The sequence below is a fragment of the Phalangium opilio genome, unplaced genomic scaffold (genome assembly GCF_054372755.1).
Source record: "Phalangium opilio isolate 3A_F unplaced genomic scaffold, DU_Popi_V2 ptg000209l_1, whole genome shotgun sequence".
NCBI classification, from domain to species: Eukaryota; Metazoa; Arthropoda; class Arachnida; order Opiliones; family Phalangiidae; genus Phalangium; species Phalangium opilio.
Genome location: NW_028324217.1, coordinates 15800948 through 15871773, shown reverse-complemented (window position 1 = coordinate 15871773; position 70826 = coordinate 15800948). Strand labels below are relative to the sequence as shown.

Below are 70826 nucleotides of genomic sequence, written 5' to 3'. Positions count from 1 at the left end.
TTAAAAATCAAAAGTTTATAAGGTATATTCCATAAGTATAACACTTTTTAAACTTCGTAATACTTGAGACTTACTGAGAGGTAATTCGAGAACGACAAGCGAGAATTGAAGTCCTACACTTGGTTTTTGCAGTCCATCTTCCAATTTCGTCGGTACTAAGCCTTCAACGGCGCCTCACCAGGCGGCGCTTTGCAACAATTTATGATGTTTTACCTACGTCACTTCATGACAAGCTCTCAATTACCAGTGATAATCTTATGGAACATATTTTATGAACTAATGTTCTTGTTTCATTCAGGTGCTGATTTTATTAGTATTAACCTTGGTCCTTCTGTCAATTTTGCTCGTCATTCACTCCATTGTAACCAACAAATACAAATCAGTGCCCAGCAAGAAAGTTGTTAAGAAAATGGCCCAAGAAACCCTGGAAAATGTCTGGGATAACGCATCGCTCTTCTGCGCCGAACGTAAGCAATTACTTCAGTCTTAACATTTAAGACTAATTCACCTTCGAATAACAAATACGACTAACACCCATAATTTCGAAAGATGGCCGGCGCTTTAATCATACATAACCGAATAGTATAATTATGTTTTGCAGCGATTCCTGCTATTCTGCTTCACATTACTTGTCGTCTGATCGCTTCGTCCTGGCTTATCGGAGTGACTTTCATTCTGTTCTTCTTGGGTTGTTATTTGCGAACAGACTTCTCAACGGAGAGCTACAACTGTATCGACACTCTCTCGGACTTGCTCAAATCGGGAATTGAGCCTGATTTTATAGACCCAGACGATTTCATATACATTAGAGATTTGGTGAATATTCTTCTTCGTGTTAAGTCCTCTCCTTTTCTGACGTCAATGGTTTGTATTAGATGGCCCGAGACCCAGTTGTTAAGAAATGGCTAGACGAATTCGATGAGGAGAAACTGAGAGAGCTCTCCTATGATTCATCGATTGATGCGCTCCATGTTATTTTATCGGGAGAAAGAGCTCTTATCATAAACACAGACTTGATTTGGATCTTAGAAAATTTATTGGAGGATATCAAGATGGATAATCAGTTATTTTTGAAAAAAGGAGGATTTTACTTTTCGCAACAAGTTCTTAACCTCGAATACAAATACTACATTTTCAACACCTCTTGGATAAAAAGCATACCACAATTGAACGCACAACTGATGTTAGTATCAATTTCATTATAAACTTATTAACAGCCTTAACACTTGTTTGTTTATCTCAGGGTGGAACCATTTTTCGAAAAGCAAGTTTTCAAGTATCAGAAACTGAAGTTTCATTACATATTTGAACAGTTGACTTGGAAGAAACCATTGAAAAGCACTGAAGCCTTGGACCTGAGTAGCGTCAGTGTTCCATTCTACTTTTTTCTCACGCTGTTTTCAATAACAGTAGCCGTTGTCATAACCGAAATAATCTTCAAATAACTTCCTTAAACACTGACTATTAATTAGATTAGAACACGAAATGGAATTCCCAGACTTTATACCAATTTATTATTTCTTCGAACTGGGATATAATACCCGAACGAGATAACAGCGTGTTACGTCATTTAAAATTCACTCTTTAACATGTACAGTATAACTATACATTTAAAATATGAATATAATTAACTATCATAAACAGGCATTTAAATATTTAACTAAATTTATCAAAAACACAAATATTCTGGTAGAGTTTTAAATAGCTATCAATTTGCACAGAAAAACGCGATGGTGATGCATCCCTGAATGCATGAAGAATTCATTCATTAATATATCGTTCACGTACTAAATTCGGCAATCGAGTATGATATACACTTGTATATATTATTGTATAGTTTAGTCCATAGCTTTCAGAAACCCCAATTTGTTTTACGTACCTGTATAACCATATTATTCCTTGCTGTTTATACCAACTTGCATTGCCTTGCCAGTGGTCATTCCTACGACAATGTTTGAAAAATAACATTATATTATAGTCTAAAACACAATTTACTTAGTCTCATACTTATTGTTGCTAAATAATACTTGAGGTGGATATAATTCTAACCTAGACAGTATGCCTTTCTAACAGAAGAATAGCTCCAATAAAAGGTCAAGATCTATTTCTTCAATTTTATTTCACAATTACTTTCATCCTTTATGTTTAAAAAATTTAATATTTTTTGTTAGATATTAGAAAAAAAATCGAAAGAATATTCGATTTTTCGCCTGTAAATCGATTAATCGACTCAAAAGTCCAGTAAATAATTTTATTTTTTAAGGAAGCATCGACGTGGTAAGACTGATTAATACTCTTAATACTAAAAATTTATATTAAATCACAAAGTTAGGCAAATAATAATATAAAACTTAAGTTGAAAGATTAAATTGTAATTATGGCTTGAAAGCATTCAATAAAACATGACCTATATTTTTCGCTTTAATATAAAGTAAATTTAATGAATAAGCTACCAATCGTTATGTTTCATCTTCATGATTAAATTTTGTGTTTCAGTCTTGAAAAAGGTAAATATTCCCGTAGGAAACTCTTTCCCAGAACTAAACCTTACAAGTCCAACATTTCTAATCTTGATTTATTTTTATTTGAAAAATATTTTTCTGATTAAATAGGCGATACAAAAAAGGAATCATTGATTTCCAATAAATCCTATTAAAGGGAGTATGAAATGGTCGGACAATCATTTTATAATTGAATTATATTGATAAAATGACATCAAAATCATTAGTAAAACTTTCCAAAATCTTTAAGCTGTTAAGTTTCAAAAGTTGACTTCGAAACCTAGGACTGTTTTATAATAAAATTATAGGTAATGCGAGTGAACAATTAGCGACCGACACATCACTTGTTTTAATCCGCATTTAAAAGCTCCCGCCTTTGTTTCAAGTTTCTTTTCCTCAGGCCCCGCCCTTTTTTAAAAAAAAGTCGAAAATTCACTACAATGTTGCAAATTATTTTAATTTTATTTTATCAATAAAATCGATTAAGAAATGGTTTGTCAGACCATTTCATTCTCTCTTTAGACTAATCGAGTTCTCAAAGCTTTTCATCATTTCGATTTGAACTCTCGCAACAGTTTATTGAGCGAGAGTTTAACGTGATCAAGGGAAACGCATCACATAAATCCTGCGTTCTAAAAACATCCAACACAAACTCTTCGGAAGCAATTTCGTTCAATTATCAACGCTCATAAGTTTAAAAACTCAAATACGATTAGAATCAAGACCTAAAAAGTATCGATCAGACTGAGGTTATCACTTGTCTGAAGGATCAGATATTAATTTTTCTTTTTAATTGAAACTTAAATGCATGGTTAAGAAAAAACAACGTTCCATTACCGTTTTCCGTTGAAATAAATTATTTTACTGGTAATCAATTTCAAAAATTTACTTACCTCGGCTTTTCGACCACAATTCCATTCCTCGAAAACACTTTATCATTACATTAATTACTTTTGGGAGAGTACGTGTATGGTTTTGCGTTTTAAAAGGTTCCTAAAGACGTTACATCCCCATACGTGACCGGCACGCTTCGCAGTGGGACATTTTAATTATTCTAAAACCAATAGCACCAAATTCAATAGGGACAGTATGATTTTTATTCGCGGTTTTGCAAAATGATGTAATATCAAGTGTACTTTAGTCAACCGTCGTATTGTTCTTTCTCATAGTTCAGGGCATGATCAGTGTTACTGCCCAATTTCTCTCTCTAGTTTTTAACAATGGTTAGAGACTATTTCATATGGCACGGACAACGTTATATACATTTGTAAATTCTAAGTAGCACAAAAGGAAAAAGAATCCATTATTTTTATATTTTGGTTTGAAATAAATAAACTTATGATAGTAGTTATAACGAACAGAAAGTCAAGAGAATGGCACCGGTAATGAGCAGCAAAAAGAGAGGAAAGTTTGCTTCAAGTTAGCAGAGGGACATGGTAGTGAAAATAGTAATCTAAAATTTTGATCGTTCAAACCTTAATATATCATGAAAAATTCAAGTGAGGAGGCGGCACTACCTAGAAAGATTGATTTTGGCAGATAACAGCGAAAAAATTATGTTCTACACACACTGGGACTATGGGAGAGTTTCAGGGCCGCAGGTTGCACATGATGAAATTTCAGTTTACATCAATTCTCCCTGGTCGTACTAGTTGCAGGTTAAGCTATAGTTTGCTCAGGTCCTGTTAGTCTCGAAAGGGTTATATAGTGCTTGTAACTTTTAAAAGGTGTAACGAAAATTCTGTAATAAACTACCTATCCCCAAATAATCAAAATTTAACTCATTCAATACATTCAATAACCAAAATTTAACTCCAATTTTATAAAACTTAAATTACCTATCTTCAATCTCGATGCTGGTCGTCGTTATTGAGGGTTCAACCGTCCCAACCCCCTTTACCCCCTTCAGCCGGTGTGGCTTGGCCAGGCGACACTGTGTCGGAGGGACGGGGATATTAGCGCTACGGGGCGTCCGAATACCCCGTACCAAACGACCTACCTATTGGGCTTAGCGATTTCCCCTTCGGTCCCCTGATTTTTATTTTTAACCCCTTAAGAAAAACTAAGAGTTGCCAGGCATGCATTCATTTTTACCTACTGTATAGTATAGTGTATTGTGTTGTATTGTGTAAATAGTTGTGGCTTTGTGAATATGAGTGCGCGAAACCATGTCGCCGGAGTGGCGAGAGAAATTACTCTTGGCGAACGACTGAGTGTCGCCAGTTTTAACAAACAATACCAGACCCTAAGGAACTTGGGAAAGGATAAAAAGAATCAAGGCGCCAGTCGGGTCACGACCCCTTTCTTTTACCTGTAACCAAGGAGTTAGAGACTCCAAGACTCCAAAGACTTCTTAACTTGGACTCCGAGAGAAGAGCCACGAATTTTGGCTGCGAACGGAAAAAGAAATGAGGAGGGCTTAAGGGGGACCTTAATAAAAAAGAGGCCAAGTAGCCCATAGTCGATCGCCGCGCGTTAAGCCGGTTTAAGAAAGACCCTTCTTCACGTACGTCTAATACGGTGTAATGATTACCAACTCGCTAACTACGCGATGACCGTGCTCCACTCATCGAAAAGGAACCGACCTCCGACGCCTTGCGTAACGTACTTTTACTTTTTAACATGAGCTCGCAAAAGCCATTATATATATATATATATATATATATTAATTTTTTTTTATTTGCGCAATTAATTTAATTTGATCGGAGTCATGACCCGTTATCCATTTACTGCATGCGATATTTTAGTTTAATATTAAGGCATGCTATCTGTTTTATTTTATTTTATTTGATTTTATTGTATTGTTTATTGTTCCCTTTTATTGGAGTACTCTCGTACCCAAAATATTAAACATGATGGCAACTCTTAATACTAGTTCATTTACTTATCCCACTTCACCTAGACTAAGCCTTATGTTCTTTTAATAATTACTCCTAACACGCCACCCCCCAATAGTGAAAAGGTAGGCGAGCCACCCGGTACAGTATTTGTTATTTAAGTTGTAAGACTGATTTGCGTCGCTCTCTCGTTTTATTTCGTATCTCCGAGACTGTCGTCGAAAAAAGCTTTACAAATGGGGGCCCAGCCGGGATTTGATTAGATTTAATTGCGATTAATTAGTCATGAAATTTAAAGTAACCGTCCAATAAATAAGGAACAATTTGATGAAGCCATAACCACTTATGAAGCTGAATTAGGAATTGATTACGGTATCCCCTCGTTGCCTTTGACATTAGTTGGCAGTTAATAGTCCTGCCATCTTTTGTTTATTCGTTTATTTGTTTGATTCATTAGGTATTGACAGGATGATAGTGTAGCATAGCTATTCAGTAACATAGGAGGTTTGATTCTTTTTCGTTTATAAACATAGGTAAATCAATTTGTTTTGTTTTTTTTTTGTTATTTGGTACCACCGTTTAGTTTAAGTTAGGTCTTTAGTTTATGGACAGAAATAACTACAGTCGATTTGACGCCGCTGACATAGAATTTTGTAAACAGTCACGTATAAAACGTAGTCTCGATCGTAGTAATCGTAAAAATACAGCTATGGGTCTTGTTGGTCGTAGTAACACTCCCTCTCGGAGTAACTCTCCTACCCCTCTCGCTACAGGGGCAAATAATAGTTCTCTCCCCTTGACATCAGGAGCAGGGAATAGTAGTTCTCAGCCAGGTGTCAATAACCCACCTAATATGTCTCCTTCTTTAATTAAAGTTGTCCCAAATCCTTCGGTTGCGGCAACGAACCAGCCGACTACCCCAATACTTTCGGCTCAAACCCCGACCAATGTGGTTAATGCTAATAACCAACAAGGTATTCCGATTCCTCCAGTAGGAAATAACGCTGCTGGTAGCACCCCTTTGCCTGCTGATATGTTAACGGCAATCCTACAGCAGCTAAACCAACAAGCCGACGAGCAAAAGCGTCTCCAAGCTTTGGTTACCCAATTACTGTTAGCTAATAATAACGTCGCTACCTCCCAACCTGTGGTGGTTCCAAATACTCCACCCAATCCAAACCCAGGGAGCTCTGCGTCTGTTTTACCCACTAATAATGATTACCTAACATAGCGGGTAACTCCAGTTCAAACCAAACTCTAAATTTTAATGTTCCGGTAAGCAGTAATGTTGCAAACCCAAATGCTAATTTTGTTCCTAATTTTAGTCACCCAGGCCCGATTGCAGTCGCTAGCGGGAACAATAACAGTCAGGGGGCTCTCACTTCCCTCAACCTCCGCTTGTTTCCCCTAATAGCTCTGCAGTACCGTCCCAAACAGTCCCAAGTACTGGTTGTCCTAACTATAATATGGCCGCAGCGTCAGCCCCCGTGGTTAGTCCAAGTATTAATAATTATAATATGGCAACGGCACCCGTAGTTTACTCAGCCCCTTTGCCAAACATTTATTACGCGGGAAATCCAACAGACCCAGGTCCGAAAGAATTTTTGGGACGGGCCAAACAAATGCGTTATAGTCTTAATGTTAGTGACGACTATTTCTTACAACGATTTATTAGCCCGGCGCTGAATGGCCCGGCCTTTGACTTTTATATCGAAAATGAGCCTTTCGCATCCTACGCCGCTTTTGAGGCAGGTTTGAAATCAAGATTTGACCGTAAAGGAAACGATGAGCGAATCAAAGACAAGATTCATGATAGAATGCAAAAACCGAATGAATCGGTTGCCGAGTTTGTAGAGAATCTTCAAAAATTACTTAATCAGTTGAATGAACCCCTCTCGGAGAAGAAAAAGATAAAAATAATTCGGCGAAACATGCGCGACAATATTAAAAAGTATTTAGTGGTCAAACTAGATAAATACGAGAATATTCGTGATTTGTTAGACGACGCTTTAGGAGTTGAACAAATCGCAAGGCGGGAAGCCCGCGAATTAAGCGAAAATTCAAACTCCCAGCGAAACCAAGCCCCTAGAGTGCAAAATAGCCAACAGGGAAATAACAGTCGAGGAAATGTATCCCAACCATCGAATTCAGGTGGGAGATCGAGGCAAAACAATAGTAGGCCCATGAATTTTTCTAACCATCCCAATAATAACAATCGGCAAGAACGACCCCAGAATTCCGGAGGTCCTCGCGGTGCCCAAACAGTTTCGGCAGCGCGGCCTGTCGACACCCCAACGGGAAATTACTACAACCCCAATGTAACTTGCTACAACTGTCAAAAGGTAGGCCACGTGCGCCCCTTTTGTCCAGAGCTAGTTGGTACCGAATCGGCTTCGGGAAACGTAAGAAGAGGCGACGTGAGCGCGGGCGGAGATCCCTCCCCCACTCTGGCGCCGCCGCGAGCTTAAAACGTCAGAGACCAGCTAGCACGGGAAGCACACAACCAGGGAACCAAACTTCTTCAGATGGTCAGAATTTTTTACATATATTTTGAGGTAACCTCCCGTGCTTAGCGTTAGTTGACCCTGGTTCTACACATACCATATTACATAGTGATTTGAAACCCCTCCTTGAACAACAAGGGTATATGACTGATAGCAAAATTGTTTTATTAGCTCAACCCGATTCGACGCTATTGGAAACTCACGGTGCCGTCACGCTTCCATTTTGCCTCCCTAGGAAAGAAATTACTTTTGAAGCTACATATGTTTCTGGCATCCCATACCAATGTATTTTGGGTAGAGATTTGTTAAGGAAAACTGGTATGATCATTGACTATGGGCGGGCAAGTTACTGTTATCGTCGTAACCCTCTTGATAACCTTTCATTTGCTCCAGCTTCCGGTAAATACGGAAATATTTTTAGTTTGTCACTTAAGGATGCTGGGGACAATATTGATACCGAAGGTATAGAGAACGCACTCCACGAAGCTCCGTTAGATTCCACAGAAAATCGCAATTAGAATCCTTAGTTAACCGTTATAAAACAATTTTTTCTTTAATTCCTGGAAAGACTCACAGAGTCGAACATTACATAGACATAGGGAATAGTTTACCCTTGGCCTCGGCTCCGTACCGGTATTCTCCCGCCAAGCGAGCGATCATGGATGATATTATTAATGATATGTTACGGCTTGACTTAATTGAGCCCTCTGATAGCCCATGGGCCGCTCCGAGTGTTCTAATTTCTAAGAATGACAGACGTCCGCGTTTATGTCTTGATTACCGTAATCTCAACGCCGTAACTAGAAAAGACGCGTACCCCCTCCCCAGAATTGATGACATTTTGGAATCGATTCACAAACCCCGATATATTACCACGCTGGACATGCGCAGTGGGTATTGGCAGGTGCCACTTCACGAGGGTCATCGTGATATCGCTGCCTTTGTGACCCATCGAGGTCTATTCAGGCCTAAAGTTTTAATGTTCGGTCTGGTCAATGCCCCTGCCACCTTCCAGCGTATGGTAAATAACATCTTTGGGGATTTATTTAATTCAGGGGTTTGCGCCTATCTCGACGACCCAATAATCGCATCAGTTGATTTTGAATCTCATTTGAAAACACTTGGGCAGGTTTTCGAGCGCCTGTTAAATTCTGGCTTAACTGTCAAGGCCTCAAAAACTCAGTTTTGTCACCAAGAACGTCGTTAATTACGACGGTATCAAAGTTGATACAGAGAAGACTGATTCCATGCGGAACTACCCCCGCCCTGTAAACATAAAGCAGCTTCGGAGATTCCTAGGTATGGCCTCATACTATAGGCGTTTTATAAAAGATTTTTCTAAAATAGCTAGCCCATTAAATTCACTGTTAAAAAACAAAACTGTATGGTGTTGGGAGGAACCCCAGGAATCAGCCTTCAATGCGTTAAAAAGCCACTTGTCGTCAGCACCCATTCTCAGTTCCCCTGATTACAATCATCCTTTTATTATACACACCGACGCGTCCAATGTGGGGCTAGGCGCTGTCTTGTCGCAAGTTATTGAAGGAAGAAAGCATGTGATCCAATACGCCAGTAAGTCCCTAAGTACCGCTGAGAGAAAGTATTCCACCACGGAGAAGGAATGCTTAGCCGTAAAGTTTGGCATTGACAAATTTCGACCCTACATTGAGGGGACGAAATTTGAAGTGTATACGGATCACAGTGCCTTAAAATGGCTCCATCGCGCACCGGACCCAACGGGAAAATTTGCCCGTTGGAACGCCCATCTACAGTCATTTGATTTTTCTATTAATCATGTTCCGGGTAAAAATAATGCCGTCGCCGACGCGTTATCGCGAATACCGGAAGATTCCCCGATAGTGAACGGTCATGTTGCCACAGTGTCAACCCAGAAAAACGCCCCATTCTCTACGAGACAAGCGAAATCATCGAGGCCCAAAAGAAAGACCCAAAGTTAGGTCCGTTATTAGTTTATTTATACATCGGGAATTTACCTGATGACAAGCCCTTGAGAGACTGGGTAGAGAAAACCGCTCCCTTTTGTGATATTCGCCATGAAATTTTATATAGAGAGATTAGGAAATCACACCCTGAATGGGATCCTTTTCGAATTATGGTTCCCAATTCCCTGAAAGCTCGAATACTCTACTTAAGCCATGACATTCAATCAGCCGGCCACTTTGGTTCCAAAAAGACTTTAAAGAGGGTTCTAACTCAATTTACTTGGGAGGGCATCACGCGAGATGTATTAACATACTGCAACTCTTGTTCAGTATGCCAGAAACACAAGATCCCCCGCCAACTACCCGCAGGCCTTATGAAATGTAGTGACGTAGCCGAGCCTTTCAGTGTCATATCCGTCGACCTAAAGGGCCCATATAGCCGCAGTAAGCGCTGTTTCAAATATATTTTAGTGGTTTGTGATTATTTAACCAAGTGGGTGGAAGTGTTTCCCCTGCGTTTCGGCACTACGAAGCCCATAGTAAAACACTTGGTCGATGAGGTATTCACCCGCTTCGGATTACCCTCCGCTGTCGTTTCAGACAACGGGAAACAGTTTGTTGGAAAAATATTTCGAAACGTATTTAGTAAGTTAGGAATCCAACAAAGATTCACTTCCCTGTATCATGCTCAGGAAAACTTAACCGAACGATTTAATCAAATCTTGGGTATAATGATTGCATCCTACGTCACGGATAATCATCAAGACTGGGATGAAGGGTTACAACAATATGCAATGGCAATCCGGAGCGCGGTGCATGAAACGACTGGATTTACTCCAGCCGAACTGATGTTTGGTCGGGAAATAAGAACTGTGTGCAGTCTCATAACCCCGAAAAACCTTAATAATTATTTCTCCGATGAAGTCGAAAATACCTATGGTCTACGCGTTCTTCCAAAAGTCCAAAAAGCTTTGGAGACAGCTTATCATAACATTAAGAAGGCCCAAATTAGGCAAAAAGCTAATTATGATAAAAGACACAGGGATTTCGAATTGGAAGAGGGTGACCTCGTTCTTAAACGTACAAACCACCTTTCCAAAGCTGCTGATAATTTCACAGCTAAGCTAGCGGAAAAATTTGAGGGTCCTTACAAAATAGCAAATAAGCTTAGTGCACGAACTTACAGGTTGGCGAATGTGGACACGAAAAAGGTCCTTTTTGGTACCTACCATATTTCGCAACTGAAACCCTATGTCGAGCGAAAGAATTTGACCCTTAATGAATCCGATTTTTGTCCGTCCATAGCTGAAGCTAGTGATAGTGATATTCATGGTCGTACCCTACGACCTAGGGATCCCTTGACTGGAAAGGTCAAACCCAGACAAGCTAGCTAGATTTTTTGGGTTTTAATTATTTTTCATACTGTATATGAATATATCGATATTTAGTTTTTGTGCACTTGTAAATACTGAGATCTCTTCGCAATTTTGTTTCAATTGGTTATTAGATTTGTTTTTATACTGTAGTATGGTTTCATCAACGACCACTTATTTATGTATTGATCCGTCAATTTCCCCTATATATATTTTTTTTGTTCTTCATGGAACCTTTATTTTGTAATTGTCCAGTTCGACCGAGGACGTTCGAAGTCAGTCCGGGGGGAGTTGTAACGCAAATTCTGTAATAAACTACCTATCTACAAATAATCAAAATTTAATTCATTCAATACATTCAATAATCAAAATTTAACTCCAATTTTATAAAACTTAAATAACCTATCTTCAATCTCGATGCTGGTCGTCGTTATTGAGGGTTCAATCTTCCCAACCCCCTTTACCCCCTTCAGCCGGTGTGGCTTGGCCAGGCGACACTGTGTCGGAGGGACGGGGATATTAGCGCTACGGGGCGTCCGAATACCCCGTACCAAACGACCTACCTATTGGGCTTAGCGATTTCCCCTTCGGTCCCCTGATTTTTATTTTTAACCCCTTAAGAAAAACTAAGAGTTGCCAGGCATGCATTCATTTTTACCTACTGTATAGTATAGTGTATTGTGTTGTATTGTGTAAATAGTTGTGGCTTTGTGAATATGAGTGCGCGAAACCATGTCGCCGGAGTGGCGAGAGAAATTACTCTTGGCGAACGACTGAGTGTCGCCAGTTTTAACAAACAATACCAGACCCTAAGGAACTTGGGAAAGGATAAAAAGAATCAAGGCGCCAGTCGGGTCACGACCCCTTTCTTTTACCTGTAACCAAGGAGTTAGAGACTCCAAGACTCCAAAGACTTCTTAACTTGGACTCCGAGAGAAGAGCCACGAATTTTGGCTGCGAACGGAAAAAGAAATGAGGAGGGCTTAAGGGGGACCTTAATAAAAAAGAGGCCAAGTAGCCCATAGTCGATCGCCGCGCGTTAAGCCGGTTTAAGAAAGACCCTTCTTCAAGTACGTCTAATACGGTGTAATGATTACCAACTCGCTAACTACGCGATGACCGTGCTCCACTCATCGAAAAGGAACCGACCTCCGACGCCTTGCGTAACGTACTTTTACTTTTTAACATGAGCTCGCAAAAGCCATTATATATATATATATATATATATATATATATATATATATATATATATATATATATATATATATATATATATATATATATATATTAATTTTTTTTTATTTGCGCAATTAATTTAATTTGATCGGAGTCATGACCCGTTATCCATTTACTGCATGCGATATTTTAGTTTAATATTAAGGCATGCTATCTGTTTTATTTTATTTTATTTGATTTTATTGTATTGTTTATTGTTCCCTTTTATTGGAGTACTCTCGTACTCATGATGGCAACTCTTAATACTAGTTCATTTACTTATCCCACTCCACCTAGACTAAGCCTTATGTTCTTTTAATAATTACTCCTAACACGCCACCCCCCAATAGTGAAAAGGTAGGCAAGCCACCCGGTACAATATTTGTTATTTAAGTTGTAAGACTGATTTGCGTCGCTCTCTCGTTTTATTTCGTATCTCCGAGACTGTCGTCGAAAAAAGCTTTACAAAGGTTGTTGTCATGGCTAAACAGACCGCCATTACAGTTTTGTATTGTTTTGTAAGTTATTTTGACACGTTATCTCCCAAAAGTAATTAATGTAATGATAAAATGTTTTCGGGGAATGGAATTGTGGTCGAAAAGCCGAGATAAGTAAATTTTTGAAAGTGATTAACAGTAAAATAATTTATTTCAACGGAAAACGGTAATGGAACGTTGTTTTTTTCTTAACCATGCATTTAAGTTTCAATTAAAAAGAAAAATTAATATCTGATCCTTCAGACAAGTGATAACCTCAGTCTTATCGATACTTTTTAGGTCTTGATTCTAATCAAGACATTTTTGATTAATATCTGTTCCTTCAGTCTTCATTTCAATTAAGAATGTTAAGAAACTGTTTTACATATTCAAAATCTGCACTAAGCAGAAACATATATAAAGGGGACCATAACTTTAGCTCAATCAGACCTACAAGTACCCAAAAGTATCCACAAGCACCCACAAGTACCTACAAGTACCTACAAGTACCTACAAGCACCCACAAGTACCTACAAGCTCCCACAAGTACCTTCAAACACCCACAAGCACCTACAAGCGCCCACAAGTACCTACAAGCACCCACAAGTACCTACAAGCACCCACAAGTACCTACAAACACCCAAAAGTACCCGGGTCAAGCACCCACAAGTACCTACAAACACCCATTAGTATCCACAAGCACCCACAAGTACCTACAAGTACCTACAAGCACCCACAAGTACCTACAAGCACCCACAAGTACCTTCAAACACCCACAAGCACCTACAAGCGCCCACAAGTACCTACAAGCACCCACAAGTACCTACAAGCACCCACAAGTACCTACAAACACCCAAAAGTACCCGGGTGAAGCACCCACAAGTACCTACAAGCACCCACTAGTACCTACAAGCACCCACAAGTACCCACAAGTACCTACAAGCACCCACAAGTACCTACATGCATCCACAAGTACCTACAAGCACCCACAAGTACCTACAAGTACCCACAATTACCTACAAGCACCCACAAGTACCTACAAGCACCTACAAGCACCCACAAGTACCTACAAGCACCCACAAGTACCTACAAGCACCAACAAGTACCTACAAGCACCAACAAGTACCTACAAGCACCCACAAGTACCTACAAGCACCCACAAGTACCTACAAGCACCCACAAGTACCTACAAGCACCTACAAGTACCCATAAGTACCTACAATTACCCACAAGTACCCGGGGCAAGTACCCACAAGTACCTACAAGCACCAACTAGTACCCACAAGTATCTACAAGCACCCACAAGTACCTACAAGCACCCACAATCACCTACAAGCACCCACAAGTACCTACAAGTACCCACAAGTACCTACAAGCACCCACAAGTACCTACAAGCACCTACAAGTACCCATAAGTACCTACAAACACCCACAAATACCCGGGGCAAGTACCCACAAGTACCTACAAACACCCACAAATACCCGGGGCAAGTACCCACAAGTACCTACAAGCACCCACAAGTACCTTCAAGCACCTACAAGTACCCACAAGCACCCACAAGTACCCACAAGCACCTACAAATACCCACAAGTACCCACAAGCACCCACAAGTACCCACAAGCACCTACAAGCACCTACAAGCACCTACAAGCACCCGGGCAAAGCACCTACAAGCATCCGGGCAAAGCACCTACAAGCACCCGGGCAAAGCACCTACAAGAGCTCAAACGCCATGTTTATCTTGCTTAAAGGAGGGTGAAGTGGAAAATCAAGTGATTTTTTATTGAGTCTTCTGCAAATTATAAGACCAGTCTGCATAGTGTAACACTCAGGAAATACTTCCGAGTGATTTTAAAATTCAAATTAGGTTCAGATTTTAAGGATAATTTTAAACAAGGACTGCCGACCAATCGCGTAACGCCCTGCCTTTTTGTTAACAAAATTCTCGTGGCACGCTCCATGTGTCGCGCCACGATTGTTAAGTCGCGCGCCTAATTTTATCAAATCTCGTGATAAATTTCATTCAACACGAAACGTGCCACGAGAATTTTGTTATCGAAAAGGCAGGGCGTTACGCGATTGGTCGGCAGTCTTTGTTTAAAATTATCCTTAAAATCTGAACCTAATTTGAATTTTAAAATCACTCGGAAGTATTTCCTGAGTGTTACACTATGCAGACTGGTCTTATAATTTGCAGAAGACTCAATAAAAAATCACTTGATTTTCCACTTCACCCTCCCTTTAATATTCCTCTAACGGCGTGAATCACGACAAAAACGCCGTAAGTCCAATATAAAAAATTGGGGCTAAAATGCGTGTCTCTAACAGTGGTAAAACGCCGTAATTCCAATACCCAAAACAACGTAAGTCAAAGTATGTGTTAATAATGATAAAAATCAATACTTAAACTTAGTTTATCTTAATGAAACTAAGGGAAGGCACATCTATGGACTGTTATCTTTCATTTAAGATGGTTCCAAAACGTAACGAATGAATCGTTTTCTTTATACACAATCCCAATTAAGGTCATTTTTCAAAAAAATCCCATGTTATCTCTATGGAAGAATATAGTATTTTTCACCAAACGTCGGATTCATTTTATGGATTCTAAAACACCCATAACAACTTTTTTCTTTATAGAATTAACTATTAGTTGGATCTCTTTGAAATTTTAACAACAAAATTAGGACCCAAATTTTAGTTCATTGGCAAAATTTCAAAGCAGCAAACACAATACGAAAAACGTTACGGCCCATCAAAGAACCCTCCTTTAGCATTAGAGGCAGTATCAAGTCTTATCTAAGAGAGCGACCGCTCTCCTAGAATACTTGCATCTCTGGTTCACTTTTTCGAAAAGTCCCTGTAACCATCCGAATATTCGCTTACAATTACACGACAATTGTCAAATGAAGAGCATGGATTGCGCAAGAAACTTATAGCAAACTACGCTTTTAATTAACTCAGCAAGCTAACATTTGTCCATTCTTAACATCTTTAATGAAACATTTCTAGCCTCTTGAAGGAAAAGTTCAGGTAACAATAACATTATACCAAGAAGCGATATCTAGTTTACTAGGGAGAAGATATAAATTCGCCACATTTCCAGCTTTCAAACGTAGGTCCGGAGTTAATCCCCGCCTCTAAACTACAACCAGCAACTCATTGGTTTTTGAAAACTCACGTCTTTACAAGGACGAAAATTACGTATTTTCCGACTGAGAAGAGGCGAAATAGCCCGGCCTCCATTACGTCCCCACTTGTATTTTGAAAGGGGGACTGGGACTATGGCGCGCGATTACTTAGGCATCTTATACCTTCTCGCTAATAAACTAGATAAAAAGAACGGCCTTTTTCTAAATACAAAAGGAAAAATATAAAAAATATAAATGATCTCTTATTACAAATTAATAAGCATTTAATTAGTCTTAAAAACGAGGAATATACTGTGCCGTCATTGCTTTAGTGGCGTCTGTTAAATAGAACCTCTTACGCCTTACCTCTCTCAGCCTGTGAGAATTTAACCAATCCTGTAGGGTTAAGTGGTTCGGTTAAGTAGACGCCACTAAACCAATGGCGGATGGTGCTGTAGTCCTCGTTTTTAACACTAAATTAATGCTAATTATTTTGTAATAAGAGATTATTTATTTTTTTTTCAATATTTAAGGCCGTTTTTTTACGGTATAATATTATTAACATTAACAGTAGTGGATCTTCTAGTTTAAAAGCAAGCGCGCTTAACTATTCTCGTTTTAGTCTGTTACTTGTGAAAAATTGCAAATCTAATAGCAACTTTAGAAATGGCGCTGAATGAAATGGAATTTCTTGGAAATGACCGATATTTTAAATACAGGTATCGAATTTGGAATTCCAAGTCTTAATTTACTGTTGATTTTGGAAAGACATCAATTATTACAGGTACACCAATGAAACTGAAATAAACTACCATGAATTCATTTACTAACATGAATGTCTATGTTAAGCATTCCCCTGTAGTCCACTCTCAAAAAGCGATAGGAGGAGCGAAATTTTCGCGCCACTCGTGTGACGTAAATTTTATATCCAATAGCAACCATACCGGAAATTCTTCTTTCGGGCCTGTCTTACCGTTTATTATTAAGCAGACAGTTCTTTGGGATACTGGTTAATCTACCTGTATCGGGTTGTCGTTTTATTCACGTAATTTAGTTGTTAACATTTAACTCATAACATGATAGTATTTTAAAATGGCAACAAAATGTAATCCTGCCATTCTCTAAATCTTTGATAACATCAAAATTAATAAGCAAAATACCAAGATATAACACCTAAAACCACGATAAACCTATAACACGCGAGTTTCGTTGCTAAGCCTATGCCTACTGTTAAAACGCGTCGTCTGCTTTAAATATAACAGCTGATCGCTATTCGCTACTTCCCGTTCGCCACATCTTTTTATGAAATAGGCTCCTCCTACTGCCGAGTAAGAGGCGATGTATGGTAAGCCGGAAAGACATTCATGTTAGTAAATGAATTCTTGCAACTACACGATACCTAAAGTGGGTTTGTAAACATTCGTTCGAGTTGTTGAAGCGAGATCCCTTTATCAGTGTCTCGGAATTAACATTGCTTTTGTTGATGACAATTTTACTTTCATTTCTAAACAGCTATCGTTTCTGATAAACAGGAAACAGTACAAAATAATGGAAGATTATTTATGAAGATCCGTCAACATGAAGTAATTAAATATCATATTTAGAACTGTATTCTTTGGGGCGAGCGAGAAAGAATCGCCTCGATGATAAACCTCGCTCGCTCGTTTGACAAAATCGATCTGCCAAAAGTGAAAAACTCGAATTGTAATCGAAACGACTGGTGAAACCGTTGAATAGTGATTTATAAAAAAAATCGAGGAACACTTAACTATAAGAAATTTTAAAATAGACCCAGAAAGCATTGATTAAACTACGTTATTATTAACTATTTCCCTGAATTGAATATCAGCCTAGTTATGAACACCAGGGATAGATTTAATTATAGAAGTAGGAATGGAGAACAGAGTAATATGGGCGCGCGTCAAAGTCCCGGACGCCCTTCCACGGAACGGAGGGGTATGAAAGAAGAGGCGGCTCATAGCGACAGAGGTAAAAAGGAATTACGTATTTTTCGCCGTCCCCGTCAGCAACGCCATCAAAACGTAGTTTAAGTCAGCCAATAAGATAATTTAAAACTTTCGTTACGTGTTGGAGGGAGGGGCTGTATGCTAGGCTATGAGTCGGACTAAAGTAAATACTAACCATTCTCCATTATTACTTCTAAAGTTAAATCTATCCCTGTGAACTTTTATTATATTATATTATATTATGTTAATGTCATATTGTAACTTCATTTCATCAATTAATTACAGAGTCATCTGGAAATCAGTTAGCATTTCTGAACTTATTAATATATATACTGAACCTAATAATTTCCAAGTAAGTTAATATATGACTAATATTGAAACGTTTGGACTAATTACCGAATAACGAAGAATAAATTTTTAATAATTACGGTGTTTTTAGGAATTTCATATCTTCACGGTAGACACGCCTCACTCACTTTTTGATGAAAAATTGGAATATTTCACTCCGTCTTCTCCCTATGGAACACTCAACACAATTATCTTTTCGGCTGCTCCGAAGAGAGTCACGTCCACTTCCTTGTCCTTCTTAAATATGGACACTCCTGTAAATTTGGAACAATTACATAACAAATTCCTAACCCAATTCACAGAATTAAATTCTTTGACCAATTAGGTTGTGATTTTAATGGTGTCAACCGTGGTCCTTCTGTCACTTTTACTCGTCATTCACTCCATCGTAACGAAAAAATACAAATCTTTACCCACCAAGAAAGTCGTCAAGAAACTGGCCCAAGAGATCCTGGAAAATGTCTGGGAGAACGCGTCACTTTTGTGTGCAGAACGTAAGCAATTAAGCGCGCGCTTGCATTTAATAGCAATTCACCCTTACAAGAACCAGTTTCGTATGAGTGATTCAATACCCAAGGTTTATGTCCCCATAACGAAAGATGGCTGGCGCTTTAATCACACATAAACTGGATTATTATGCACCGTAGCCATTCCTTCCGTTTTGCCCCATATTACTTGTCGTCTGCTCGCTTCTTCGTGGCTAATCGTAGTGACTTTCATTCTGTTCTTCTTGGGGTGTTACTTGCGTACGGAGTTCACGTCGGAAAGTTACAATAGCATCGACACCCTCTCAGACTTGATGAAATCGGGAATTACACCAGTTATGAGCTTGGACACATACGAACACCTTGAAGTTTTGGTGAATATCCTTCTTTTTATTAAGTTAATTCGTCTGTTTTTCTGACGTCTTTGGTGCGTATCTGCATGCAGGCAGCCCAGGACTCTGTTGTTAAGGAATGGCTTGTCGCACTCGATCAGAAGAAACTTTTCTACGATATGCAAGCTGTTATGACTGATGATTACATTCCCATTACTTCCGGGAAGAAAGCTGTGATCACAACGGTCGAATTTCTGAATTCCTGTTGGAGATTCTTAATGAAATTCAAACCCGATATCAAAAAGTTGTACGCCGTCAAAGGACGGCTGTATTTTTCGAACCAAGACGTAGCCTTCGACTACATGCACACCATGTTCAACACTTCTTGGGTGAGAAGTAGTCCACAAGCGCACGAAAACGCCCAACTGAGGTTGGTAAGATTTAAGTGGTATACAACTATTAGCGGGCTTCATGAATGAACTATTTCAGCATGGCGCCCTTATTCGAAACGCAAGTTTTCAAATACCTGGATTTTCAGAACCAATACATGATTAAACAGCTCATTTGGAAGAAACCATTGAAACGCAATGAAGCCTTGGACCTGAGTAGCGTCAGCGTTCCTTTCTACTTTCTTCTCATGCTGTTGTCGGGAGCAGTAGCCGTTGTCATTACCGAAATAATCTTCTACTAATTTATGCTAAACTAAGTTTTCTATAAGATACACAAATTGTCTCTGTTCTTCAATTCCCCTGTTTTAACACAAAGTAGTAATATTGCACTTGTGATATCAATATGTTTTGTACTTGAGTGTGAACGCAAGTAAGTTTCTAATCGAGACAAATTTTCCTGCCGTAATAAAATCAAGCAAATATATTGAGTTATGCTTTTTAATTTGAAAGGCTGCTGTTAATTAAAAGCAAAAACTGTTTTTCGAAAAACAAGGATCCTTAAAATAAAAAAAGATAAGAATTTAAACGAGTGAAGTTTATTTCAGATATTGAATTTTCTTTTAAAAGTTTAAAGATTTAATATTACCAAGGCATGGAATTCAATCAAATAAATTAATTCACACTACAATTCCAATAGGTGATTATCTAAAGTATTTGGTCTTGCTGAACTTGTTGAAAAAAAATGAAATTGAAATCACGTTATGACGCTACTTCCCGACTTTCAGGCCGCCATTTTGCACGTGACGTGAGTCTGGTGGTTTATCGTTAAGCCATGGATATAGAATGCACGTGAGGAAATTTGTTTTCAAGCTATTCTATAATATGAAAACAAATTTCCTCAAGCGCATTCTTTATCCATGATCTTACAAGTCATTTCTCCAGTCTAGAAACGTCACTCGTGACTATTTGTTATATTTTTCAATTAGCTCCTCCTACTTTATATATTTATCTATTGTCTTTAAACCTATTCATCGTTTAATTATATAAATTCATGGAAATTTTGCGTCAACGTTTTGGAGTTATAGAATTTTAAAACAATTACCAACCAAATATAAAGATAACGACTACAAATCAATTAACTGAAACGGTATTGCTATTTTATCAGCAACAATATTTTGCCACTTGTTTCAAATTGGTCGCTCACACTATCATTGTAAAATTTCAACCTTCGTCACCAATATACTTGTTAAATTTTAATTTGACGTCTGATAATTTTGCAATTGCCAGTAATTTAGTTAAAATTTTTATCGTCAAATCAATGAAAGTCTAATCAAAAACGTACTCGCATTTCTTGTTTATAAATTTGAAAAGATTGTGGACAATCTTTATGTTAAAATTCCAAACCGCATTTCGAACTAGAAATTATTTTTATATTTAAAACTATTTCTTCTGAAGTGCGGAAAAAAATGTGTCATTCAATTTCGCCATAAAAATTGTATGGATGACCTTTTGACCCTCAAATAACTCAGGCCGCAAATGGAATTTTGGAAATCAGATATCATCACAACAAGAATAATAATACATTAATGATCGAAGTCAGTTAATTCATCGACGAAAAACAAAGTTACCCAACTTATCACACATTTAACTTAAGAATTTAATAGTTTCATTTCAATAATAAACTGATGAAATTTTTTTGCTTGAGTTTTTTTCAACTTTGAGTTAATATTATAGGCCATGAAGGCCATCTATGCTTAAACACATAATTGCCGTGCACATGCACCTGTTAATTCCGGCGAACTACTTCGAAGAAAGTTGACTTTATACCAGAAGCGTTAGACTAATTGACGAAAACCCACCGCTTTAATTGTTCGCCGCTCTTAAAATAAAATGACAAGTCCTGATGTATAACTTTGTACAGATCGTGTCAATTCAGAAACACTCTTTCATTCACACTGATCAACCTATGAATTAAATTATGCGTTGATAACTAGTGTTTTAGTAATAAAAGTAATGTAGTTGTGTTCATCATTTAAGTCCATACTAAGATATAACATAAAACTACAGGCATTTTCATGTGTGTCCTCTTAAAGTGGGTTTAACGGTGCAATGCCCATCTGAAGTTTTATGAGCAGGAGAGCAAAAAAAAGAGGTCTCTCGCCTGGGAAGAATCATGTTACATAACTAAAGTATTAAGAGTATAGGTAGTGTCATCCTTCTTCTATTATCCCCTTCTGATAAGATTTATTAATTATTATTTTCCACTAAAAAGGCTCAGGATCCATAAAGTCCATATTTAAGCGAGACAGCGAATGAAGGTAAGTTTTAAAAGAATTCTACCTTTCGTAATAAAAACATGAACTTGTGGTTACGAAATTCGAATTCCTTAAGCTGGAGAAGAACGGAAACTAAAATTTCAAGAGATTTTAATCCTAAATGAAAATCCGTAAAATATAATTGGTTGTGGGCTTTCTGTAAGGTTTTTGAAAAATGGTTGGAAATTACCACCACGACGATAATATTTTATGGTAGTCTCCCCGTCTTTATAAAACAATCAAACAATCATTCAAAATTATTGTAATTTAATATTAAAAAACAAGTCGTCCCCTAGAACTAAGCTTAATGGTTTCAAATGAATTAAACAAATAGGACAGACAGACTTTAATTTAATATGGGCGTATAAAACGAAGATTACTATTAAAAATAACCGGCTAATAATAATATAATATATAAAGACGAAAGGTTACATGGGCAGAGGCTCCCAAACTTAATGTACATAATAAAATGAACCAGCTGCCAAAACTAATAATGCTTTATACCCGATGATGCTAATGGATATTTAATAAAAATGATCAGAAAATTATGGAACCACGTGCCTCAAAAATATATATATATTAAAACAATAAAATTCAGAAATCCTCCCTATTTTTGATAAAAATCTTTGATTGTTTTCTTATTATTTATAAATGGTTTAAATATTTAAATTAAACTATTTCGTTTTAAGATAATTGTTTTCCGTAAGCGATAATCATTTTGAAGGTCAAAGAAGCAACTCTTTCATTCGGAGTTGATGTTTTAAAAATAAAGATTTTTTTATAGTTTTATCAATTTGAGTTGAGTGAATATTTTGGATTGATTTAAAATACATCTTTCCAGAAGGGAATTATTAAGAGAAGGTTGCCACAGTATATACCCGTAATGCATTATGTATGTAACGTCATTCTTACCAGGCTACCCTACCCCGCTCTCCCCATCCCGCATCTGATTGGTTGACTTAGTACTGACGTAAAGCATGACGTAATCTCGAAAAAAAATAGTACAAGATCACGAGGTGTCCGGGGAGGGGGGGAACTTCCTCTGGTTTGTTGCTTACTTAAAATGGAGTCAATGACGATGTTTAAGTTGAAGAGCGACAAAGAAACACAATGTAATTTTTACGCGAAATTGTTAAGTAATAAATCGTGCCAAGTTAAATTTAATGATCGTAAAGCCAGTTGTTCAACAAAAGAAAATAATATTGACGAAAGTGATGAAAGCACTAATAAGAAGAGAAAACTTGATGATTTGGTAAGCCTTGGCTAGCTTCTCAACTCTTAACCTTGTTCGCTTGTGGTTTTTTAAGCCGTGTGCTTATAAGTTGATAATACTTCTGATTTGATTGCTTAATATCTCATCTTTAATCTAAATAGGAGACTTCCATACCGATACAACAAGCATCAAAACTGACTAAAGTAATTGACTGGCTAAAAGGTTTGAAAAACGCTGGAAAAATAAGCCAGTTTGTTACGTACAATGAGATAGTAGCTCTTAATTCTAATGATGTAAGACATAATTAATTTCGTATGTAGAGAACTTTACTAAAGATTTAAAATAATATTTCGCTGCAGCATTACTTGGAAATAACAAGATCGGATATTTTCGTTCTTAACCTTGGTGATAAGCCCATAAAGTTCCTAATTGACGAGAAGGGAGAAGCCTCAATGATTGTAGCCTTTCGAGGTGTATGTTCAAGGGAACGTATCTTTGATGAGGATTTATTTTTGGACGAAAAAGCATTTGCATTTCTTAAGGGAGTTTTTGGTGAAGGTTACGTACTCTGTCCTGGTGTTACGAATGAAGCTCTACAAAAGATATCCGAGATAAAGTTTACTCCAAAACACATTGTGAAATATGATTCTCCCGCACCAAGAATATCGTCACAGCTTTGTTCAGTTTGGTTTAAACCTTCTAAATTTACTCCGGATAAATATAAGGATTCTAAAAATCATTGTAATCCATGTCGAAACCTTTCAAAACACATCAAGACTCTAGGAAATCGTGTTTATGCTTCACCATCATCGAAGTGTCCCTTTAAATTCTTATCTCCGAGGAGTAAAAGCAAGCGTCAATCTCACCTAAGAGTCCGAAGGCACAGGCTTTTTGAATCCAATAAAAAACTGAAAGCTAAATGCAATGAATATGAACTTACTCTATCCTCAAGTCAAAGCAAGGAATTATCAAATGTGACGAACATAATAAACAAAGATTTTTCAAACGAGTTGAATGAACTATTCAATCAAAATCCAGAAAGAAGTGGAACATTAAAAGACATTTGGGAGAAAGATTGTGCTAGACATATAGAGCAAGATAAACAGCAATTTCAAGAAGATCAACTGAGGAATAGTAAGCCATCCTTAATCTTACAGCACTACAAAATTACATTTCTTTAATTGTTTTTTATACTATTTACTAAGGAAAGGGATTAAAAGGAAACAAGTGGAGCACCATAACATACCGCATAGGTAAATAGCCACGTTGACTGTTGTTGGTTATTGAGGCACATTTGACCTGCAGTGGGGCTAGGGCTAGGAAGTTATAAAAATTATTTCGTAATTCACGTCGCGTTGAGGCGAGAAGCCAGTGGGGCGGGGCTCTGCGAGAGACGCACGTGTGGATAGTAGAAAAGTTAAAATTTGACAAATTTATCTTATGCTCTGAATAATTTTATAACTTCCCGATGGGAGCTTTCACCTAAAGCAATGTTCATGGCAAACAACATGAGTGACACTAGGTAATAATTGTCAAAATATTTTCTAGCCCTTGCCATAGCTTGTAGGAGCCATGCAGCCTACGAAGCTATACAAAGTTTTGGAATTATTCAATTACCTAGTTGGAGAAGCGTGCAAAGAAAAATGTCAAAACATCTGGATGGACCTGGTATCAATTTTGATTACTTGAAAGAGCAGAAAAGTTGTTACGAGGATTTCATCAAAGAAGAAGTGGCTAATGGGAAATTGGAACCCAAACGTGATGGACTACTTATTTTCGATGAAGTCAAAGTTACAGCTAAAGTCATTTGGAACTGCAAAAACCACAAGTTGGTTGGGCTTGCTATGACCCACGAACAACTTTCTAGTTTGGACGATATTTACGATGATCTTAAATCCACCGATTACTTGCCAAAAGCAAACTATATGTTGCAATTCCTTTGGAGAGATTTAACTTCGGATTACGATATTGTTGGGCCTTACTTTGCGTCAGAAAACACCACAGACTCTCATTTCATTGCGGCTTGTCTTTTTGAAGTTTTAAAGGCCTTTCAACTGCATGAATTTAAAGTATCAGCTTTGATGTGTGATGGAGCATCGTCCAATTTGACTCTCATAAAGCTAACGCAGAACTATCAGGGAGCATTCGGTGTCAAAATCTCATCAAACGGTATCAATGTTGGAATTAAACCCTCCTTCAGAAATCCTTTTTACCTCTCCGAGTGACGTATGTCACGGAGAGGTTCTAATTTCGACGTGTCTGTGTGTCTGTGTGTCTGTGTGTCTGTCTGTGTGTCTGTGTGTCTGTCTGTCCGTTGTTACACCCACGTGACCGCGTTCGCAGTTTGCAAATCGGAGCAAACGTATATTCAATTTCCAGACCGCATTTACAGTCCCGGAAATTGTATTCGACTTACAGGCTATTACTCCATTGCCTGTTTAACAACTCTGTTCATTTGTCCACCCCACATGGACACTAGTCTGAACTTATTGGCTTCTAAACACCACCATCTTCTAGTTTTTCGCCCATTCCACATGGACGGACACCAGTCTGTACTTACTGGCTTCTAAACACCACCACCTTCTCGTCTTTGTCCATTCCACATGGACACCAGTCTGTACTTACTGGCTTCTAAACACCACCATCTTCTATTCTTTGTCCATCCCACATGGACACCAGTCTGTACTTACTGGCTTCTAAACACCACCATCTTCAATTCTTTGTCCATCCCACATGGACACCAGTCTGCACACCTGGCTTCTAACACCACCATCATCCTTAAGGTTAAGACATACGCGGCGATCGGCTAGGGTTACGAGAAACGTCTAGCCTTCCATTGACGGGGTCTTCCGCCAAGGTTCACGCAATTGCGATGTTCTTATCCATAGCTGCGATTCGAAACCCTTATATACTACCTATTTGAGTAAGGCGACGCAACGGGCGTATGCTTCATTTCAAACGCCAATATTAGTCAGGTCTCTCAAGAATGTTTAATTGTTCTTTTTTAAAACGATGTAACGTTCAATAAGGCGAATAACTAACGAAGAAAATATTAAATATTAATTATATTTATTTTAATATTTAAGATAATCTTGTTTCTCAATTCAAAATTAATACGGAAAGAGTTAAAAAGCAGTCTATGTTATTGTCTGTGTGTGTCCGTCCGTTATTACACTAGTGCCGCAGTGCGCTGCGTTAGAAGTTCGTTTTGTTTTGATGTGTAAAGAAATCCTACAGAACCATAATATTCCCTTTATCCTTAATATAAAGTGAATATGATGAAATATTTTTCGTAATTATGATGCATTTAGTGCTTTTGTAGCTTTAAAGCTCTGTTTCATTTTAATATTCCAAAGAGTTTTACTAATATTATTATTTGAAATGGCTGTTTATAAATTACTAAAGCTATACTACATCTGTATATAGAATAATCCTTGGTTTAGTAATTTTATGAAGAAAGCTAAGAACTAGACTCCGGCGGGTATATCTAGTACTATTTGCAATAAGCTTAGTGAAATATAGAGTAAATAATTGAGGCCTGAGGTGATGTAAACTTTGTGTTTTGATTTTCGTGTCTGAAATGAAGAGACATGAACGGTTCAGAGTGAGCCGAAAGTTAAATACACTCTTAAATAATCAGGTTAAGATTTTATAATAGAAGAAAAGATCATGTTGGCAATTAGATTAGTAGGGCTAAGCTACAGAGTTTTTATTCTCTTTATGGTGCGCATTGACTATCAGTGCGTCTAGCTACAATTTAGCTTTGGTATTATCATAAGTTAATTATTTAACGTTAACACTCATGTTGGCAAACTAAGAATATTGTTTAGGTGAGACGAGACGATAGTGTTTACACTGCTAACCAGTTGTGAATGTAGCTATCAGAATATAGGGTAAACAGCTGAAGCGTAGACTTCATTTCCTGTTCTTTTTGCCATTAACTGATTTCCATGGGTCCAAGATTTATCCTTATTGGATGTAAAATGTCGTCTGCTTTACTGTATATTCTTTATGCTTGGAATACTGCTTCAATATTTCGAAAATTTTTACTTCAAAAAAGAGAAATAATTCCATATCTAGGTAAATAACTTTGTAGTAGTAGACCTCTTGACTCGGAGAGGTAATATTTTGGTTTTCCCAACTTGTGTTCTAAATGAATATATTCATTGGATAATTTGTCCTTCACACCAGGTGAGAAATTTGTAATTACAAAGTCAATTATTTGTATAGGTCATTAATATTATAATTTCAGATGAAAAGTTTGATCAACGCGCTCTTTTCTTCAAAAGAAGGAGGAACCCGTAAATTTACCAATCAAGGTGTAAAATTTGGATGGGACCAAATTATATCTTTGAAAAAACGGGAAGATAAGAGGAGGGAACAAGACATTCCGAGATTAGTGCCATCTCTTCTTCAAAGTTATATTGATAGAGATGCGTGGACCAAACTAAACGTTAAGCCAGCTCGTATAATGCAGGTACGAAATAGGTTTTCAAAAGTGTAAATAAGAATATGGATATGAGAAGTAAATTTTGTCAATTGAACTCAACTGTAGCAAAATGATGTGTTGGCAGAACTATTTGAATATGCAAATCCTAAGAATGGCAATAAGCCAGTTGATAGCGCAGAAACAATGGCCACATTTAACTATCTCAAGGCTTGCAATTTGCTTTTCGAAAAGGGTTCGCTCGCAAAGGTGAAAATTAGAAGCACAGAAGACTCGCCAATGATAAATATAGAGAACGGTTTTAACTATTTTAAAAATTGGCTAATGAACTTAAAAGGTAAGCTTATGACATTACCCATTTAGTGTGTCTGCTCTACCACCACTTGGGCACTTTTTTTGCTCCTAAAGGTATTATGGGCACACTCTAAGGGAGGGTAAAGAGGTAACAAAGTGATTTTTTTATCATTTCTTCTACTAATCTAGAACGTGATGAGAAATTCAACCTTATGTACCCATCAAAGGAATTTCTTTCGTGGCAGGTAAATAGGAGGTTTTTAAACCAGCACACTTACGAAACTAAAAGGGTATTATCGTTATTGGTTTAGACATGGGATTTGCTTAGGGTGATGGTCTTTGGGATGAAAGGCCTTGTAGCGGACTTTTCCAAAAAGTACCCAAGCTACTATCTTCTCCCACTTCGATTAAACGGGAGTGCGGTTGAAACCCTATTTGCACAATACAAGTTCAACGCCAATGGAAAATTATCTGGAACAAATTTCGCATACGCTAGAAAAAACAGGCAGACAAAAACTGAGGTACACGGACACCACCATTCAAGCAAGGGTTATAGAACTGAACGATTATACGTCAGTCAAAACTTCTCAAAATTCAATCAAGGACGAGTGATAAAGAAAAAAGCTATACAATATTGTCTTAAAAAGAATAAGAAGATACAATGTTGATCGAATCTATCTTTATTAATTACAAAGATATTGCAAATTAAAATATCACATTTTATAATCTTGTAGGAACTTTGGCTTTCTTATTGTCCTTCTTGACGACCTTTTGTTATTAGATGATGTGCTGTTGAGATCTTCTTTAGAGGAGGTGGTGTTGAGATCATTAGATGATTGAGGTTTTAATGATGATTCTGTGCTTTTTGGTTTACAATTTTTTCTGAAACTAGCCGGTTCTTTAACTGGCAGAGGCTTTTTGCACGAGAAACTAGATTGACTTTGTTTACAGATTTCACCCTTTGTAAGTTTTAAGTCTGACTTTTTTTCATTAGGTAAGGTGGTGGTGACTTTCTTGGATGCTTGGCACTTTTGGGGAGAGTTGGTGATTTCTTTTAATGACTGGGTTTTTCGGAGAGAACTAGTAGGTGACTGAGCCTCTCTCAAAACGCAAGATGTCTTCGCTGTGGTAGTGATGTGTGATTTAGTTTCAGTTTTTAAAAGTTTCAATTTTCTGCGGTTTGCAGTTGACTTTCTCTTAGGTGTTTCACAATTTCTTGCGTCGTGATTTGGGTTTCCTTTACTTTCTTGACTAGCAGATGGTCTTTTTCGGGTAATATTTTCATCAACTTGTTTACTAGTGACAGGTTGATTAGGCATATTAGTAGCAGCACTAAACCCAGTCGCCTTTGACATGACGTATAGTTCATCCCTTAGTGATGCACAACCCTTGGACATTTCCTTTCTGTTTTCACTTATTTTAGCTTCGTTTGCTTCAAGCCAATCATTGAAGGTCGCATGCACAATTTTTCTTGTCCATTCCTTGTAAAAGGGTCGCAACACTTTCTCCGGTTTCTCTGTGATGGTTAGGGCAATTTCCATAAACAACAAGAATAAGTTTTCATCTTGAAAAACATCTTCAGTTAGCACCTTTATAATGTTACTCCCGTGTTTACAAATGCCATCGCTATTAAGGTAGGTTCTCACTTTGGTATTTAGTTCTTTTAAAAAGGGTTTTAGTTCTGGTCGAGGAAACTGCATGCCTCCTTCGTCTCTCATTATCATTCCTGAATAGTCTAAATTGGATTTATCTTCCTTATCCATGCTAAAGGCCCAGCTCAGTTCATACATCATTCGAGCTTCATTGATTTGGTCATTTGTTAAGGATTTTGACTTTCCATACATCACTCTGGCTTTGAAAACTCTTCTTATGTCTGATAAGCACCCACCACCAAAAGACACGTAGCTTCTGTCGTATTTGTCTATTAAATCTTCCTTGTTTGTTGTCAGTTTTTGGGCTTCAGTAAGTGTAGGATCATCACACTCTCTTTGGCTAGAATACTCAATATTATCACTGGAATCATTGATCGGAGATTCCAAATTATCACTATTGCTATTATTGCTGCGTAATTCTCTATGAAGGAGTACTGTTTTTGCCACGGTGAACACTTCGTAGCCATAGGCATGAAACAACGCAAGTTTATTGGAGTCTGTACATTCAATATCCGATAATGGATTTAGAAACTTATCTAGCACCCAAAAGTGTTGAGCTATGGTGTCATACCAACTTATAATCATAATTGTTGACTTTTCTGAACTAGTTTTGCTTTTAAACTTTTTTTTGTTGGGTTCACAGCTGGCATACTAATTTTATCATAAGTTAAGCGGAAAAGGTCAAGCATATACTTAATTAGTGACTGAAACTTGGTAGTTTCCTGTAATAAAGCTTCGTGGCATATCAAGATATTTGTTCCCTCTACGTTTATTGAGTTAATGAACTTTTCACCTGTACAGTTTTTCAGAATAATTTCGGTGCACTTCTGAACAGTTTCCATTATTAATTCTTCGTTAACCCTAGGTGAGATAATAATTAACACCTTTTAGTAGTGATATTTCTTTTCTAACGAGAAATTTTGTAAACCAATATTAAAATGAATCAGAAAGATGAATACGTACCTTAAAGGCAGGTATAACTAAAATCTTCACTGCCAGTCTGCCCTCCGCGTAAGCCTCGGTTCAGTAAGCAGACAGCTTTCCCTTGAAAAATGCCCGGGGATTGCGGAGCGATATCAAGGGGTCTATTTTACAAGCGTGAATAGGTTTTGTAGCCCTGCTCTAATTTTCCCGCGTTTTCTGATGTTGGGAAGAATGACGTTACAATAATCTCAACTAGTGGCAACCTTCTCTTAATAATTCCCTTCTGATCTTTCCTATAATTTTAATTAAAAAATTTGTTTCCTTGGATTGGAATTGAAAGATCCTCTATGTGTTCATTGTATTTTAAATATGTTTCATTTTCTGTATTTGAGTTGAAGGATTTCTTTTCTGGAATTTAAATTTGAATTGAAAGATACTTTAGAGTTCGAATTTAAATTTATATTCAAGGATACTATACTGGAGGGCAAGTCGTGTACCGTTTACGAACTTGGAAAGGTTTGAAAAATTAGGATCTGCACGTTACTATTGGCTGAGTCTGTTACGACGGCTCAGATGACCCACACTGCAACCACTCCTTATTGCAGAATTTTAAATGTAGGAACATTGAGGGGGGGGGTCTTAGGTTTAGAGTGACCTCCATCTCATAACGTGCTAAGAATGAAGTGTATTTACATATAATTTCTGCAGGGAAAGAATATAACATATCATATTTTCCCAGTCCAGAAATGGAGAGCTACCTACATAGGACAAAGGTTGTTGCTTTGTCTTAAGTTGACGACATTATATTATTAATTAGTTACTCATGTTACTTGCTTATATAAATACGTATCTCTAGCCCGTTAATTTTACTAGCGTAAACTTTAAAAGATATGAACTAATGTTCAAATAAAATTTATAAGACAGGCAATTTACCGAATATGCAACGTTAGGATAAAGCGCCTGTCTAATAAACAAGAGATCATGAGATCGAGTAAAGTATAATTGATCGTGTAGTTTCACAATCACCAATCAACCGAAAAGTAGAGGAAGCCCTTAAAACCTAGAATCAATAGACCAGCCAACTTATCTATGTCGATTCAAATGTTTAATTAACAGATGGAACTTAGTCGTGGTGTAGAATATGCTTGTTGACGGAGACAATTTTTGCTCTAATTAAAATCAACAACTTGTAATTCTTTATTAGGTTCTCCAATTTCCAACAACGAAGATCCTCGGTTTACATCTTCGGAAATACTTCGTGTCAAGTTATTTTTTCTACGAGTAAAAACGATGTTCGCGAAAACGCACATGACTCCGACACATAAAACGGTGTAAGAAAATATACGAAACGATCCTTCGAAGCCCAGTTTCTCGATACTTTGTCCACCCAAAACACCAGCGCAGAAAAAACCTGGATATGAATGGAAGATACTCGCAATTAAATATTAGCAATATCTCAATAAAATATTGCATTGATCTTTTTGAGTTTAATATTACCGTGTATGATAAAGAAGTGTAATTAAAATTGACTGTATTTACCGAATGAGAAGTGTATGGATGCTGCAACGGCGATTATTGTTGAGGCAAAGGACACAGGGACAATGCTCGTTGCGTGCGTCAAAATTGCATTCCATAAAATATAGTAAGTCACTGAATCAAAGGCGTTGCCAATAAGGAACAATTTTGGATCTTTAATGTACGAGTAGGCATGGAATCGTGCAGCATAGGTAATTAAAACTATTACAAAAACATTTTGATGACCCATTTTTTTGATGACATAGTCTGACAGAATTAGAGCACCCAAACCAAACTGAAAATAGCATTGCGATATAACATAATATGAATTTTGAACTTCGGTTAATTTTGCGTTACTTCAATGATCAAGTAACATCTTACTCACTAGGGTGGAAACGGTTTGCGTCGCACCCAAGATAGTCTGATCACCTCCCAGAGCAGCAATTCTCAATGGGACGAATAGGCCGTTTAGTCCGTTACACGTTCCGATAGATAAAGTCATCAGCCAAAAAAATATATTTTCGATTCCGAGAAAGGCTTTCCTTAAAAACACCCGCGATTGACGCTTTCTTGGTCTTCCTGTAACCAAACAACGTATCGTGTAAACGAAACTGATATCTACTATCCAGGATATCTATTATAGTCTTACCCGTTGTCTCTGATGACGCGCCAGCTTCTACTTTCAACCATTTGTAAACTATAATAATGGTCACAATAATAATCGTGTCGAACACACCTATCAACGGAGTGAAACTTGTGTTAAGACCATCGTCACTCGAAACGTTGCTGTAATTCATTTCCATCGACGGGAACGATTTTGTAGTCTCCATTGAAACACTGTCCATGACTAACCCCGCTATCAATGGGAAAACTCCGATGCCCAGAGGGCTAAATAATTTTTGAAATCCAAAGTTGGCTCTTTTGTTTTGCGAAAGGAGAATTATACCCACGCTATCTATGAGGTTGTAACAACCGGATATAAACACATCCAAGAGTAATTTGAGGGTCATGCATATATAAAAGATGGAATCAGTGGAGTCAATCTCGGCCTCAGCGTCGGAGTGGCGACGGATAGAGAATAAACCTGACACCAAAGCCAATAAACAGACCAGAAAAATTATCAAGACAGGGATTCGCTTATTGAAACGATCCGTAAGATTGAGAAGGCAAACTTGAGCAATATTGCTTAATGGACTTATTGAGTAAATTAAGCCGATTAGTCTTGGACTTAGTCTCAAACTTTTTAGGAAAACACTCGTGTAAGTATGGAGTATCGCCACACCTGAAACACATAAATGTACATTTGAATTTACCACCTAGAGTTTTTCGCTTACCTCCCCAATAGAAAAAGTACGTTATTTTCAAAGGCAATAGTTTCAAATTGATCTCATTTCTTTTATTTGCAAGTTGCTGAAAGAAACTTAAACCAACTCGGCTTTTGTCTTCTGTGATTTCATTCATATTATTATTATACAAAAACTATTAGGCCTATATCCTTTAGTTTTCTGTTCTATATAGAATTTATTTTGACTAAACCGCGAATAAACGTAACGCTTAAATGTACTTGTAGGAGGCATAATCCTGATAGAAAAACACCTGCTTGATAAACCTATACCTGTTCGCTAGAACTCGTGACTTAACCGAGGTGTATTTCCACTATCAATCGGTTTAAAATATGTCCTTCACCGATCGACAAAACTGATTTATTTAAAAAAAATTAAAAATAAGTAATGTATACAAATATACCTTCGGGTTACTTTTCGATATTTCCATAACACGTACATATTGTGCGGGTAATGGATATCAGGCGTTTCTACATAATTTAAGAAGGTAGTTGCAATGCCCCTGAAATGGGAATAGATCAATTCGTCCTAAAAATATGTTCAAAATGACATATTTCTTAGTGCTAGCGCGGAAGGGTACACTGTATAAAATTGTGGTGTCTAAATAGTGCCATAATGGTGTTAAAACAATATGCACTATTTGTACACCTTGACAAGGTGCTGAAACGATCGGAAAATAATTCGATATTTAAAAACACCATTAGCTTAAACCAATGGTGTAGAAATGGGTTTATAAAACATAATTCTTTAAAAGGTGTGCAAATGATACCTTAATTATATAAAATAACCCTATCGAATACCCCCATTAGAAGGTGCTCAAATGGCATGGAATTAGTGGGATATTTTTAAACACCGTTCGCTTAAATAAACAGTTTAACAAAGGGTTGAAAAAACCTCGTTCATTAAAAGGGGCTCAAATGATACCTAAACGATATAAAATACCACCTTAGCAAGGCCCATATAAAAGGTGTTGAAATAATGTGAAAATAGAGCTATGTTCTAAACACCATTCGCTTAAACAGAAGGTGTAAAAAAGGGCTGAAAAACCCTCATTCTCTAAAAGGTACGAAAATGATATAAAATAACAGCACCTTCGCTCGGCCCATATAAAAGGTGTTGAAATAATGTGAAAATGAATTTATGCACTCTAAAACATTAAGGTACAACCTAAATAGTGTTGTAGTGGTGTAAAATTTATTCTACACTATTTGTAGACCTTGAAAAGGTGTTGAAATGGTATGAAAATAGTGCGATATTTTATTAACATCATTAGCGAAAATGAATGGTGCAAAAAGGGTTCAAAAACAACGTTCGATAAAATGTGCTCAAATTATACCTAAATGAATTAAAATAACACCTTCGATTATACCATTAAATGGTGTTAATATAATATGAAAATTGAGCTAATTTTTAAAATAACTTACACCAATGCAAACCCCTATTTACCCCATTTCATGCCCCTATTGACATCATTTCAAACTCCTATTTACCCCATTTCAAATCCTTATTTACCTCATTTTTAGTCACTATTTGCCCATTTCAAACCCCTATTTACTCCATTTCAAACCCCCTATTTACTCCATTTCAAATCTAGGTTTAAAGTTGGATCCAAAACTGTAAATATCCATGCTAATTTAATTAATAACTCATCGTTTCGATTTTCATAATTCTACGAGGTAAAGACAAAATGTTTACTTCAAATGTCAACATTACGATTAAAATATAATGAAGTAGCTAAGCTACTCGGCTTTTCTCAGTTGTTTTAAGGGACCATAGAACAATGAAATCATTCGTTGCCTACGGAATAAGAATTATTCTTATTCCGTAGGCAACGAATGATTCCAATCTATTCAGGCACTAAACACTAAATAGTTTTTACCCTAGCCCGTTTGAAATATCTGCATGATGTAGCTCTCTAGGTACTTATTTTTCTCTCCGCGTGATGTATAATGGAGAGGCTATACCCTCGACATGTGGCGGGGTGCGTCTGGATGAGTCTGTCGTTACACCGCAGGAGATCGTGTTCTCAGTATTCAAATTGGAGCAAACGTGTTGGCTACTTCCGAACCACCATCATAACTCACAAAAATTTCGAAAATTGTTTTTGACTACGTTAGCCATCACTTGATACCAATGCGCAGTTATATCGCGGTCACTATTCCTTTATTTGCCTAGTCTGTGGTTCATTCCACATAGACACCAGCCCATGGTGTTTGTCTTTTCCACATAGACACCAGCCCATGTTGTTTGTCTTTTCCACATAGACACCAATTGGCTTCTAACACCAGCATAAAATGCTTCGAAAACAGCGAATTTTAAAAAATATTTTAGAATTTAATATTATGACTTACATATGTGTAATGATAGTTGATTAAATATAAGGCGTTTATTCCGTGGTTGACTTCAATTCAAAAGATTGCATTTAACTACATAAGTTGCCCCTTTACTAGAAGGACCTATCCCTCTAATTTTTTATTAACCTTAAATTTAGTTTTATGAGATGTTAATAACTTCTTTCCGTGAGAGTATAAGTCTCTGTTAGAAAAATTGTTTATTAGTAAGATCAAAGACATTTTTTGGAAGTTCTCAATAATTATTGTTATGCTTATGAAACTTACTATTAAAATCTTGCATTAGACATGATTCCAAATATAATTTTTCTCTTACGAGGAATTTCAATTGATATTCTATATTTCTATGCAATGAAAACACTTCTGTTACATCATTATTCTTAAATTACTGCCATTTCACTATTTGTTTATTGTGATCTATTTTAATCGTATTATTAATCTATATTTATACGAAAACGTAATCTCTGTTACGGAGCTCTCCAGTAATTGGGCATAAACAAATAATCAAGGTCATATTTTTAATTGAATTCATCACCAGCGAAAAATATATAAATAGTCTTAAGAATAACTTTCGTTTTTGCGTTTGCTTTAACAATGGAACCGAAATATAGCCTTGTCGTTTCATTAATATTGATTTTCATAACGTTTTTTCAAATATGCCAATGTAATAAACGTAACGATATAAATTTGTACGTTCAGTCTAAACTTCTAAACTGTGGTAAAAATCTTTTGAAATTTTGTCTATTAATACAATATAATAACAACTATATAATAATTATTTTTAGAGTATTCCGAGAAGAAAAACAACCAAATTTTCATTGCCTGTAAAACGAACGCGTCATTAACATTGGGATACGATGTAAGTCAAACACAAATTTAAAAACCGCATAATTTTATAAGTATGAATTTAGTGGATAATTTTAAGGTACATTTTTCTTCGTATTGTTATTTTTGATTGTTTCAATCGTTAATTTTGGTTTCTTCCATGTGTTACTAAAAATTCAACTACTGTTAAATGCATTTTACCTTCAAATTTAGTTGTATTTGGAACATGAGCAATAGGTTTTACCCTTTTGCTTAAAGAGATGAAATTGGTCTAAAGATTTTTTTTACCGATTTGTCATGATCATTTAATAATCTGAGCTTTGTCTATGAAGGGATTTCCACACTAAGCCTGTGGCTTGTTTACAGGTGGGTCCCTTTACAATGCATAGATAGGTGGTGGCTAGCCCCTACGCCACAGCTAACAGCGCCCTATACTAACTATTACCGTTAACCTCTGCAAGTTTTGATGGAAAGGAGAAACCGGGTTAGACCGCGGAGGAAAACTCCTTTAACAAGCGGGGAGAGAACTTGCAAACTCTACGCAGAAGGATTTGTTCCCAGATTTTCACCCGGTGCCACAGTCCGGGATCGAATCCGGGATCCTCTTGCTGCGAGGCGAAAGCGCTAACCGCTACGCCACCCCAATTCAATTTGAAACAATCAATAACAAATCCTACAAAAAAAGCTTTGCCTTTTACTTTGGGTTTCCGAATTACTTCCCAAATTTTTAAGTAGAAATCGGGTTCAATTTAACCTTCGCGAAACTCAGCTTCCTTAATTTTCTTCTCTGACAAGGTAATTGCGAGAACTTTTTACAATCTTCAATTAGGCTTGTCTAATTTTTAACATGAGAAACCTTTTCCTGGATATCTGTTTCTGTCTCTTTGAGGTTAAGTTGCATCCTAACAAACCAGGGTTCGTGCAATTGTTTTGGAATGAAAAGAAAATATTTCTAAGCAAACTGAAAACCCATGATAAAACATACAATTCTAGGCGAACTAAAGGTTAAAAATAGATCAACCCTTATTTTTTTGATCAGTCTCAGAGCCCACTTTGCCTGGCTTAGAACACCTCTTTTCCCGTCAATTGGGTCCACACTAAAACTCGGTGAAGTAAAAATCAAGGACACCCTATTGTTAGCACTTTCCACGACTTTCAGTTAGCTTACAATCAAAGAAACCTTTGCTAGAGCGAAAATTTCTACATCCGAACAGTAGTTCGTGGTTAGTTCGATGCCCAATTTTCATCTCTTCCAAGAACCTTTTTCGTTCGATCTAGGTCTTAAAGCGCATGTGTTACTATAAAGAAAGTAGAATTATTTTTCACAGATGATTTGAACATAGCACTAAAAGCGTGAACACTCGAGCTTTCGAAAATAATTGGATTTACGAGTTTCATAAACATTGAACAGAACGAACCACTTTGAATGAGTTTAAACTTTTTTACCCAATTTTTGAAATTTCTCTTCCAGGTTAAAACTACTCTAAAAGACTGTCACGATCACGCAAGTAGCAAAAATAGAAAATTACCGTTATTTCATACTCTTTGTGCCGAAGCAAGAAGTAGGAGTACAATGGTAAGTTTTTTCTATCATATATAGGTGTGTATACATGAAGCCGTAGTTTTAGGTTAAATCTCATTTTCAAAACACAAAAACTTTTCATTAGTTAGCAAAACATTTATTGCATACCTTTAACTGAATCTGAAATATAGGATTAAGGGACTAGAAGTATTGAGGTTACTAAATTCTTCACTTGGCGAAAGTGAATATTCTTGATAACACACCAACGGTTGGCCCTCTGGTAGTGGTTTATAAATTTTCCCTCCAAAACGTGAGACGCTTGCGGCGATAGACGACCAAACTAGATTTAAGCACCCGTGTCCGTGTTCCGCGGCTTTAGTGTAGGCACTAGACGCGATGGAAGCGGCATAAAATTAGAGATGTGAAATTACCGTAATTTTTAAAAACGGTAATTTACCGGGTAAATTACCAATAAATTACCGGTAAATTACCGATTGAAATTTTGGGAAAACAAAATTACCGTTCAGTCAGTAATTTTTGGTAATTTATATTTTCCTGTTCTTACAATGCATTAATTAAAAAAGTTTAATTGTGAGCACTATCTGACTCCTTTATACGTATTTGCGGCTTTTGCTACCAAGACGGCAGGCGTGGCCTTTCTAATCTGATTTCTAATTAAAGATTTATTAAAAGACTAATTTCTAGCGCAACTTTGTAAGTACTGGCTAGCGAATAGCGCCTGGTGAGTCATTTTGGAAGTAAACACAGAAATAATTGATCATTTAAGTGTAAAATGTACAATTAATGCGTAATAAAAATGTTTGGTAATTTACCACGGTAATTTACCGCCGTAATTTACCGGTAAATTACCATTGTAAAATTACGGTAAGATATAAAACGGTAATTTACGCGGTATTTGGTAAATTACCGGTAATTTACGGACGGTAAATTACCGACTCACATCTCTACATAAAATCCTCAAATTTGTTCACTGGTGCCAGGATCTATTGCCAATGCTAGAGCTCTTTACTTCTAGTCTCTTATCCTACTTCTGACTGAATGGATTAAGCGATACAGTTCTATTTCCCTAACGTTACTACCGTATAGTTCTAACATAGGTAAAGACGCACTGACGCAGGTTGTAGTAAAGTAGCAACTATGTTTATAGATTCACCACACAGACAACTCTGACTGGTGTGTGTGAATTTCGTCCGAAAGACAGCTCGTATTGATTGACACAAACGGTCAAAGTACATAAAAATAATGAGATAAAACATGAAGGTGTTTTTTACAAAGTGGTTAGATATAAATACTTGACATGATTTTTTGCTAACAATACAGGTACAGTACAATGAAAAAGTTTACCGAATTACCATAAGTACATAAGAACCCCTTACATATACTCATGGTATTACATAGAATTGAAGTAAACCGAAAAGTATTGAATTTTTTTCAGGTAGGAAAATTGAAGAGTTTCAATTATTTTAATTGCATATACAATGAAATTCGAAAACAATCTGGAAATGCTGCGAACGCTATTAGAAAGGGCGACGAGGCAATTAAGGTGGGTGTTTGTATTAGAGAAGAATTCTATGAACTTGACATCTCATGCAATTGAGTAACTCACCACCAGCAATTTGTTTTTATATTTCAGAGATGCGTTAAGGAGTTCAATGACAGTCAAAAACAATAGAAATGTGTCCATGACGTTCTGATTACACTAATAGAAAGTGTTCATAAAAATGTAGTTTCCTAAATATATATCTATAAATAAAGATTAGCAGAGTTAAGCTATAGGTTGTCACTTGACCAAACACTACCTCTTTATGCAGCAACAAGTTGGAAAAACCAAAATATTAACTCTCCGAGTCAAGTGGACTCCTACTAAAAACATATTAACCTAGATCTATAAAATTATTTCGCTTCTTTTTTTTTTTTGAAGTAAAAGTTTACGAATTATTAAAGCAGTATTTCTAGCATGCCAAATATACAGTAAAGCAGACGACATTTTACATCCAATTTTACATGTCTTGGACACAAGGAAATCAGTCAATGGAAAAAACAGGAAATGAAGTGTATAAATTTTCGAGAGATATACCCCTCATTGACAAATGTAATTTTACTCGGTGATTTTAATCTACCCGGAGTTGATTGGAAGCTTTATGGCTGTCAGGGCTGCTCCTCCCTTATGGATTTTTGTTTTGCTCTTAATTTTACTCAGGTTAACCTTACCCCTAGCACAGTTAATATTTTAGGCTTTTGCCTAACTAATATTAATGGACTACAGTTGTTGAACCCCTGGACTCCCCTTTTGTTGCTATTGATAAGTATCACCCACCGTTCACTATGACTTTTTCTGTTAACCTTGGCTCTGTGACTCCGCCTCAGGGACCGGCTTACGTTTACATTCAAGGGAACTACCATCTCCTCTATACCACCCTTCGCGACTATGATTGGTCTGATGTTCTCCCTTCTACTGATGTTGATTATTGTGCTGAATTCCTTCTACTGATGTTGATTATTGTGCTGAATTAATTACCAATCGTCTTGATACAGCCATGAACCTGGCAATCCCGAAGAAACTTAAGGAATTGTTCACCCATAAACCTTTTTTGCTGTAATCCCTTTAATTACACCCAAAACCAAGATTTCGAGAGTTGAAAAAATTTTACATTAAGTATATTTTAAATTAAATCAGAAAAACTAATTGCATTGAGGACCTTATAGCACCTGTATGGTGCTTTTCCGCAAAGCCAGAGAGAGTGCGATACGTCACTCTCATATATTAACTCAGTCCTCCATCTTATTCGCCGAGGTATCCTAAGAACAAGCTTCTACTAAAAAGCAAACTGGACTATTACGCGGTTGAGCGCTAGACCGGCGACAAGGTACGTTGGCAGCGCCCGTAGACAGAGCCGTAGTCAAGCCCGTATAGACCGCCGTAGCCAAGGCCGATAGTACGCTAGGAAATCGTGGCATATCGTAACCATTTTGATGCACTATAAGGGTACTTACAGTGATCGGGAACAGTATAAAAACTAACCGCACACCTAGAGTTAACACTCTGACAGTCTTTTAAAATACAACTTGGCATTTCGGCAATTAATTTTGATTCAAATTGATCAACGAAACGACTAACGAGAGCTAAACATACTTGAAGACGAAATGGTCAGACTCAAAAAAAAACCCGACCGCAGGGTTGCCAGATTTCGCGCGCCGAATTATCGTACGAGGATTTGATTTAGATCGTATTTTTAAAATTGAGATCGTACGGAGGAAAAACAAGAGGAATAAGACCCCATTTATTTATTTATATTTGGTACAACATCCGCAAAGACAGCTTGGTGACTTATGAGCAGACGGCGGTTATAGCGAGGGAGCCATGAGGCCCATGACAAGAAAAGTATATAATGACTAGGATAATGAATTAGGGGAAAAAAAGGAAAATAATAAAAAGCAGAAAAAAAATAACAATGGTACTTATAGAGAATAATAATTGAGATACATGTTAACACAGAGGTCTAAAATACCAATGAAAATACTTAAGTAAAAATAATTAAAAAATAACTAAATACGGGGATGCATGTCATGTTGTTAAAATGTTCAGAGAGTTTAATACGAAACAGAGATTTGTTGGTAATGGCAATAATGCTAGGGGGCAAGGAGTTCCAGTCATTGATTACGGTATTAGAAAAATGGGTCTGCCGAAAGGTGGTTAGGGCTCGTGGTTTGACCAATTTTTGAGAGTGACCACGGGTATTCGCGCTCGTATTTCTGGTGAAAAAGAGGGAGAAGTCAATGTCAAGGTGACCGTTGATAAGGTTATGGACAAGGCACAAGTTGTTAATTTTATGTCGGATGTGGACCGGGTCAATATTAAGTAAAGAGAGGCGGTGGGATGCTAGACAGGAACTTTGTTTGTTTTTATGGGAAGCTTAGTGTAAGCGTTTTGTGCCCTTTGTAAGGCATTAAGATCCAATTTAAGATGGGGAGACCAAATTGGGGAGCAAAAATCGAATATGGGGTTTTCCTATACACCTATATTAAAGGTTGCTCAAAATGATTTCCACCCCGATTCCTAATTTCCCCAACATAAAATCTACAGAAAATGATATCAACGGCTAATTGCGGTTAAAAATTATTATACATGGATGATGGGAACTAAATTCTAAAACACGAGGCTACTTAACTACATGTTTTTTTCATTCCTAACTTTTTTTTCTATTTGCATAGAAGCCTAGACATAAAAAGGCTTAGCGAATATGTAAACTTGATAAATAAATAAATAAATAATAAAAAACAAGGTATACACAAGTACATTATACAGCCTATCTACGCCTCGGAGAAGGGAGAAAGAAAAGGGTGGTGACCAGGCTGGAGAAAAAGGGGGGATTTGTATGCGCCTATTAGAAAGGGATGACATTGAGGTAGAGAAGGCGGGCTATGGAAAAATTTGTTTCTTCGAAAGTCCAATTTTTATTTAAGTTTTGAAGTAAATCTATATCTATATAAATCAAAGTCCTGACTGACTGACTGACAGACTGACAGATAATCAACGCCCAGCCCAAACCGCTTGCCCTAGAAGGCTGAAAATTTGGAGGAACGTTACTCATAAGAAGTAGGCGCGTACTAAGAAAGATTTTTGCAATCCGCCGCCATCTTAAAAAATGGCGCCCAGAAATGTAAAAACTCTTCTCTATGCAACAAAGTCCGCGCGTTTCAACCGATTTCACAGATATTTAGTACACGGGTTTCCTTTAACCTATAGACAGACTAAATGCTCTTTTGGGTTCGATTTGTTGCCATCTTTTTAAATGGCGGCCAAAAACTAAAAAACCCTTCTTTATGGAATAATGCCCGCGTGAAAAGTAATAAAAAATGTCCCGACGGGCTGACGGGCAACGCCGAGTGCCTTCGCTCCTAGGATGCTACAAAAATATTAGTCATCAGTAAAATCTACACATTCTTTGTATCATTTTGATGGTAGTTCTTATTACACGCGAGCGACGCCGCGGGTAACAGCTAGTATATTATAGACCTTTTCACACTTAGAGCGAGGGTGAAAAGGGGGTAAAATTCCCGAGAGGTGAGCATGCGCAGAAAGAATGTTTGTTGCCAGTCGTATTTATGTAACCATTGCTTTTACCTTACTAGTTAGGCATTCGAGATTATTTTTTTAAAACAGTGTTGTATTAATGGTTGTAAAAGTATAAATAAAACTTCCTAGGTGAAATTTTATCTAATTCAATTGATAGAGGTAAAATTCGGGTAGTTTATAATATTCTACAGACCAAATTGGGCGCCAAGGCTTACAAGCGTGTTATACGCGGCGCTTTCGGGGCCGGGCACGGCACAGCATCGGCGATGTCCGCCGATGAAGCGTCGATCCCAAACGGTCGCCGAGGCTTAGTGAGTTTTAACCAACTATTATCATATCACCGTTTCCGTTAGAACTTAAAAACTTTTTGTTTCTTAACATGGTTTTAATTTTACTCTCTCGGTTTAAATACTAGGCATTTTATTTTAATATTAAATTACAAAACAGTCTAAAACTCGTCCATCGTAGTTTATTTTACACGTTAACTCCATAGAAGCGTAAAACTCATGGCAACAAACTTGAAACTGCTCATGCGCGGCCATAAGTGTGAATAGGTCTATAATAAAATCACCTCTACATTTATTTTTGGCCACAAAACCGAAATTTTTAATAGGATCGTACATCGGATCGTATTTAAGTGTAAGATCGTACTTTTGACGTACGATCCCTCCTACGGATCGTGTATCGTACGAAGAACCTAATTATCGTACATATACGATCCGGATCGTACATCTGGCAACCCTGTGGCAGTACCTTACCTAGTCTCGTTTTTTAGTGTCGCACAATACTTTTTAAGAGTATCGCATAACATTTTCAAGAGTTCAGTAGCGTTGCTAGGGTTTGAAATTTTGGGGGCTTAATCTTATTATTCGTATATTAAAGATATACAAACTTTTATTGATAAAGAGTACGGAACTTAGTTATTGATTATGAGACAATTGTGGGTGAAAGAATTTCACTCGTCTTTTTTAAGTTTAGTTTGCTTTTAGCCCCACTACTGTTTAATATTGAAATTCATCTCTACAAAGATGAAACTTAACGAACTTATCGTAATAATTATTATTGCTACTAAATTGCTACAGAATTTTAGGGGGCTACGATCAATTTTTGGTAGAGTTTATGGATTATTTTGGCCTACTTTGAAATTTGGGGGCGCTATAGCCCCCCAAAAAGGCCTTGCGACGCCATTTCAAGAGCGTCGCATAGCGCTTTTAAGAGTGTCACCTAACACGTTTAGCAGCTTTTTATAAATTTACAATACACCCTGATTACGAATTTCTTTGTTAATTTTATTTAAAGGATAAAAATATATTCTTTCATGAATTTCATCTTTAAACAAGTTGGGAAAACCAAAATATTACCTCTCCGAGTCAAGAGGTCTACTACTACAAAGTTATTTACCTAGATATGGAATTATTTCTCTTTTTTGAAGTAAAAATTTACGAAATATTGAAGCAGTATTCCAAGCATAGCGAATAATACAGTAAAGCAGACGACATTTTACATCCAATAAGGATAAATCTTGGACACATGGAAATCAGTCAATGGGGAAAAGAACAGGGAATGAAGTCTACGCTTCAGCTGTTTACCGTATATTCTGATAGCTACAATCACAACTGGTTAGCAGTGTAAACACTATCGTCTCGTCTCACCTCAACAATATTCTTAGTTTGCCAACATGAGTGTTAACGTTAAATAATACCAAAGCTAAATTGTAGCTAGACGCACTGATAGTCAATGCGCACCATAAAGAGAATAAAAACTCTGTAGCTTAGCCCTACTAATCTAATTGTCACCATGATCTTTTCTTCTATTATAAAATGTTAACCTGATTATTTAAGAGTGTATTTAACTTTCGGCTCACTCTGAACCGTTGATGTCTCTTCATTTCAGACACGAAAATCAAAACCCAAAGTTTACTTCACCTCAGGCCTCAATTATTTACTCTATATTTCACTAAGCCTATTGCGAGTAATACTACATATACCCGCCGGAGTCTAGATCTTAGCTTTCTTCATGAAATTACTAAACCAAGGATTATTCTATATACAGATGTAGTATAGCTTAAGTAATATATAAACAGCCATTTCAAATAATAATATTAAAAAAAATCTTTGGAATATCAAAATGAAACAGAGCTTTAAAGCTACAAAAGCACTAAATGCATCATAATTACGAAAAATATTTCATCATATTCACTTTATATTAAGGATAAAGGGAATATTATGGTTCTGTAGGATTTCTTTACACATCAAAACACAACGAACTTCTAACGCAGGGCACTGCGGCACTAGTGTAATAACGGACGGACACACACAGACAAAAACATAGACTGCTTTTAAACTCTTTCCGTATTAATTTTAAATTGAGAAACAAGAATATCTTAAATATTAAAATAAATATAATTAATATTTAATATTTTCTTCGTTAGTTATTCGCCTTATTGAACGTTACATCGTTTTAAAAAAGAACAATTAAACATTCTTGAGAGACTTGACTAATATTGGCGTTTGAAATGAAGCATACGCCGGTTGCTTCGCCGTACTCAAATAGGTAGTATATAAGAGTTTCGAATCGCAGCTATGGATAAGAACAGCGCAATTGCGTGAACCTTTGGTGGAAGCCCCACCTTAGGGAGGCCGGACGTTTCTCGTAACCCTGGCCGATCGCCGCGTATGTCTTAACCTTAAGTATGATGATGGAGTAGAAGCCAGGTGTGCAGACTGGTGTCCATGTGGGATGGACAAAAACAATGGCCAGAAGATGGTGGTGTGTAGAAACCAGTGTGTACAGACTGGTGTCCATGTGGGATGGACAAAGACTAGAAGATGGTGGGGATTAGAAGCCAGTGTTTACAGACTGGTGTTCCAAGTGGGATGGACAAAGACCAGAAGTTGGTGGTGTGTAGAAGCCAGTGTGTACAGACTGGTGTCCAATTGGGATGGACAAAGACCAGAAAATGGTGGTGTGTAGAAGCCAGTGTGTACAGGCTGGTGTCTATGTGGCATGGGAAAAGAGCCCCAAAGATGGTGGACTATAGAAGCCAATGGGTAAAGACTGGTGTCCATATGAGATGGACAAATGGCCAGAGGATGGTAGTGTTAGACAGGTAATGGATAATAGCTATGGTAAATGGAATACAATTTTCCAAATTTCCGGGAACTGTAAATGCGGTCCGGAATTTGGGAAAACGTTTGCCCCGATTTGAAAACTGCGAACGCGGTCCCCTGGGGTGTAAGTCAATAACAACAGACAGACACACACACAGACACACAGACACAAAGACAGACAGACACGTCGAAATTAGAACCTCTCCGTGACATACGTCACTCGGAGAGGTAAAAATGTTTAACAGTTATGTTTTTCAAAAGTTTCTCACTGTTTGGGTTGACTTTAATATTAAAACATTAATGAAAATGAAGGACCTTATTTAAGAAACCCGCAGTACTATAATTTTCCATTTTTACCTCTTCGAGTGACGTATGTCACGGAGAGGTTCTGTAACGATCGTGTGTGTCTGTCTGTCTGTGTGTCTGTTGTTACACCCACGTGACCGCGTTCGCAGTTTCCAAATCGGAGCAAATGTGTTCGCCATTTTCGAACTGCTTTCACAGTCACGGAAATGGCTCCTCTACTTCAGTTCTCACACCACCATCTTCTGGTCTTTGTCCATCCCACACGGACACCAGTCTGTACTTACTGGCTTCTAATCACCACCATCTTTTGATCTTCGTCCATCCCACATGGACACCAATCTGTACATTCTGGCTTCTAACACCACCATCTACTGGCCTTCCGTGTATTCCACATTGAGACCAATCTGTCTCATTGGCTTCTACTCCATTATCATCGTTTGGTTTTAGGATATACGCGGCGATCAGCTAGGGTTACGAGAAACGTCTAGCCTCCCTAAGGTGGGATCGCCACCAAAGGTTTTCGCAATTGCGCTTTTTCCTAACTATTATAATGGAAACGAATCGTATATATACCCCAAAATTTGAAGAAAGCGGGCAAGAGGGGTACCCTTCACTTTAAACGTCAATATTAGCAAAGTTTGAGATGATAATAGGTATAACTTTATTTTAAACGATTTGACTATTATTAATGTTAATAATTGAAGATTAAAATAATTAAAAGTAATTATATTTATTTAAATATTAAAGATAATCTTGTTTCTCAACTCAAAATTAATACGGAAAGTGTTAAAAAGCAGTCTATGTTTTTGTCTGTGTGTGTCCGTCAATTGTTACACTAGTTCGTCGCGTTAGCAGTTAGCCTTGTGTTGATGTGTTAAGAAATCATACAGAACCTTAATATTCCCTTTTTTCATAATATAAAGTGAATATGTGGAAGTATTTTTCGTAATTATGATGCATTTAGTACTTTTGTAGCTTTAAAGCTCTGTTTCATTTTGATATTCCAAAGATTTTTTTAATATTGTTATTTGAAATGGCTGTTTATATATTTCTTAAGCTATACTACATCTGTATATAGAATAATCCTTGGTTTAGTGATTTCATGAAGAAAACTAAGACCTAGACTCCGGCGGGTATATTAAGTATCATTCGCAATAGGCTTAGTGAAACAAAGAGTAAATAACTGAGGCCTGAGGTGAAGTAAACTTTGGGCTTTGATTTTCGTGTCTGAAATGAAGAGACATCAACGGTTCAGAGTGAGCCGAAAGTTAAATACACTATTAAATAATCAGGTTAAGATTTTATAATAGAAGAAAAGATCATGGTGGCAATTAGAATAGTAAAAGGGCTAATGGTAAACGGGTAGTAGCTACAGACTTTTTATTCTCTTTATGGTGCGCATTGACTATTAGTGCGTCTAGTTACAATTTAGCTTTGGTGTTATTTAACGTTAATATTCATGTTGGCAAACTAAGAATATTGTTGAGGTGAGACGAGACGATAGTGTTTACACTGCAAACCAGTTGTGAATGTAGCTATCAGAATATACGGTAAGCAGCTGAAGCGTAGACTTCATTCCCTGTTCTTTTCCCCATTGACTGATTTCCATGTGTCCAAGATTTATCCTTATTGGATGTAAAATGTCGTCTGCTTTACTGTATTATTCGCTATGCTTGGAATACTGCTTCAATATTTCGTAAATTTTTACTTCAAAAAAGAGAAATAATTCCATATCTAGGTAAATAACTTTGTAGTAGTAGACCTCTTGACTCGGAGAGGTAAAATTTTGGTTTTCCCAACTTGTTAATTTCTAAACGGTGTTTTAAAAGTTTTATTTTACACCGAATTTACACTTCAAATTGGCCACAAAACCTCAAGGTAATAAAACTCTCTTTTGGGTGTTTTCTTATATTACACTATTTTAACACGTTTTTTAACACTTCCCTTTCTTAGAGTGCACGTCACTTTCTCAACGCAAATAAAATTAAGACTGAAGTTACATAATATTAATTAAAGGGAGGGTGAAGAAGAAAATCAAGTGATTTTAATCGATTCTTCTACTAATTATAAGATCAGTCTGCATAGTGAAACATCCAGGAAATAGCACCGAAGGATTTTAAAACTACAATTAGTTTGAAATTTTATGGATAATTATAAATAAAGACCTCCGGCCAATCAAACGCCCTACCCTTTTATTAGCAAAATTATCGTGGCACGCTCCATGTCTCGCGCCACGATTGTCACGTTGCGCCCAAATTTTATCAAATCTCGTGATAAATTTCCTTCAACACGGAACGTACCTTACCACGAGAATTTTGTTAATAAAAAGGCAGGGCGTTACGCAATTGGTCGGAGGTCTTTATTTAAAATTATCCTTAAAATCTAAACCTAATTTGAATTTTAAAATCATTCAGATGCAGTCTTGCGGGCTTTTTTGTGGGAAAGGTAGCAAATCTTGCCCTTCTTGCAGTATATTTTTTGAGAGAATTGTCGCCAAAGTCGCCATTCTTGCCTGTATCTCTCGCCTGTATCCAGAATTGGTAAGAACGTTTTTTGATCAAAACTTCATTAAATTGGTAATAATAGTATTATTTAATTATGAAAAGAAAATTTCCCGAATTTCTAATACATAAAACGATTGTTTTTGTCAATTTTGGAGGGATGAAAAATAAGAGATTCTTTAAGGAGCTCGAGCAGTTTCCACATATAGCTTGTATATATTATGGTGACCATGTTAAGATTATACGCTTAGTAAATAATTTTTGTCTAGTTCACATCTGTTTGCAAAGAGTTTGAACAGTTAGATGAAACCCCATTCTAGGGCCGTGCAAACATTATCTTTTTCACTATTCGTCGAATACAATTTTTTTAAGGACTTACATCGGTGCGAATTAAGAAAATTAACAAATAGTAGTAGGTTTAAAATTTTGGACCTTATATCGGTTGAAACCAAATTATTCAATTACATACCAAATTAGCGGAGAGGAAAAGCAACGGCATCTACCTCATAAAATCTTAATTATGTAATAGAGATTAGACTTAACGGCAGTTAACGCCCTCCTACAGCGGCAGCGCTGGTTAAATACCAAATAGTTTTGTCCAAATTGTGCTATGGAGGCCCCAAAAGTCGAAATGTGCCTGGTTTTAAATACTATTTTGCTAGCCTGAATCAATTAAACATAACTTGTTTCACCACTTTGAGAAAGTTGAATTTGTAGAAGGCTATTTTACGCCTAATACTGTCGAACACAAAAATCAACTAGGACGTTGTAGGTTTAATTAATGTCTCTGCACTTTGAATGCTCTAAAGTAAAAATTAGTTGTCTCATCACTTCACTTTCTATTTAATCTCGGGATAGGAAAAACCTTATATATTTATATATTATTATACAACAAAAATGTAAATTTTGGGTTATATTTGATACAATTATTATCAGCAGGTATTCAAAACATATTGAGAGAAATCTCTTATGTAATTAAAATTTAAGTACTTACATTCAAGTAAATATGAATTTATCTTAATTCTTTTTATAAAATATGTATAGTGTCATTTTAGGAAAAAGGACTCGGAAAAAAGGGTTTTGTGAAATGTTTTGGGATGTTAGATTTTGGTTACATAAACCAAAATACAAAAACAAAACAAGAAGAGTAGTGTTAGGTTTGGTAAAAGAGGAAGAATATCTCTTTAACATTTTTCTTTTAAAAACCGGAAATGATCATATCATTCATCCCTTAAACTATGATTAATATGGAGGGAACTTGAAATTTTTCTCTAGTACACCAATGAAACCAATAATTTTATGTTGGCCATAACATTCTTTGTGTGTACAATATGTGGACTGAAGCGTTTCACACACCTTTGGAGACTGCTTCACTCTCACGAGCCAAATCGACAATTCAAATGCTGTTTTACTGCTTGCTTAAAAATGTTCAATAGTTACGTGTCTCTTAAAAGTCATGCATACAGAATGCATATGGGGAAAAATTTGATTACCCAAGTAAATTTAAACAATGATGATGGGAATGATTTCAAAAATGATGAAAGTTCATTTTTAAATCAAAACAATGATGCCATAGTCTTAAATGAGAAAGACCCTGAAGAACATTTAGAGGTTTTAGAGAGAAAAGCAGCTCTTATGATGCTGGAATTCCGGGAGAAGCATAAACTACCATTAGAGGTCACTTCAAGCGTAGCAAAAAGTTTCTCGGAATTATTAGAGGACTGCTTTACGTTTTGCCTAAACTTTAACCTTCCGAATCAAGAAATAGAAAAAGCTAGACAAACTGCACAGTCTATATTAGGAGTTATCAAAAGTACTTACTTATTGGAAAAATATTGCAAGGATAATCTAAACCTAATAGAACCAATAGACTATATACTGGGCTCGAAAAGAGTTAATAACAAAGTATTTAAATAAACATTAAGTTATGTTCCCTTGATTCCAGTTTTAAAGCATTTTCTTTCTCACGCGGACGTGTGGTCGGAGATTTTTAAGGAAAAAATAAACAGTGACTCTCAGTATCTAGTCGATTTTGATGATGGGGAAATTTGTAAGAATCATGATCTATTTAAGAACGATTTATCAATGCTTAGACTTCACTTTTATATGGACGAGGTAGAATTCAAGAATCCATTAGGTGCAAAAAAGGGATATACAAAAAAACCCTTATTTACTTTTTAATAGGAAATTTAGGTACCTTTTTCCGGAGCAAACTTAGTTGTATAAAGCTGTCTTTAGCTGTCAGATATCCGCTCGTAAAAGAGTATGGACTTTCAAAAAATTTAAAACCACTTTTAGATGATTTAGAATTGCTACAGTCGACTGGGTTTGAGATAAACGGTAAAGTAATAAAAGGAGCAGTGACTTCAATTTCTGGCGACAACCTTTCTAGCCGCTTTCTTGGGGGATTTTCACAATCATTTGCAAAGGGCAGAATCTGTCGTTTTTGTATGATGAAGAAAGAAAACAAATCGGAATGCTTTGAGGAAAATAACATGATTTTAAGAAACGAGGAGATTCACTCTTATCATCTGAATGCAATTTTGGAAAATCCAGACAACTTTTCAATTTATGAAGTTAAGGGCCCTTGTGCATTTTCAGTTTTACCACATTTTAAAGTGACAGAATCGCTACCACCCGACATTATGCATGATTTCTACGAGGGTGTAGTTCCAAATATTCTTAACCTACTTTTAAATTATATGGTAGATAGTGAATTAATCTCTCTTGAAGAAATAAATTACAAAATAGAACACTGTAAATATGGCGATCTACACAGTAAAAACAAATGTGTCCCAATTACAAAAAAGGTCTTGAATTGTAGGGGAAATCTTGTAGGCACAGCTGCGCAAAAGAAATGCCTCTTATATTTCTTCCCTTTACCTTTTGGATATTATATACCAGCTAATGATGCTTATTGGGATATACTTCAAGTGTTAATAGAAATAGGAGACATTATAACTGCACCAGTTATAGATAAAAATTGGCTTCCTTATCTCTATGAATTGATAATACAATTTTACACTATGCTCAAAGAAATACCTACTGCTCGCTTTATACCAAAAATGCATTACTTAATACATTACCCAAGATTACTCGGGCAGTACGGACCTTTAATACGCTTATGGTGTATGCGTTTTGAAGGGAAGCACCAGTATTTTAAAGGTATCGCGAACATTTCTCGAAGCTGCAGAAATATATGTTCAACGGTTACGAAAAGGCACCAGTATCTTCAGTGCTGGGAGCAAAGTGGAAATTTGGGATTGGAAACAGGGGATTATGTGAATCAAACAAAATTGCCCTTCAGTCAACTTCCAGAAGGGTTAAGGAAAACGTTAAGAAATCATTTTAATTGCGAAGCCGAAATTGGCCAAATTGTATCAATATTACGTAAATTTTCTGTAACTTACAAGGAGGGCTACATTTACGTTGCATCACTATCTGGCGAACTCATTCCCACATTCTTGAAAATTTACTTCATTGTTGAAATTAATGAGAAATGGCACATTTGTGGTAGAGTTCTTTACTGTTCAAAGTATTTAAGGCAGCATAATGCTTTTGTCGTTAACGAAATACGCGAAACTTGGCACACTATTCACCCTGGCGAAGAACTTGACAGCAACCCACTGCAGTGTTATTCTCTCAACGGAGATGACTTGATCATCTTAAATCACAAACTCTGTAATAAAAATTAAACGTCCAACTTTCTACGCTCAGATCGATGGCTCTTCTCTATCACGTTACTTGCAAGGAGAAGAAAAGAAAATTTAGTTGTGAAGCAATTACCATGCAAGACTTAATCGAAAGTTTAGAAAAGCTATTTTCTTGCAAAATCAAAACTTTGCAAGTGTTTGATAGCGATTTCGAAGATTGGGTCGATTTGGATGTTGGAGAAAGCCTCCCGGAAAATAAATCAAAAATTAATTTGATAATTGAAGAAGGAAATGAAGTGTAAGAAAATTGAAAATTTGGGTTTTTTTTGTAAACTTGACAATAATTTGAATTCACAAAATAGCAATCAATCTGAAAAAAACAATGAGGCAATCGAAGTTGTGGTTCCAGGGACATCCGGTGAAGTGTCTGAAGATATGCCAAATTTATTCATTAGAATAGTTAATTACAAAACATCCATTTCTAAAGGATAGGCTTGTTGGTTCTCTTGGCTATGTATGATTTTACACATTTTTTATATTGCTCATTATTTCTCCAAGAATGTGTTTACCTGTTAGGATTTAGTAGGACTACTAAGCTGATTACCTAATTACTACCCTATATGTTTTAAAGTATTCTTTCCCAAACTCAGTAATAAATAATTGTTAAGGAATATTTAATTCAATTTTGGTAATGTTAGTACAGGTGAAAATAGCCCGACAATTGATGTTTGTCAATTTAGTGTGAATATTTTATCTACACAGGGAACATGGAAAACTGCGTTAGAGAATAAGTTCCGCCATGAACGCCTAAAAAACAAACATGTGCCAGAAATTGCAGCTATGGCTGGAAGATTTAAGTCTAAAAGACCTAGAGCTGTTGAAGAAACGGACGAAACTAGTGTCATGAAAAGAAAATTAACAGTCAAACCAAAATCACAGCTCGCCACACCAATGGTGAGGTATTGGGAATTGTTACCTTTCATTTGTTTTAACTTTTTATATCGTTTTTCTAGGCTGTTGCTGGAATGGCAGAGGACATATATTCCATTAAAAGCCACATTGAGGCATTAAATAAAGAGTTGGAAAAATCGAAACCGGACCAAAATATTATGGAAGAGAAGATGTTCAGAACAGCTTGTTATCGGCAAGAATTTGCTTTCAAGCACGAGTCTGAAGAATTAATTAAAGAGTTCCCTCTTTTATGCCAGAAAAATGAGGTATTTCGAGAACCAATAGCGAATGAAACTTTTAAACAAATATATGTTCTCCCATCGCCTTCGTTGGTCTATGGCATTTTTAGTGCATGGTCTTTGTTAGCCCCTCCTGGTCAGAACAAAAATGTGCCCTGAAATAGCTTCAAAAGACTTGATTCACTTCTATATGAACCTTAATTTGCTCTTAAAATTATAAGTAACATGATAAGGGTTTCTTTAAAATGGTTGATCGGAACATATGAATAATAGAACTGCGATACTAATAATATTTGTTTCAGAGCGAGAGCTTGATGCAGCTTTGCTGCTTCTTCCCTGCATATTTAACGAAAGTTTAGTATCATGGATTGCATTTAAAGTAAGTCAATGTTAATAATTTTTCAGTGCAGATGTTACACAAATTATGAAATTTGAACCATTGATTTATTTTGAATAATTCATGCACCTAATATATAATAGAAAGAAATTAAATTTCATTTTTTCAGGAAGCAGTTGTAAATACTCCGACCAGCGTATTTTCTGAAGAGCAAGCAGAGGCCATTTTTATTTCAACATATGAAGTGAAAGTCAATGGAATCACATTTGAAGTGGGAAGTTTAAAAATGGCAGTCACGTCATTATTTAGCGCCTATTACGCAATGCAATTGCTATTCGCTAAATCTTTAAAAAAAAACAATGGAATAATTGTATTTCGCATTGAAAACAAGGAAGTGACTACTCCAGTTTTGAACGTGTACAATAAGTTGAAAGGGTAATTTTGATCGTAATAAATGAGATTTGTTAAGAAAATCTACTCTTATGCCTATACTATCCTATTATTTGCTATTAGAATAAAACTCGTTTGAATGCCAATCCAATACTATTTAAATGCCGAAACACTATCATTTGAATGCTAATCCTATCATATTTAAACCAATAAGAACTCTCGTTTGCATGTTAATCCAAGCCTACTTTAACACAGAACCAGTCACGTATGAACGCCAAAATGGTTTTCGTTAGGCCTAGTTTGAATGTTAATCCAATCTTATTATAACGCAAAAACGGTTTAGTTTTAACGCCGAAATCGTTCTCGTTTGAACGCAAACAACGCTCTCATTTGAATGTTAATTCAATCCCGTTATAACGCAAAAGCGATAAAATATGAATATTGAAGTCGATCTCGTTTAAACGCCAAAATCGCTTACGTTTGAACGCTAAAAAAGCTCTCGTTTGAATGTTAATCCAATCCCATTAGAGCGCATAAACGGTAAGGTTTGAATATTGAAATCGTTCTCGTTTGAACGCCAAAATCGCCCACGTTTGAACGCTAAAAACGCTCTCGTTCGACTGTTAATCCAATCCTATTATAACGCAAAAACGTTAAGGTATGAATATTGAAATCGTTCTAGTTTGAACGTCAAAATCGTTCTCGCATGAACGTCAAAATCGTTCTCGAATGAACGTCAAAATCGTTCTCGCATGAACGTCAAAATCGTTCTCGCATGAACGTCAAAATCGTTCTCGCATGAACGTCAAAATCGTTCTCGCATGAACCTCAAAATCGTTCTCGCATGAACCTCAAAATCGTTCTCGCATGAACGTCAAAATCGTTCTCGCATGAACGTCAAAATCGTTCTCGCATGAACGTCAAAATCGTTCTCGCATGAACGTCAAAATCGTTCTCGCATGAACCTCAAAATCGTTCTCGCATGAACCTCAAAATCGTTCTCGCATGAACCTCAAAATCGTTCTCGCATGAACCTCAAAATCGTTCTCGCATGAACGTCAAAATCGTTCTCGCATGAACCTCAAAATCGTTCTCGCATGAACCTCAAAATCGTTCTCGCATGAACCTCAAAATCGTTCTCGCATGAACCTCAAAATCGTTCTCGCATGAACCTCAAAATCGTTCTCGCATGAACCTCAAAATCGTTCTCGCATGAACCTCAAAATCGTTCTCGTTTGAACGCCAAAACGCTCTCGTTTCAACGCAAATGCAATCATATTTGAAAGGCAAAATGACCTCATCTGAATGCGTCATTAGCGTAAAATTTTGAATATCAATGTTAGTATTCAAATATGAACGTTTCGTAAACGTGTACAATTGAATACCACTTTATGCGTTCATATTTGATTGCTAATGCGTACCACCACAGTGGCAAGGTATTGAACGTTGAAACATTCAATTTGGAATGCTCTTTTTTTACTGTGTTGTTTGACCCACTATGTCTATGGCATCTCCGGTATACGACTCTAGTTTCCGGGAAAACTGGCTCATTGCGTGTTGGTTTCCAATTTTGTCATAGTCTCTGATCGTCATCATGGTAAAGCCTGAGCCGTTGTCTATCTCGAAGGTGACTGGTGTACCATTGACCTCCAGAGGGACGATATCAGGTGGGGGTACGGCTTCGTCTGATGAAGTCGGAACGTTAGTGACGGTGTATATTTCCGACGAATCCTCTGTAGAGGGTTGAGTAGGTGTTGCGTACCGAATATGGTATGTGTCCGGGGAGTACTCATCGTATTAATCGTGAGCGGTATCGCTGGTGTCGTTTATCACGGTATTGACGTGATGTGAACGATATGGGTTCCGTGGTAATGGTCGCGCGGGAACTGGATCATCCGGATTCAAACAAGCCTTGGCAATATGACCTCGACGGTTGCAGCGCAAACAAGTCGCGTCTATGTATGGACAGGCGGGCCCCTTATGATTAGGACTTGAACAGCGCAGGCACTGGTTGAAATTGGGTTTAGGTTTTCTTTGAACCGGATTATCTTCACGTGAATTCGAGTGCTGTCGCGCTTGGTGTCTATGGGACGGTTTCTGTTGACGATGTCCGCTCTCGTTCCGCGGCTTTTGTTTTCCGGAGTAGGGAGTTTTCGTCTGAATCCGATGTACTTCGTATCTCGTTCCACTGTTTGTGTCTTCAGCTTTCATCTCGCCTAGACTTCTTTTCGCGTTTTCCATGGCTAGTAGGATGGTTTTCGCTCTCGCCAAGGTAATTGACTGTTTTTCCTCTTCTTCAGCTATAAGTTTCTGCTGCATCGTGTCGTTATTGATGCCAAAAATGATTTTGTCGACAATCATTTCGTCACGATCGGTGAACTGGCAATGTTCCGAAAGTGTCTGAAGTGCGGCAATAAAGGCCTCCACAGTCTCCCCGTTCTGGCGATTTCGGCGGTAGAAACGGAGACGCGCCAAACAGCGAAGAGGTACTGGATTAAAATGCGCGTTTAAGACTGTGACTAACTGATCGTATGTTTTTGAGTCCACGGTATCCGGCCGAATCCGGTCGCGCAAAAGGGTGTATGTTTCAGGATTCAAAATAGTTTGTAATATCGCGCGCTTCTTTTGGAGATCCGTGATGGCGTTCGCGAGAAAATACGCGTTGAGGCGTTCTGCATACTGGGACCATGACTCAGTTTTGTTGACGAAAATGTTCAATTTACCGACTAATGCCATTGCCGTCGTGTTGTTCGTTTGACGTCGAATTCGTAGTATCGACGCAAGGTCCGGATTGTTTAAAGCACGGTGTGAGGTGCCGCGAAAACGTGCCACAAAGTCGGCCTATACTTTTCACCGAACGTGGCGCGTATATAGTCAGTAACCGAAACTGGATTCTGTTGCCGTCGTGAAAGCCCGTGACTGTAGTCTTGGATGTTGTCGTAGATGCGATTCGATTTGCTATCTCGCCTCCGTCGCCATTTGTTGTGTTCTTTTGTATGAATGAACCAACAGATTTAAGTAAGACTAACAGTTTATTGTTTGAATATTCGTGACATAAGTATTCGCGTACAATCGTTGTGATCGGGTCGAGGAGTGCAACTAGAATGCCTAACGTACCGAGGGGTAATCTTTATGTTGACTCGGTTGGTGGGAGATAACGAGAGATAACGATAGATATTCTAGTAGACATTAATTAGATGTGAAATAGACCACATAGTTTTCTTATCAGGTTTCCTATTACAACATTTGGTCTACATTTGTTTTATGTACGTAACAATGTGGATGCCAACAGCTCTGTCAATGCTATAACCACGAATCGACAAACTCCGCTCACTAAAGAACAAATACTTGCAGAATACTCAGATGTGTTTGAAGGACTTGGATGTCTAGCTGGAGACTGTCATCTTGAAGTAGATCCGAATATTAAACCAGTCCAACACAGACCACTTAAAGTTCCTTTAGCTCTGAGAGAGGAACTACAAACTCAAATTAATGAACTCGTCTCTCGGGGTGTTCTTGAAAAAGTCACAGTTCCTACACCATGGATCTCCAGTATGGTCGCCGTACGAAAAAAACGCATTCAAATTTGTTTGGATCCAAAAGACTTAAATGCAGCTCTCAAAAGTTCCAACTATCCTCTTCCAACAATAGAAGAAATCCTTCCACGATTGACTAATGCCAAAGTCTTTTCGGTCCTCGATGCCAAAGATGGTTTTTGGCAAGACAAGCTAGATTCAGAAAGTAGCGACTTGACAATTTTCTGGACTCCTTTTGGACGGTACAAATGGCTCAGAATGCCATTTGGTCTTTCAACCGCTCCCGAAGAGTTTCAAAGGATACAACACGAACTTTTGGAAAGTTTACCAGGTGTCGAAGATATTCATGACGACATTCTAGTCATAGGCTATGGAGATACACTGAACGAAGCAATAAGTAACCACGATGAAAATTTGCGCAAGCTATTGGAAAGGGCTCGCGAGAGAAATTTTCGTTTGAATAAAGCAAAACTACGCTTACGTCTCCCTGAGGTAACATACATTGGCCATGTATTATCTTCTCAAGGAGTATAAAACCAGATCCGGAGAAAACTAAAGCGGTACTAGACATGACTGCACCGCAAAATGTCACAGCTCTTCGCAGCTTTATTGGATTTACAACTTATTTGTCCAAATTCCTACCCAAACTCTCAGATTATCTCGAACCTCTTCGTCAGTTGACACACAAAGACGCTACATGGCACTGGGGAAAGCATCAAAACCAAGCTTTTGAAACAATGAAGAAACTAGTTGTGTCTTTCCCTGTTTTGCGCTACTTCAATGTCCATGACCCTGTTACAGTCCAATGTGACGCCAGTGACATAGAAGTAGGCGCCACGATTCTTCAAAATAACCAACCTGTGGTTTTTGCTTCATGGAAATTGAAAAGGAATGTCTAAGCATGGTATTTGCCTGTCAACGATTCCACCAATATCTCTGTGGACATCCCAATATAACAATAGAAACTGATCATAATCCGCTTGATTACATCTGGAAGAAGCCTCTCCTCTCAGCACCCAAAAGATTGCACAGCATGTTACTTAAACTGCAGAACTATAATCTCACAGTAACATACAAGAAGGGACCGGAAATGCTAATAGCTGGCTGCCTTTCAATAATCCCGTCTCCTCTCCAGAACAATCAAGAATAACAGGAAACACACGCTGATTGCGTTGTCTTCTCACTCAGAGAAGAAAAACGCTATAATCAATTTTTGGAGAGCATAGACCACACTGATCATGTGCAAGTCTCTAACAGACAGTTGGAAAACATCGCACGTCACACTAGCAAAGATCCGACTTTGCAAACCCTGATTCACACAATCGCTAAAGGATGGCCAAATCGAATCGGAAAAGTTCCTTCAGAGATTCTCCACTTTTTCTCGTTTCGAGACGATCTCACCGTTGAACACGGAATTATCTTCAAAGGTTCCCGCATTGTCGTACTACAGTCGATGTATGCAGAAATTAAAGACATCCTCCACTCTAGCCACGTTGGAATAGCAGCGTGTATGCGCAAAGCTCGAGAGTCTGTTTATTGGCCGCATATGGAGGAACAAATGAAAGAACTTGTCTCCACATGCGAAACGTGTAATGAATTCCAACGTGCTCAACAAAAGGAACCGTTACTTTCTCTACCTCTACCAGAGTTACCATGGCAAAACGTCTCTATGGACCTATTTACCATTAATGCCAACTCAAAAAATACCTTGTAACGGTGGACTCGTATTCCGATTTTTGGGAACTAGATCAACTCCCTGATAGTCAAGCTGATTCAGTAGTTGAAGTATGCAAACGCCACTTTGCGCGCTATGGAATCCCAAAAACTGTTCTGACCGATAACGGCCCGCCTTTCAACAGTCAAACCTTCAAAGAGTTTGCAGATCTATGGGGCTTTTTTCACAAGACATCCTCCCCTTCTTATCCAAAAGGGAATGGTAAAGCTGAATCTGCAGTAAAAATCGCAAAGACGTTCCTCACAAAACTGGAACAAACTAAGAAGGACTTTTACCTCGCTTTATTTCAATGGCGCAACACACCGACAGAAGCACTTCAAACGTCTCCAGTCCAACTTTTGATGTCTCGTCGCACTCAATCACAAATGCCTATGACCGCTTCACTACTCAAACCGCAAGTGCCTAGAAATGTCACTGCTACACTCCAACAAAAACGTCAGAAGACTAAACAAAACTACGATAAAAATGCCTCTCCACTCTCTCCACTCATGCAAGGTTATGCTGTATGGGTCAAGCCAACTCCCTCCAGCAATAAGAAGAAATGGTCCAAGGGTATTGTTCTAGACCAGGTTGCGGAACAATCATATTTAGTCAAACTCGGAGACCGCGTTTATCGACGCAACAGAGTTGTCCTCCGTCCCGTTCACCAAACTAGACCAACGCGCACTGTTGACCCTCATCTACCTCCCGCGTTGACCAACCGCACAACCTCCTCAGACTCACCACCTGTTGGTCCTATTATTCCCATGTCACGCCGATACCCTCACCGTATGGTTTCACACTCTAATCAACCGACTCCTCCCGCTACACCATCACCATCTAGCACGGCCTCGTCACCTATTCATCCGTCATCGCCGCTGACAAGTCAGTCACCGCCAGCCTTACACCCGACCAACACCTCCTCAAATCCGACCCCGTCTGGATCAATTCCAACCTCGCCTTCGAGTACCCGTCCGCCGTCCCATCTTAAAGACTATGTTGTTTCAAAATAATTTTTATGATTTACTTTTGAGTACTTCTATACTATTCTCTCTCTACTTTGGTTTTGGATCCTATGACCATGTTTAAAAAAAACAAAACGAAAGATGTTTCGTATCCTCAGTTAAATATGTCCAGCCCTAGTCAAAACTTTGTATGAATATGTTCAGCCCTTGTACAAACAGCTGTGCAAGCTTATAGCCAGCCCCTTAATTCAGTCATGGCATAGGTTCCTAACTTGTAATGCCTCATCTCTAAATAAATTAAGTTTGTTTTAAGTTGTTTATTAATATGATGCACATTTACTAACGATACGCAAAACTCTCAAGAAACCCACACAACGAAACTGTCAATAAGTACAGATTGGTGTTTTTAGAAGTCAAGAAGTACAGATTGGTGTTTTTAGAAGTCAAGAAGTACAGATTGGTGTTTTTAGAAGTCAAGAAGTACAGATTGGTGCTTTTGTAGACAAACCTTTAACAATTTTGATGTCTTTGTTTACAATGGAATTTGACCTTGAACATATATTTAAAGCGCATTCTCTGTAAACAACAAACTATTACATCACTTTCACTTTAAAAACCTATCTAAAAAAAATTTAACGCAATGCAAGTTGCGAAACAGATCGATGACGTAAATACCACTTTATAAATTTCTTTCACTGTTCAAGTAAATGATTCTATTCTTGTGTCATTTTTTATTTTCATTTGATGACAATTAACGTCATTGCACGTTATAAATTGCTTCCATCGAAAAATAAATTTTACCATTCTTGTGCCATTTATTTATTTGTATTAAAAGACGAGTCACCCGAAAATTCCACTCTCTGAAATACAATACCTTAGCAATAGAATAATCATACCTAGAATGTCACATTCTACGGCCTAATGGTTCCGTTCGTTGTGCTTATTCGGGAAAAGCGCGATTAAGAAAAAGAAAAAATAACACGTAACTAGTTAACACGATGTAAAGCTGAATATGTTTTGCGATTCGACTTCACGTGATACCACGCAGCTTTAGCGTGACAGCATTGATTTGGAAATATTATTAAGAGAAGCAAAATTTTAGCCTTTGAAAAATCGTAATACCAATTTCCAAAAATGGGTCTACGACAATTGGGTGAAAGACATTTGGGTGACGACGAGATTGGTGCCTGACAATTTTAGGCGTTGAAAATTGGGTGTCCGACAATTGGGAGGGTTGAAAATTGGGTGTAAGAAAAATGGGAGAATTTAAAATTGGGTGAGCGAGATTTTGGTGTCAATGAAACTAGCAGAGCGTTAATTGGGTGATTGGAAAAAATACATATTTGTGCACATGGTAAAACCATAAAAGTTTGACGAAAGACAAAACCTAACCTAACCTGACCTATTTCAACCAAACCAAACGAAACTAACCTGATCTATCTCAAACAAACGAAACCTAACCTGACCTATTTTTGTTCGCCCAATTGATGCTCTGCTAGTTTAATTGACACCAAATTGTCGCTTTTCCAATTTTAAACTCTCCGTATTATCGGAACCCAATTTTCAACCCTCCAAATTGCCGTACACCCAATTTTCAACCCTCCAAATTGCCGTACACCCAATTTTCAATGCTCCAAATTGCCGTACACCCAATTGTCGGACACGCAATCGTCGTCACCCAAATGTCTTGCCCCCAATTGTTGTCCTCCCCCGAAATAATATACTACAACGCCTAAAATGTAGTCCTATTAAAAACACGCGATTCTAAGGTTGATTTTCCATAATGTTTGTTCAAATTCGCTGATACGACGGAAAGGTTTTATCAAAATTAGTTGCTACACTAGGGATGAATAATAAATGTTTCATTTAATGTAAATGTATATTTCTAAATAAAGGCAGGAAATATGCCATCCTCCCTATATAAACGAATCGGACGTGTCTAATTTACCTTTTTCATTGTCAAGGGTTAGAGAAAGAAGGCTTTGAATATCATTTCGATATTGAATTAAATTTAAAACCACCTCTTTTGGACTTTGAGACAGATCTAGTGAGTAGCAATTTTTTGTATTTAACGTGTAATGAAATATTTTGGAATTATATAATATATACTTTAAATATTCAAAAACCAAAACAAAACTTTGTTATAATTACTTTCAAATCAAAAGCTAAGCTTTTTATTTCCATTACACCGAAGCTATATAATAATAGTAAACTCAGTTATAAAAAAGTGCGCGCATAAGTTGCTAAAGAGTAATTGTTGTAGAAGTAGTGAAAAAATGAAATTCTAGTGTGAAGGTATACTGTTACATGTATATTGGATTTTCCGCTTATTCGCACGAGTATTCCGCTTATTCCCCCAGTATGTCAGGTTAGTTTACAATAACATTTTTCCATTGTCCTGTCTGCTGAAGAGACACGTGAATCACTCTTAAATTTTTCTTTAGTGCCTTACATTCAGTAGCTTCTATTTGTCTATGTTTAAAGTATTGAAGCTCGCGATTTCAAATATAAATAACCTTACAGAAATGGGTTTCAAAGACTCCATCTTTATTTTGTGCGTGGTTATTCTGATCTCATCCGTTACCAGAATATCATACGCCTGCGAAAACTCATCCGATGAAGACCAAAACACACAGCACATAACTAATGCGGAGAAAAAAGCTATTGTCACTAAACATAATGAACTTCGAAGTTTGGTACGCGAAGGAAAGGTCAAACATCTTCCGAAAGCGAAAAACATGGGAGATTTAGTAAGTAAAAGATTGTTTTTTCTAATTTTAAACCATTCACTGAGTGAAAAACAATGACGAATGAAATGTGTTTATTTTGAAATCCTATAACACTACATGGCATGGTCATTTTTATAGTACTACAGGATTATTTAAATTAAACATTTATTAGCTTAAATTTATAGATATTAAGTTACGAAAGTAAAGTTACGCTATACAAAAAAAAATATAAAGTAACAATGACATAAAAATAAAAAAATATTGTGGTTGACAGTGATTTTCCTTAAGCTTTTTGATTCAATTCAAAAAAACCTTTTTACAATCAACAAAACCTTTTTATAATCAACAATGGGTATCAAACGTCACGAATACGATCATTATAGAAATGAAAAAAGTTGATAAAACCAAATTATTAATTCTCCGAGTCAATATAATCTCTTGCATTATTGAAGGGAAAATCGGACTGATTAGCTCCTCAGTCGAGCGTTTATATAAATTTTACATCCCTAGTCGTCAAAGCCAAATGTATTTTCTGTAGAGTATAAGCCTAATCTGATTGCCTCATACGGTCTAGGACTATTCACGAGCTCGAGCCGAGCCGCTGTCTTTTCGATTCGAGCCCAACTCAGCTCGGCTCGTGAACAGTCCTACTCGGAGTCATACCTTTCTCGCTGCGCCTCTAATCTCGACACCAACTAGCCTCAGCCGCAATTTTTACCACTATTTTACCTCATTTGTTTTTTAAGTCCTACTGAAACAGAAACACGTGAAGTGTTATCCCCGTACATTCTCTCTCCCTCGACCTAATCCATTAAATTCTTTAGTTGTTTTTACACTTCTCCACCACTGTTAAGCGTTATCGAAAACACTGTATCTCGGACGTGGTCATATTTCTAAGTCGGTAATTAACATGGTAATTTACCAGTGTAACTTTAATCTACTAGTTTCTCTGGATATTTACGGAAACTGCAATTTCAGTTATAGTTCACTCTATTTTACCACCAAATTCGAGATGGAAAATCGTCAAAACCCTATAATTTCAATTGTTTATAACATTCTTAAATACTTGGCAATTAAGCTACAAAGTAGCGCTGCAGGGGAAATATGACGCTTCACGATATCCCAAAAAATAAAGAGCTCTATTTACATAAAACATAAACTAAAGCACTGAACCACGACTAAAAACTAAAAAAAAACTGATGGCAATACCCTCAATCAATTTCTCAAATAATTCATGACTATTTTTTCTTAATTGTCCTTGATATTTATCTTCATGAAATACAAGTATAACATTAAAAGAGAGCCGATATGGGATACGGGACCGACGTGATTAAGCGGCGAGATAAATTTATTCATCACATTGCAAATTTCAAATAATTAATTTTCTAATCATGTTTTCGAAAGAAAACATTGATCGTGCGTTGCTATCAGGCTAACAGAAGAAGCTGGGTCTTTCATATTTTAATTTTAGAACTTGATTATAAGTTTTATACAATTTAGGTTAATTACGGCTAAATGGTAATTTACTGTTAGTAAAAAAATGCAATTTTCGAACCATAGTCGTGGCTGAGGTCATCGAAAATGTTTTCTTCTTCGGCGATTTTTAGTGAGAATCTATGCAAGCTGTACGTCAAAACGTTTTGAACGAAAGTCTAGGACGAAACTTGTGTTTTGGCATTTTGCCTAGTGATAACACATAACACTAAGAGAATTATTCAGGTCACGTAGAATTTGGTTTCTTTAATAAGAACGATTTTTTTACCCGTCTTGGTATTCCGGTATAGCAATAAACATTTTTTTTTGTGAATTTCAGAAATGGGATGATAAATTATCAGAAACTGCGCAGCAACTTGCTAACAGATGCATCTTTCAGCACGTTTCTTATACTTTCGCTCAAGCTGCTTACGAAGTTTTAAAGTATCAGGGATGTATAATTGATATATTTCCATATCAGTTCAACCATATGGTGCGGTTGGACAAAATATCTTCATGAAGTTATCATCAGAACCCTTCGGGAAAAGCTGTGATTACGATGGTGCCATTCAATCTTGGTATAATGAAGTGAAAGATTTTAAGAAGAAGGATATAAACCCTTTCAGGATGAGTCATGATCCTCAAGTCGGTCATTTTACACAAGTACGAATTTTCACCTTTAGCCTAATGCTCATACCAGGATGTCTTACCCCTCATTGGAAGGGATACTGTGGTATGAGGGAGATGGGCCAAACACGTATTAAAAAACAGTTTGACTAGTCACGAGATGTTGCCAAATTGTTTTACCCTCCACAGTTGTAACTTCACTAGTGCAGGCAGTTTTATCTCAGTCGGGATAGTGAAGTGTTAATTGTCCTTTGGTAGACAGCTATGACTGATCTATGATAGGTGTAATAACATAATTCCGCTTGAAGAAAAAAAATTAAATTAATTATAGGAAAACTTAGTAGAGAAGTGATATAAACTGTAATTCTAGAGGTCAATAAGTTTCTTGAAAATGAAACTTGAAAATAAAAATGCCCTGAGATCGCTTTACCCTTCAGGGACACAAGGCTTATAGCAACTATGAAAGTTTTTTTTATAATTTTCAAATATTACTTAGCAAATAAAAAAACCAGTCTCGCAGTTAAAATCAAGAACCTTTAGAAGGTTAGATGATGATTTTGAGCGATTGTTAAAATATTTATAGTTTTAAAAACTAAAAAAAATGTCACTTTTACGATTCCACCTTTGACTTCTTGGAGGCAGTCACTTTAATGGAAACCTATTTTGCCCTGGTAATAACAGGAGGTACAGTATTTTTGGGAAACAGTTTCTATAACCCAATCAGGTGACTAGAAAATAAGTAACTTCCTGACGGCTATAGATCTGCGTTATGTGCGAGATTAGGCTCTTACCCTCTTTTACCCCAAACATTACAACGTAGGCTATATAGCGTTTTGTCCATTCCAAGAAGGAGTTTGGATTCTGGCTCATACCAACAATAAATATTGGATCGCATTTCAATTCTCGAGCTAAAATCGCGTAGAGCTTAACTCGCTCACGTTTTTTCAAACAAGTCTTGGAAGAGGGAGATTTAATTCTGGAGTGGCAAACTGCATACACTGTAAAAAAGTGAGGTTCATCTTTGAATGCTTAGACGTGCATAGCCCCAACACTGTGGTGGTACGCTTTAACGTTCAAATTTTAATAGTTTCTTTCCGTTCAAATTTGAATTGCTTCTTTGCGTTCAAATTTGAACAGATCACTATTGTTCAAAATAAAACGCTCACGCATTCAAATTTGAACGGTGCGTAAAAGGTTAGTATATCGTGAAAATTTAAGCATGAAACCGTTCAAATTTAAATTGAAAATTAAACGTTTAATATTGTATGTTTTTGCAATCATTATTGAGCAACATCGGATAGTTTGATCGAGCGTTCATATTCAATTGCTTACGTTCAAAATTGAGCAGTTCACCATCTAACAATACATGGTGGACAAGCGTTTGATGAAGCATCGAAACTTAACAGTTGTAGCGTTCAATTTTGAATAGAGAAGTTCGATTTCAAATTTCATTATTGAATTCCTTATGGTAGGCCAAACTATATTAAATGAAGAAATCTAATGTGTTTAAAGCTAGTACATCTTCTCAGGGCGGGTGGACTTGAAACACATATACATTAATCGTTGTGTTGAATAATAATTCAATTATATGAAGAGAGACTCCACTTTAAGGGACGTGTTCATTATCAAGTGCCCCTCAATTATAAAGGAGTATGTTTTACGTTATCAACCGATTTGAAGGCCTATGTAAATATAAGGGATTGGTGAAATACACCATAATCCGTAACCTTTACTTTGATATTATTATATAATGATGTTTATACAGACAAATATATATTTAATTCAGGGTAAATAAGCAAGTTACAGTAAATTGTTGAGATATTATTGGATTATTATAGAAAGTTTTGTTTTGATACCCAAGATCTTGGATGATACTGCACACTTTTCCTGATTGAACGCCTGACATTTCCAAACTGTTCAATAATGAACAATTGGGCTTACCTTTGAATAGGACTGTTCACGAGCCGAGCTGAGCGAGCTTTTTAAAAGCTCGGCTCGGCTTGAGTCAAAAAACCGGCGGCTCGGCTCGACTCGAGTCGAGCTGGGTCTTGGCTCGGCTCTAGCTCGGCTCGGCTCGAAAATGATCGAGCCGAGCCGAGCTGGCTCGATTAATATTTACATTTTTAAAAAAATTGCTACTGCCAACGTCAAACTTGAGAACGAAATGCCATCTCATGTTTAGGAACGTAGAGGTTCAGTAAAACTCGCTCGGTAAAATGTGCTCAAGGTTAGAGACGAGAGATTTTTCCCACGCTATATTTCGTGTAAAAATACATCGGCAAGCTATTGGTGGAGAGAATAAAGACTAAAAGGGAAGCACTTTATCAGTGACTAAGCTCGCGAGTCGTAGTGGCTCGATGCCTGTCGGCTTGGCTCGGCTCGACCATAAAAAAGCTCGCTCGTTAATTAATAGAGCCACAAAAAGTGGCGGCTCGGCTCGAACTCGGCTCGTTCGTCACGAACCCGAGCTGGCTCGAGCTCGTGAACAATCCTACTTTTGAATACTCATTGAACGCTGTTTTTCTTATAGTGTTGTTTTCTAGCCAAAAACACTCGTTTAAACCATAAAAACACTCTCGTGTGAACGCCCATAACGCTCTCGTTTGAACGCCTATATCACACTCGTTTGAACGCCCATAACGCTCTCGTTTGAACGCCTATATCACACTCGTTTGAACGCCCATGACGCTCTCGTTTGAACGCCTATATCACACTCGTTTGAACGCCCATAACGCTCTCGTTTGAACGCCTATATCACACTCGTTTGAACGCCCATAACGCTCTCGTTTGAACGCCTATATCACACTCGTTTGAACGCCCATAACGCTCTCATTTGAGCGTCCAAAACAATCTCGTTGGAACGCCATAAACATCCTCGTCTGAATGCGCAAAAATATGTTATTTGAACGTCTAAAACGCTCTTCTTTTAATACTTATATAACCTATAGAACGCCATGACTACCATAACTGAACGCTTCATTATTCGTAATTCTGAAAGGTGCTATGCCGCACCCTTTAAGGAGTTGCACAACACTAATATGAGAGTAAAAATTCACTTTCAGTGCGATATAAAAGTTAAAAAGGTGTTAAACTGCACCTCTGTTACACAATTATATACTTATCTTTGCCACCAATTGCTCAAATAAGTGTTATTAAACCCATTCAGGGGTGTAAATGAACACCTGTAACGGTGTCAAATTTGGACCAATATAAACTACTTTTAAAGGTGTTAAAGCACACCCCATTTTCTTAGAGTGTAGAGTCAACAAGGGACTGATTCAGTGCCATTAGAGCGGCCTGACTATCTGAATAAATCTGAATCGTCCGTCCGCGGTAGTTTTTCCTGATGCAGAAATCCGCGCATAAACAAATGGCCATGATTTCCGCTTGAAAAACAGTGGCAAAATTGCCGAGGCTCTCGTAAAAACCAAACTTCTTTGTTAAGCAGTAGACCCCGGCACCAGCTCTAGAGTCCGTCTTTCAACCGTCCGTGAACCAGACGGTCTCCCCCACCCAGTTCCAAGGACTGGGGTGGTCTCCCAAACAGCGCGACTAGGAAAGAGCACGCTGAAGGGCTTGTCGAAATGATATGATACAACAGACTTATCTGAGACCATCGCAAGTGATGGCTCAACACTGCTGTACTCACTGAAAAGCTTGGTGTGACTGAAGTCCCAGTGTTTGGGCTTCCACCAGCCGTGGTTATTGAGCCTACAGGCTCCCATAATAGCTTCCTCCTCAATGAAGAGGTGAAGAGGAAGCATGTTGAGGAGGATTTCCAGTGAGGCTGTGGGGTAGTCCTCATAGACCCCGTGATACTGATGCACGCAAGCCTTTGGAGAATGCGTAGTTCATCTTGGGCTGTTTTAAGGCGAACCCTGGACCACCAGACAAGAGCTCCATAGGAGACCACCGGTCTGATGATTCTTGTATAAATCCAGTTCACGGCACTGGGGCTTAAGCCCCAGGATTTGCTGACTGAACTTCTAATACGCCAAAATATAATTTTGGCCTTCTTGATGCTAAGATCAAGATGGGATTTCCAAGTAAGCTCGGCATCAAAGGTCACGCCAAGGTACTTGACCTCGGTGAACTTCTTCAAAACCTGTCCAAAGAAGGAAATATCATTGAAGATGTCATTGGTCCATTTCCGGGTAAACGGTATAAGGACAGTCTTGTTGGGATTGACGGTGATGTTGACTTCCCTACACCATTCCTCAACATCATGCAAGGCAGTTTTCATCAGTGCAGCAATAGTTGCAGGGAACTTCCCTGTAACAATCACTGCGATGTCATCCGCATAGCCAAAGCAGTGACACCCCCCTCCCCGAGTCGACCCAGCAGCTCATCCACCACCAGGCACCAAAGAAGAGGGGAAAGAACCCCTCCCTGTGGACAGCCACGGTCGGTGGAGATCTCCAGGGACTCCCCGAGAAGAGACGCCGTCACCCTAAGATTCTAGAGCATGAAGTGTATCCAACGACACAAAGTGTCGTCAATACCAAACCGCTCCGCAGCGCGAAGGATAACTTCACTAGAGACCCTATCAAAGGCTCCTTCAATATCAAGGAAGATGGCTAAAGACATCTCCTTGAACTCGATGGCCCTGTCAAGGCAGTTAAGAATGCCATGGAGCGCCGTCTCCGTAGATTTGCCTTTCTGATAGGCAAACTGAGCAGTGGACAGGGGAGTTTGGGAAAGAATACCATCCCGCAAATACCTGTCCACCAATTTTTCTAAGATCTTTAGGAAGAAAGAGGTAAGACAGATAGTCTAAATGCCTTGGCCTCAAGATAGCTCGTCTTCCCAGTTTTGGGAATAAAGATAACCTTCGAGCGCTTCCAGATATCCGGAATATGTGCCAGAGCAATGCAGGCCCTAAATATCCTGCACAAATAGGGGCCAATGGCGTCTATACCTTCCTGAAGGAGGGCAGGAAAGGAAAGACGCCATCTGGGCCAGGGGACTTATAGGGCTGAAACGAGTTAACAGCCCACTTCAGTCTAGGGTATGTAACTATCTAATTGGCAATGCCCCAGTCCGCCCTGTGTGCTCTCCGAAAGTGCACGGTGAGAGCATCGGTGCATGTGGGGACAAAAACCTTGCAGTCCGGAAAGTGTTTTTTAAGCATATACTTTAGGGTATCAGTCCCTGACTTGGTAAACTCACCTTCTGCCACCTTGATGGTGCTGAGCTGGTGAGTGTTATCATGAGCCAGGATCTTCATGATCTTGGCAATAGCGGGGGCATCGGAGATACTACCGCAAAAGTCCCTCCAGGAGTTCCTCTTAGCC

General features: G+C 37.5%; 8 protein-coding genes and 2 long non-coding RNA genes across 10 annotated transcripts; 7 read left to right on the top strand and 3 right to left on the bottom strand.

Annotated features, from left to right (window-relative positions):
* Window positions 1-12902: 12902 nt before the first annotated feature.
* LOC149620836 (uncharacterized) lies at window positions 12903-14645 on the top strand. Its single transcript, XM_089855509.1, has 2 exons — window positions 12903-14311; window positions 14355-14645. Exon 1 carries the CDS (start codon window positions 13215-13217, stop codon window positions 14262-14264), a length of 1050 nt encoding a protein of 349 aa, XP_089711635.1. The 5' UTR covers window positions 12903-13214; the 3' UTR covers window positions 14265-14311; window positions 14355-14645.
* An 8036-nt stretch (window positions 14646-22681) lies between these two features.
* LOC149620835 (uncharacterized) lies at window positions 22682-25255 on the top strand. The gene is made up of 5 exons (XM_089854617.1): window positions 22682-23069; window positions 23192-23323; window positions 23390-24164; window positions 24236-24283; window positions 24579-25255. Exons 1-5 carry the CDS (start codon window positions 22881-22883, stop codon window positions 25253-25255), a joined length of 1821 nt encoding a protein of 606 aa, XP_089710743.1. The 5' UTR covers window positions 22682-22880.
* A 1459-nt stretch (window positions 25256-26714) lies between these two features.
* LOC149620834 (uncharacterized) lies at window positions 26715-27160 on the bottom strand. The gene is made up of 2 exons (XR_016375144.1): window positions 27081-27160; window positions 26715-26998 (listed from the first exon to the last, which is right to left on the bottom strand). It is a non-coding gene; the product is annotated as an uncharacterized LOC149620834 (long non-coding RNA).
* Window positions 27161-27194: 34 nt separating this feature from the next.
* Window positions 27195-28504, top strand: LOC149620833 (uncharacterized). Its single transcript, XM_089853965.1, has 5 exons — window positions 27195-27221; window positions 27283-27507; window positions 27586-27814; window positions 27961-28016; window positions 28083-28504. The coding sequence occupies exons 2-5, from the start codon at window positions 27283-27285 to the stop codon at window positions 28437-28439; spliced, it is 867 nt and encodes a 288-aa protein (XP_089710091.1). The 5' UTR covers window positions 27195-27221; the 3' UTR covers window positions 28440-28504.
* Window positions 28505-36150: 7646 nt separating this feature from the next.
* On the top strand, window positions 36151-39755 carry LOC149620832 (uncharacterized). The gene is made up of 5 exons (XM_089855172.1): window positions 36151-36274; window positions 36342-36415; window positions 37853-37957; window positions 39360-39467; window positions 39558-39755. The coding sequence occupies exons 1-5, from the start codon at window positions 36151-36153 to the stop codon at window positions 39594-39596; spliced, it is 450 nt and encodes a 149-aa protein (XP_089711298.1). The 3' UTR covers window positions 39597-39755.
* Window positions 39756-50385: 10630 nt separating this feature from the next.
* On the top strand, window positions 50386-52613 carry LOC149620831 (uncharacterized). Its single transcript, XM_089854616.1, has 3 exons — window positions 50386-50731; window positions 50864-51055; window positions 51103-52613. Exons 1-3 carry the CDS (start codon window positions 50386-50388, stop codon window positions 52611-52613), a joined length of 2049 nt encoding a protein of 682 aa, XP_089710742.1.
* A 604-nt stretch (window positions 52614-53217) lies between these two features.
* Window positions 53218-53680, bottom strand: LOC149620830 (uncharacterized). Its single transcript, XR_016375412.1, has 2 exons — window positions 53548-53680; window positions 53218-53466 (listed from the first exon to the last, which is right to left on the bottom strand). It is a non-coding gene; the product is annotated as an uncharacterized LOC149620830 (long non-coding RNA).
* Window positions 53345-53920, top strand: LOC149620829 (uncharacterized). The gene is made up of 2 exons (XM_089855109.1): window positions 53345-53525; window positions 53585-53920. Exons 1-2 carry the CDS (start codon window positions 53412-53414, stop codon window positions 53918-53920), a joined length of 450 nt encoding a protein of 149 aa, XP_089711235.1. The 5' UTR covers window positions 53345-53411.
* An 85-nt stretch (window positions 53921-54005) lies between these two features.
* LOC149620828 (uncharacterized) lies at window positions 54006-54537 on the top strand. The gene is made up of 2 exons (XM_089854615.1): window positions 54006-54140; window positions 54268-54537. Exons 1-2 carry the CDS (start codon window positions 54024-54026, stop codon window positions 54535-54537), a joined length of 387 nt encoding a protein of 128 aa, XP_089710741.1. The 5' UTR covers window positions 54006-54023.
* A 1748-nt stretch (window positions 54538-56285) lies between these two features.
* LOC149620827 (uncharacterized) lies at window positions 56286-57224 on the bottom strand. The gene has a single exon (XM_089854614.1). It carries the CDS (start codon window positions 57222-57224, stop codon window positions 56286-56288), a length of 939 nt encoding a protein of 312 aa, XP_089710740.1.
* Window positions 57225-70826: the final 13602 nt, after the last annotated feature.

What these genes read in the sequence shown, in the direction of transcription:
- LOC149620832 (XM_089855172.1), top strand. Translation starts at nt 36,151, where the DNA reads ATGGAACCGAAATATAGCCTTGTCGTTTCATTAATATTGATTTTCATA. An exon ending in CATTAACATTGGGATACGAT is followed by an intron (nt 36,416 to 37,852) that starts GTAAGTCAAACA and finishes TTTCTCTTCCAG; the next exon opens with GTTAAAACTACTCTAAAAGA. An exon ending in AGGGCGACGAGGCAATTAAG is followed by an intron (nt 39,468 to 39,557) that starts GTGGGTGTTTGT and finishes TTTATATTTCAG; the next exon opens with AGATGCGTTAAGGAGTTCAA.
- LOC149620833 (XM_089853965.1), top strand. Translation starts at nt 27,283, where the DNA reads ATGAAAAGTTTGATCAACGCGCTCTTTTCTTCAAAAGAAGGAGGAACC. An exon ending in AGCCAGCTCGTATAATGCAG is followed by an intron (nt 27,508 to 27,585) that starts GTACGAAATAGG and finishes ACTCAACTGTAG; the next exon opens with CAAAATGATGTGTTGGCAGA. An exon ending in TTGGCTAATGAACTTAAAAG is followed by an intron (nt 27,815 to 27,960) that starts GTAAGCTTATGA and finishes CTACTAATCTAG; the next exon opens with AACGTGATGAGAAATTCAAC.
- LOC149620831 (XM_089854616.1), top strand. Translation starts at nt 50,386, where the DNA reads ATGCATATGGGGAAAAATTTGATTACCCAAGTAAATTTAAACAATGAT. An exon ending in TATATTAGGAGTTATCAAAA is followed by an intron (nt 50,732 to 50,863) that starts GTACTTACTTAT and finishes CCTTGATTCCAG; the next exon opens with TTTTAAAGCATTTTCTTTCT. An exon ending in AGAATTCAAGAATCCATTAG is followed by an intron (nt 51,056 to 51,102) that starts GTGCAAAAAAGG and finishes ACTTTTTAATAG; the next exon opens with GAAATTTAGGTACCTTTTTC.
- LOC149620829 (XM_089855109.1), top strand. Translation starts at nt 53,412, where the DNA reads ATGGCTGGAAGATTTAAGTCTAAAAGACCTAGAGCTGTTGAAGAAACG. An exon ending in CACAGCTCGCCACACCAATG is followed by an intron (nt 53,526 to 53,584) that starts GTGAGGTATTGG and finishes TCGTTTTTCTAG; the next exon opens with GCTGTTGCTGGAATGGCAGA.
- LOC149620828 (XM_089854615.1), top strand. Translation starts at nt 54,024, where the DNA reads ATGAATAATAGAACTGCGATACTAATAATATTTGTTTCAGAGCGAGAG. An exon ending in TATCATGGATTGCATTTAAA is followed by an intron (nt 54,141 to 54,267) that starts GTAAGTCAATGT and finishes TCATTTTTTCAG; the next exon opens with GAAGCAGTTGTAAATACTCC.
- LOC149620835 (XM_089854617.1), top strand. Translation starts at nt 22,881, where the DNA reads ATGGAGTCAATGACGATGTTTAAGTTGAAGAGCGACAAAGAAACACAA. An exon ending in AGAAGATCAACTGAGGAATA is followed by an intron (nt 24,165 to 24,235) that starts GTAAGCCATCCT and finishes CTATTTACTAAG; the next exon opens with GAAAGGGATTAAAAGGAAAC. An exon ending in CACCATAACATACCGCATAG is followed by an intron (nt 24,284 to 24,578) that starts GTAAATAGCCAC and finishes AATATTTTCTAG; the next exon opens with CCCTTGCCATAGCTTGTAGG.
- LOC149620827 (XM_089854614.1), bottom strand. Translation starts at nt 57,224, where the DNA reads ATGGCATTAGTCGGTAAATTGAACATTTTCGTCAACAAAACTGAGTCA.
- LOC149620836 (XM_089855509.1), top strand. Translation starts at nt 13,215, where the DNA reads ATGTTAAGAAACTGTTTTACATATTCAAAATCTGCACTAAGCAGAAAC.